General features: G+C 43.1%; 4 protein-coding genes across 4 annotated transcripts; 3 read left to right on the forward strand and 1 right to left on the reverse strand.

The window, feature by feature from the left end:
* Positions 1 to 10,104: 10,104 nt before the first annotated feature.
* Positions 10,105 to 15,510, forward strand: adpgk (ADP-dependent glucokinase; the record flags this gene model as incomplete). Its single annotated transcript, XM_079223762.1, has 7 exons — positions 10,105 to 10,322; positions 11,381 to 11,606; positions 11,693 to 11,755; positions 12,034 to 12,154; positions 12,250 to 12,446; positions 13,248 to 13,346; positions 13,459 to 15,510. 7 exons carry the CDS (start codon positions 10,105 to 10,107, stop codon positions 14,032 to 14,034), a joined length of 1,500 nt encoding a protein of 499 aa, XP_079079888.1. The 3' UTR covers positions 14,035 to 15,510.
* A 1,787-nt stretch (positions 15,511 to 17,297) lies between these two features.
* ppib (peptidylprolyl isomerase B (cyclophilin B)) lies at positions 17,298 to 20,424 on the forward strand. The gene is made up of 5 exons (XM_079223233.1): positions 17,298 to 17,476; positions 18,448 to 18,561; positions 18,760 to 18,853; positions 19,565 to 19,749; positions 19,999 to 20,424. The coding sequence occupies exons 1-5, from the start codon at positions 17,342 to 17,344 to the stop codon at positions 20,119 to 20,121; spliced, it is 651 nt and encodes a 216-aa protein (XP_079079359.1). The 5' UTR covers positions 17,298 to 17,341; the 3' UTR covers positions 20,122 to 20,424.
* Positions 20,425 to 33,249: 12,825 nt separating this feature from the next.
* oaz2a (ornithine decarboxylase antizyme 2a) lies at positions 33,250 to 43,983 on the forward strand (the record flags this gene model as incomplete). The annotated part of the gene is given in 6 exon segments (XM_079223856.1): positions 33,250 to 33,359; positions 39,284 to 39,350; positions 39,352 to 39,432; positions 40,390 to 40,562; positions 41,099 to 41,184; positions 41,847 to 43,983. Coding segments are annotated over 6 exon segments (648 nt in total). The 3' UTR covers positions 41,978 to 43,983.
* A 4,039-nt stretch (positions 43,984 to 48,022) lies between these two features.
* On the reverse strand, positions 48,023 to 52,626 carry LOC306741379 (proteasome subunit alpha type-4-like). The gene is made up of 9 exons (XM_079223658.1): positions 52,595 to 52,626; positions 52,315 to 52,345; positions 51,536 to 51,578; positions 51,272 to 51,434; positions 50,639 to 50,716; positions 50,424 to 50,512; positions 49,723 to 49,853; positions 48,785 to 48,908; positions 48,023 to 48,357 (listed from the first exon to the last, which is right to left on the reverse strand). The coding sequence occupies exons 2-9, from the start codon at positions 52,315 to 52,317 to the stop codon at positions 48,197 to 48,199; spliced, it is 792 nt and encodes a 263-aa protein (XP_079079784.1). The 5' UTR covers positions 52,318 to 52,345; positions 52,595 to 52,626; the 3' UTR covers positions 48,023 to 48,196.
* Positions 52,627 to 71,845: the final 19,219 nt, after the last annotated feature.

The raw sequence follows: 71,845 nt of genomic DNA on the forward strand, positions 1-71,845 counted from the left end.
TTGTTGAGTTTAATGCAGTCAAAAGTATTTTTGCAATACAGCCCCACAAAGTACATTCTTCCAAAAATGATCATGAAGTTGAAGCTCTAAAATCTTATACCAATCATGAAGACAGGATTTGTAGGTACATTTTTAAACAGTAGACTGCATTTGTTTCATCGAGGTGTAGCCTACCTAATAAACTGTCTGGATTCCTGTTTTCTTACACCAGCAATACGCTGCATGTCCGTGCTGTGCGGCGGAAGTATCACCCAGAGGGGATAATGAGGTCTACTCTACACCAACTTCTGTTGGGCCCCACAAGAAAAGGCTGAACCTCCCTGTGATTAACACGTGGCAGGAGATATCTGCAGATAGATGAGTTGATGCCGATTGCAAATACTTTCTTTCATTTAGGCCATGTTCTTATTAAAGTTATATTTTAATGTGCTGTTTTTTTTATAAGCAATTCTGATTTAAAATTCAAATACACCAACATCCTCCTCCAATGAATCGCCACCTTAACGTGGTGGAGGAGTTTGAGTGGCTCAGTGATCCTGGGAGCTATGTTGTCCGGGGCGTCAGCCCCTGGTAGGGTCTCCCAAGGCAAACAGGTCTCGGGGGAGAGCCCAGACTAAGAGCGATTCAAAAAACCCTGATGAATTGCAGCCCACGGACTAAAGTTACCTCGCCCGGACAAGGGAAACCGGGGCACCCTCCCGGAGCCAGACCCAGGAGGGGAGCTCGTCGGCGAGCGTCTGGTGGCCGGGCTTTCGCCCATGGGGCCCGGTCGGGCTCAGCCCGAAGAAACAACATGGAGCAGCAGTCACCCCGTGGACCCACCACCCGCGGGGAGAATTATCGGGGTCGGGTGCTATGCAGACCGGGCGGCGGGCCAGGCAGGAGACCTGGGCGAGCCGATCGCCGGCAGCATAGACTAGCTCTAGGGACGTGGAACGTCACCTCGCTAGCGGGGAAAGAGCCGGAGCTGGTGCAGGAGGTGGAGCGGTACCAGCTAGATTTAGTTGGGCTCACCTCCACGCACAGCATGGGCTCTGGAACCAAGCTCCTGGAGAAGGGTTGGACTTTGTCCTTTTCTGGAGTTGCCCAGGGTGAGAGGCGCCGGGCGGGAGTGGGGATACTCACGAGCCCCCGGCTGAGCGCCGCTATGTTGGAGTTTTCCCCGGAGAACGAGAGGGTCGCCTCCCTGCGCCTACGGGTTGCAGGGAGTAAGGCTCTGACTGTTGTCTGTGCTTATGCACCGAACAGCAGTTCGGAGTATCCGGCCTTCTTGGAGTCGGTGGGAGGGGTCCTGGAAAGGGCGCCGCCTGCCGACTCCATAGTTCTCCTGGGAGACTTCAACGCTCACGTGGGCAATGACAGAGAAACCTGGCGGGGCGTGATTGGGAGGAACGGCTTGCCCGATCTGAACCCGAATGGTGTTTTGTTGTTGGACTTCTGTGCTAGCCACAGTTTGTCCATAACGAACACCATGTTCGAGCATAAGGTGGCTCATAAGTGTACCTGGTACCAGAACACCTTAGGCCGGAGATCAATGATCGACTTTGTAGTCGTATCATCTGATCTGCGGCCGTATGTCTTGGACACTCGGGTGAAGAGAGGAGCAGAGCTGTCAACTGATCACCACCTGGTGGTGAGTTGGATCAGATGGCGGGGGAGTCGGCTAGAAAGACCTGGCAAGCCCAAACGTGTAGTGAGGGTGAACTGGGAACGTCTGGTGGAGGACCCTGTCCGGGAGGTCTTCAACTCCCACCTCCGGAAGAACTTCTCACAAATCCCGAGGGAGGCTGGGGACATGGAACCCGAGTGGACCATGTTCAAAGCCTCTACTGTGGACGCGGCTGCTCGGAGCTGTGGCCAGAAGGTCATCGGTGCCTGTCGTGGCGGCAACCCGAGAACCCGGTGGTGGACACTGGGGGTGAGGGAAGCCGTCAAACTGAAGAAGGAGGCCTTTCGGGCCTGGCTGGCCCAGGGGTCTCCTGAAGCAGCTGACGGGTACCGGCAGGCCAGAAGGGCTGCAGCTGCGATGGTCGCGGATGCTAAAACTCGGGCATGGGAGGAGTTCGGGGAGGCCATGGAGAAGGACTTTCGGTTGGCCTCAAGGAAGTTCTGGCAAACCATCCGACGGCTCAGGAAGGGAAAGCAGGGCCTACCCCAGGCTGTTCTCAGCAGGGGGGGGGAACTGCTGACCCGGACTGGGGACATCGTCGGGCGGTGGAAAGAGCACTTTGAGGAACTCCTAAACCCGGCTAACATGTCCCCCGGAGAGGGGGCAGCGCCGGAAGATTTTGGGGTGGTTTCTCCCATATCCCTGGCAGAGGTCGCTAAGGTAGTCAAAAAGCTCCTTGGTGGCAAGGCGCCAGGGGTGGATGAGATCCGCCCTGAGATGCTGAAAGCGCTGGACATTGTTGGGCTGTCTTGGTTGACACGCCTTTTCAGTGTCGCATGGGGGTCGGGAACAGTGCCCATGGACTGGCAGACCGGGGTGGTGGTTCCCATCTACAAGAAGGGGGACCGGAGAGTGTGCTCAAACTATCGTGGCATCACACTGCTCAGCCTCCCGGGAAAAGCTTATGCCAGGGTGCTGGAAGGGAGGCTCCGACCGCTTGTCGAACCTCAGATTCAAGACGAGCAGTGCGGATTCCGTCCCGGTCGTGGAACAGTGGACCAGCTCTTTACCCTTGCAAGACTACTGGAGGGGTCCTGGGAGTTTGCCCAACCAGTCTACATGTGCTTTGTGGACTTGGAGAAGGCTTTCGACCGGGTCCCTCGGGGGTTTTTGTGGGGGGTGCTGCGGGAGTATGGGGTGCCGGACCCGTTGGCACGGGCTATCCGGTCTTTGTACGCCTGCAGTAGGAGCTGTGTTCGTATCCTCGGTAGTAAGTCAGACACGTTCCCGGTGGGTGTTGGCCTCCGCCAGGGCTGCCCTTTATCACCGGTCCTGTTCGTGACTTTCATGGACAGGATATCTAGGCGCAGCCAGGGGGCGGAGAGGATCCGGTTCGGGAGTCTCGGGATCGCCTCTCTGCTGTTCGCGGATGATGTGGTCCTGTTTGCCTCCTCGGATTGTGACCTCCAGCATTCACTGGGGCGTTTTGCAGCCGAGTGTGAAGCGGCAGGGATGAGAGTTAGCGCCTCCAAATCTGAGGCCATGGTGCTCTGCCGGAAACCGGTGGATTGCTCCCTCCAGGTGGGGACAAACTGCCTACCCCAAGCGAAGGAGTTCAAGTATCTCGGGGTCTTGTTCACGAGTGAGGGTAAGGTGGAGCGGGAGATCGACAGACGGATCGGTGCGGCTGCAGCAATAAAACAGGCGCTGTACCGGTCCGTCCTGGTGAAGAGGGAGCTGAGCCGGAAGGCGAAGCTCTCCATTTACTGGTCGGTCTATGTTCCAACCCTCACCTATGGTCACGAACTCTGGGTCGTGACCGAAAGAACGAGATCTCGAATACAAGCGGCCGAAATGAGCTTCCTCCGCAGGGTGGCCGGGCTCACCCTTAGAGATAGGGTAAGGAGCTCGGACATCAGGAGGGAGCTTGGAGTCGAGTCGCTGCTCCTTCGTGTCGAAAGGAGTCAGCTGAGGTGGTTCGGGCATCTAGTCAGGATGCCTCCTGGACGCCTCCCATTAGAGGTTTTCCAGGCACGTCCAACTGGTAGGAGACCCCGGGGAAGACCGAGGACACGCTGGAGGGATTATATCTCCCGGCTGGCCTTGGAACGCCTCGGGGTCCCCCAGAATGAGCTGGAAAGTGTTGCGGGTGAGAGGGAAGCCTGGGTCGGCCTGCTGAACCTGCTGCCACCGCGACCCGACCCCGGATAAGCGGCTGATAATGGATGGATGGATGGATACACCAACATATCAAAAATATATTTCTCTCACTGGGTTCAGAAGTTAGAAGGTTATCAGGCAATAAACAACATTTGGTATATTATTACCTGCTCGTGATCCGCTGTGTTTGTAAGAGACACAATAAAAGGAGTTAAACAAATAAACAGTAGTGTGAAGATTCCTCATGTTTTATTGTTTTGCTACAGGTCTCTGACAGTGAGTCGGCACTTTGCTTCATACATAGACGACATACAACACAGACTTGCTGCCCTCTAGTGGTCGAATACCAGACTGTCTGCTCAATACGAATTAGTGGATAATGTAAATTGTAATACATCTGTAGGCCATGAGAAAATGGTCAGATCCACGAGAATATAGAAATATATGAGTTATGTTTTTCGCTATTGTAAATGACAAATAAAACAGACAAAGCACGACTAAAACATAGTTCAGAGCAGACACAATAACACATTTATACACATTTTAAAGGAAGGTTGCACAGTAAAACTCTTTGTTTTCCTTTTATTTTAGGACAAATTTGAATTTACTAAAACAAAAGATAGTAAATTGTCTCCCACACTTTTAATTTACAACCAATTCCCATTTTTTTGCGCTATACAATCAGACAATTTTGTGTTCGTTCTTCAAACAAGAAGCAGATTAGATCATTTCCATCCATGTATCAAGATATGGAAAAGCTATAACATGGCCTCTCCCTCACCATCTGCTGGACAAACAATATTAAAGCCTATTGTTCCATACACACAGTTTAAAACTGTATTCTCATTCATAGGATTGAACGTCTCTGATCTGATCTCCGAGTCATAATTACAATCAAGTACTATGACTTACTGCACTCCCTGAGGAGGATGGACTGCTGGACATCTCATCTACTGAGGACCTGTTCTGTGTACACTGCCTACTTTCTCCCAGACTCCAGAGATATTTTCAGAAGGCTGGAACCATCATCCACTCAGCACTGAAGGAAACAAGAGTCCAGAGCAGATGTGGCAGATTGGACTGATGCACACAAACATTGACCAGCCGGAGAGTCCAGAGGTATTCATCATACGTTTCAATAATAACTGGCATTATTAGCAATCTAAGTTCGCTCTATAGGATTGTCACTGAATGGGAACTCTGAACACCATGCTCTACGCCTCTGTTATGATTTCCAGGGAACAGATGTTCCTGGCAAATATGACTTGTTATATTTTTAGAGTTTATAGATATATTTATTTAGGATTTTTTAGGTTCCTCGAACCAAGGTTTACCACCTAAACCCTGATTCAGTTCCCGGAACTAAATCCGTGCACATAAGTCGTTTAAGCGTCTTACTCAGGACTGTTTTAGGTTCCTAGATCCAAGGTTACTACCTGAACCTCTCTTCTAATCTGGACTCAAACCAAATTCTAATCCGGACTCAAACCGAATCTATGGAATACGATCTTCTTACCTGAATTAATTCTGATGATTAAAAACAAATTGGATCTCGTCACTCGTCCTCTATCCAGCAGATCCTGGCCTCTCAATTTACCAAACTATTCTCGTCTGAGAATAGGACGGAGGACTTTCGCAAAGAGTCCCAGACTCAGTGTCGGGCCTAAATCTGGAGAGAAGACGAGGTTTTGAGATCCTGCTCGAAGGACCAATTATGTTAGAAAAATTATACTGGACACAAAGTGTAAAATCGTCAATCAGGTCATTTATTCCTGCAAGAAGGAGCAGAGTTGAAAATACGGACAAGTCATATTTCCAAGTTGCTGCTCAAAGATATATCTCTGAGCCTCTGTCCTTTATACAGTGTGACACACAGTAACAGGAGGGGATTGGTGAAGGTCCGAACCGGCCCAAACCAGTTTCTTATCTTCTCCAGAAACAGGTATCATTGGCTTTTTGCGGGGACTCCAGAAAAGAAGATTCAATACAATTCAATTCAATTCAATTTAGTTTATTTTGTATAGACAGGCTGGCTCTCACAGCCAGCCTGTCACTGTGTGTGTGTGTGTGTGTGTGTGTGTGTGTGTGTGTGTGTGTGTGTGTGTGTGTGTGTGTGTGTGAGAGAGAGATACACACACAGTGACAGGCTGGCTCTCACAGACAGCCTGTCACTCTGTGTGTGTGTGTGTGTGTGTGTGTGTGTGTGTGTGTGTGTGTGTGTGTGTGTGTGTGTGTGTGTGTGTGTGAGAGAGACACACACACACAGTGACAGGCTGGCTCTCACAGACAGCCTGTCACTGTGTGTGTGTGTGTGTGTGTGTGTGTGTGTGTGTGTGTGTGTGTGTGTGTGAGAGAGAGACACACACACAGTGACAGGCTGGCTCTCACAGACAGCCTGTCACTGTGTGTGTGTGTGTGTGTGTGTGTGCGTGTGTGTGTGTGTGTGTGTGCGTGTGTGTGTGTGTGTGTGTGTGTGTGTGTGTGTGTGAGAGAGAGACACACACACAGTGACAGGCTGGCTCTCACAGACAGCCTGTCACTGTGTGTGTGTGTGTGTGTGTGTGTGTGTGTGTGTGTGTGTGTGTGTGTGTGTGTGTGTGTGTGTGTGTGTGTGAGAGAGAGAGACACAGAGACAGGCTCTCACAGTCTGTCTCAGCCTTTGACTTGTTGGTCATCTTTGGTGCCAGCAGTCATCAATTTGAAGGTGAGTCAATGTCACGACCTCTGCAGCTACTTACAGGCTTGATCACCTGGTGAAGAAGTGGCGGATCTTCTTGATGTGCTTCTTCCGTGTTTTGACTTCAACAAAGCCTGTGGTTCCTTCATCGCTAGTGCCAGCAGCAGTTTTATCACCTTTAACTTGTTGGTCATTTTTAGTGCCAGTGCTTGTTGTATGATCTGTGGCTAGTAGTTCTTCTTTAGAGCCAGCGACGGTTTCTTCACTAGTTGAAGGTGAGTCAATATCATGACCTCTGCAGCTATTTACAGACTTCAACACCCTGGAGAAGAAGTGGCGGATCTTCTTGATGTACTTCTTCCGTGTTTTGACTTCAACAAAGCCTGTGGTTCCTTCATCGCTAGTGCCAGCAGCAGTTTTATCACCTTTGACTTGTTGGTCATTTTTAGTGCCAGTGTTTGTTGTGTGATCTGTGGCTAGTGGTTCTTCTTTAGTGCCAGCGACGATTTCTTTACTAGTTGAAGGGGAGTCAATATCATGACCTCTGCAGCTACTTACAGACTTCGAATCCCTGGAGAAGAATTGGCGGATCTTCTTGATGTGCTTCTTCCGTGATTTAACTTCAACAAAGCCTGTGGTTCCTTCATCATCTTTGGGGATCACTGGGGGTTTGACTTGACTGATGAAAGGGTGCTCTAAAGCTTGGCTCGCTGAGATACGTATTTCAGGATCCACCTGAAATATTTGTCTCAGGAGACCAAAAAAAGCCTCCGTGTGAAAGTCACCCTTCAATTTTCCCATTTCCTTTTCTACCTGGTCAAAACTTTTACACTTGGTCAAAATGCCAGATTTGCGTGGTGCCTTGATGTAGGTAGAAGAAGTCTTTTTAGCTTCTGAATAAAGCCGCCATGGAGAAGAATCTGTGTCTTTCAGGAAGAAATTGTTGGTCCTTAACCCACTAGCCAGCATGTGAGCAGGGGGCTGCCCATGCAGCTTCACAATGTCTCTCATGAGCACACGTGGGTCTGTTTCCATTGCATGCAAGTGCTGTCCCATGTACAGGCAGATCATAATGCAGCCGAGGGACCACATGTCTACTGCCTCAGTCAGACGTAGGCCTAAGAGGACCTCAGGGGCCCTGTAGCACCGAATCTGAATTCTGGTGCCAGCCACCATTGTAGAAGTACGACGGGCCACACCAAAGTCGATCAACTTGATTTTAAATGGATGTAAATTTTGATTTACGAGCATCACATTGTTCAATTTAATGTCGGTGTGCGTGATACCGATGCTGGCAAGGCCCTTCAAAGCAACTAGCATCTGTTCTGTGATGAGACTAATTTCATCCAACAATAGTGGCTTGTTATGTCTCCTATGCATAAATGTTCCCAGGTCCATATGCAGGCATTCCAATACCAGACAAGTGTATCCTTTGTGCTTAAAATGCTCGATGAACCTGACCAGGTTATGCTTGTCTTCGCCAAGCTGCCTAATTTCATTAAGCACGTCCAACTCATTTTTGGCAGAAACGTCGCGCCTTATCAATTTCACAGCTACCTTCTCCTCGTTGTCCATCCTTTGGCAGCCAATCACAATTCCGAAAGTCCCCTGCCCCAGAATCTTCTTCATCTGATACTGACCTGATGGGCCTGGCAAAATTTCCTTCATCTTAATCCAAATATTCATTGTTTCAGCTGCAGTGGTATACCCTTCTCAAAATCTTCTTCTTCTTCTTCTTCTTCTTCTTCTTCTTCTTCTTCTTCTTCTTCTTCTTCTTCTTCTTCTTCTTCTTCTTCTTCTTCTTCTTGAAGTTGGCCCTATCAAACTCTCATCTGGTGTCCTTCTTATTAACTGTCTGGCATCTGCCCTGTGGCTTTGAATTAGCTGATGACGTCACATTTAGATGACGCATTCAGCGGCTGCCTGGCGCATAGCTCCCTGTGTGCGTTTTAATTTATTGTCTTTTTTTTCTTAACTTTTCCTCTCTTCTTCTGTTTCTTTTCTCTCACGTTTGGTTTAAATCACGACAACGGGCCTGAGATCCCGGAGGAACTGCGGAGAAGGGCTCGGGGGTGTTACGGTTTAACAAGCGACCGTGTTTAACCGGAGACTTTCAGTCGAATGAACGTCGTTTTCGTGCTTACAATACAAACAGAAAAACATATTTGTTTCAATATAGTGTCAACCCTTCTCATATACATAGTATATATCATATAAAAAAGTAAACATTGCAGAATTCACGACTACAGCTAGCTTACGTGTTCTATAATATATTTATGAGATAGTATCTTATAATTATGTGAACCCCTGACCAGCGCAAATCATTTTTGGTTGTGCCATTAGTGTCTGATTGAATATTAAATATATACAATTCAGTTTATGAACTTACACTTATATTTGATTGAATATTTTTTAATTTAAAATATATATTTCACTGAAAAAAGGTTGAGAACCACTGCCCTGGAATGTAGCCCTGTAGTGGCGCATGCGCAGGAGCGGTAACCGGAAGTCGCTGTCTCCAATGTACCGACTTCGACTTCTCCAGCTACATCTCACCGGTGGCACTGAGTGCTGTTTGTGTGCCTCACCAGGAAGCAGGACTCTCTTCCTGACTCTGAACTCGGAGCCTGCACATTATTATCGGTACGTGCCGCTAACAGCTGAGGAGCTACTTGAAATGTAAACAAAACAAGCTTGTTGTCGAGCTGCCGCGTGTACAACAGTGACAGGACAAGTATTGAGGCTCTGCTCTTAAATTAGATCGCCTGCTAAAGTGTCAGATTAGCTGTAATCAACTGACGCTTAAAGATTCACCTTGTGTGCTGCTGCTGCTAGCATGTTAGCGCGCACATTGTGTGTGCGTGTGTGTGTGTGTGTGCGCGTGCACTGCCCAAACCTATGCATTCTGTCCCATAAGTACACTCCTGCGTAGCTGCACCTTAAATGCTTCTCAGTGGTATCAGGGACCACGTCATCAAGCTGTAAATGTGGATCAACTGAGTTAAAGACACATTATTGAGAGCATACTTATATTATTATTATTATGAATCTGTATTTTTAAATAGCTAATGAGTTTAAATAATGTAATTAATGTAATTATATCTTTATAGGCAATGTGTATGTGTCAGAAATTAACACAAATGTGCAAATATTGGTTTAATGTTTAGTTGTTGTTTTTTACCTTTGTGCAGCTTTGTGGTCCTTTCTTTTAGCTGAATGTCTATTTCTCAAATTCTCACATTTGGGAACTTGCAACCATCAAATGTTTGACATTTTTACTTAAAATAAATACAAATTCGATTATCAAAATAGCTGCTGATGAACTTATCGTTTTCGCTCCAATTCAAACACCTCTTTTTCAGTATTATTGTTTATCAATTTTCAGCTCAGTCATATGAAAACATGTCATCATGTTATCGTTCTTCAAGCACGCAGTCATTAAAGACTAAAACATTTGTCAATGGTTTAGTTTTACACCTACAATTTTGATGAGTATTTACTTTTTTTTTCATGCTTTTATGTCTTTGAACGCTGAACCTTGGTATGCAGCTCACTGATAACAACAACAACAACAACAACAAAGCTGTCAATCACTTTGGACTGGCTGAAATAAGAAGTGACAGCTTTCCCTCTTTCTGCAGGAGCGAGTGAGAGCATCATGTGGAGGCAGGCTTCAGCAGCGGCCCTGCTGGCGTTAGCTGTTGGCTACTTCTACCACGGCAGCCCGGACCTGCCGGAGCAAATCCTGCAGTACATCGGCCTGCCAGACTTTCAGTCGTCACCTCAGAGTCAGAACAGCCTGGAGCAGGTGATCGCCGCTGCCTGGGAGACTCTGATAACTCTGCCGACCCGCCAGTGGAGCAAAGTGGCAGTAGGGTGAGTTGAATATAGATGCCTGTCTTTCTGTCGCCTGACGTTGAGCTCCTGCACGTGGCGGCATGTTGAGAGGCGGCAGTTCGCTCTCTGTGTGAAGGAATGTGTTGGGAGACGGTCCCAGCGCAGGTGGCTTGGTCCTATACCAAGCCTGAAGCCCTTTAGGATGCTTTAGAACAGTCAACACGCTGGATCAAGGTGGAAGATGATGATTGGCTGGAACTGAAGGACTGCCTACTGGAGGGATGGACAGATTGTCTCGACCAATAGAGAAGTAGAGAGGGGGTGGGTGATCACCTGAAGTTAAGTTTGTTAAGTTAAAACAAACGTGTGTGTGTGTGTGTGGGGGCTTCATTAAAAAAGGGATTTGATTGCCTCAAAAGTGGGCGTGGCTTCGTGAATGCAGCTTGTTCCAAAGAGTGGTCCTCTGTATATGAATATTGATTAAGGGAAGTCCAACAATACTGAGGGAGGCAGGATGAGGGAGATATTCATAATAATAATATAGTTATTTTTGCCACCTGACATGCAAACACACACCTCTGATCCTTTTAGACTCCTCTGCCAGCTGTTACGTCGCTCAAGAGCGGTTTTATAAGATGGTTATTGTCCCAAAATCACATTTAATTTGATAAATGAGTCCCCAAGATGAGTTAGTGGAATATATATATATTTTTTTAGAGATTTAATTTAAAACACTCATAATTATATTTTTAAGTATTTTTATAATATTTGACAGAAACCAAGAGATAATGAATGCTTATGACAGGATAAGAACTTGTATAGTATATGTGTTTTTTATTTCAATGTGTCCTTCCAAGCTGACTTGTTTACATTATAAATGATGTGTCTGTATCTGTATCAAAACCCGCTGACACCAGACCAGCTTAATTCTAGGCCTTTCTAACAGCTGCTCATTTCTCTTTTGCCAATTTAGTCTGATCAGGTGACCAGTATTTTAACATCCACTGGATTATTTTTTCGTAAAAACCAGATGATTAATTAAATAATTACCTATCCAATAACCCGTATTACCTATCTTTCTCTCCTCTCACTTTAAGGGTGAATGCCTGTGTGGACGTGGTGGTCTCAGGAGTGGGACTGCTGCAGGCTATGGCGGTGGATCCCGGCATCGGCCTGGACCACGAAGTGCTGCACTCCAAAGAGGACTTGAAGGAGGCCTTCGTCCATTACATGGAGCGCGGGGCCGCGGCCGAGCGCTTCTTCAGCGACCCCGAGGTCTTTCAGAGGATCGCACGCGCCGCAGCAGAGTACCCTGGTGCAAAGGCAAGGCTACCTCACTCCCCAAACTTCTTGTTTTATTTTTTTAAATGTTCTTCCTCCTGGTTAACTTGCTTTGTGTCTTCTTCCAGCTGTATGTGGGAGGGAACGCCGCTCTCATTAGCCAGAAGCTCGCCACCTACCCTGATATAACGGTACAACAGCATGTTTATACTTCTGATGGAGACTCTTATTCTCAAAGAACCCCAATTAAATAAACATAGAAGTGTCAAGCTGGTCAGTGAAATCTATTTAAATAGTGTTTTGGCTGCTTCACTTTACTGAAATCCATTGACAATTTGACTAAAGAATTAATAAGAAATGGGAAAACATGTCCTTTTCATTCGTTACATTGTTTTGGCAGCCCGCTAACACAGTATATTGTAGTGTGATTCAGAAACCCCGGCCTTTAAATGACTGTTTTATACCTCAGGTGTTGTTATGTGGACCAGTGGGTCCTAAACTTCACGAGATGCTGGATGAGCAGATCGTCGTTCCCCCAGACTCTCTGCAGGAGACGGACGAATATCACCTCATCCTGGAGTATAAAGCCGGTAAAGACACGAGCAAGCTGCAGCTTCTACTGGATCTGTTGCACTTTACGTGTTTTTCAATGCAGCAGTTGCATTTGGTTCTTCCCTGTTTCTAGGTGAACAGTGGGGTTCAACTCAGGCCCCTCAAGCCAACCGCTTCATCTTCTCCCACGATGTGTCCAACGGGGCGATGAGCTCCCTGGAGACGTTCGTGGAGAGCCTGGACGAGTTCGAGCCTGACCTGGTCGTCCTGTCGGGCCTCCACATGATGGAGGGTCAGGGCAAAGTGCTGTGGGAGGAGCGACTCAAGGAGGTCAGTGGCTGAAAGTCTGTTAGTTACGATCGATAAAGCTGAGGTTTGCATGGTTTGGCCCATTAACTGCACATCATAGCATACCGTAAAAGTCGGGTTATAAGCCTCTACTACCTTCGGTGGTTGTCACCGCTGTAGCCAGCTAGCGCTGCTGCTAGCTCCCCGCTGCTGCTGCTACTGCCTGCGTCCCTGCTGCCCGAGTCAGGCATCGAGCTGGGGCTGGTCCCGCTCCCTTCGGTGGTTGTCGGGGAGCTAGCGGGGAGCTAGCAGCAGTGCTAGCTGGCTACAGCGGGGACAACCACCGAAGGTTGTAGCAGCTTATAACACAACTTTTACGGTACTTGATGTGTTATTTGTTTCCAGCTTTGCAGTAAAAAGGTTTTAAACATGAATCACTTTATCACAGCGTCGTCTGCTTTTATTGATGTCGACCGACGTGTCATCTTTTATGCCAGTAAAAAATGACTGAATAATAATATCTATTAATTAAAACTATTGTTATTATACAAAACTACTAAAATGATTGTTTCTCTTTGGAACATTGTTTGCTGCAAGGTACTGCTTCACAGTAAAACAAAAAGTGCCTATTGCTTTTTATTTTAGGTGATTCTTTGATGCAGAACAATTGTAATGTAATGTTGCATGACGTGGATTATTCACGGCACAAAGCTAGAGATTAATGTTGCATGTAGTGTGTTGCCCAGGAGTAAGGAATGTGCATGGTCACAAGTCAATGACTCAAATAATAATAATATTCTGGTGTAGCTTACCGAACATCTTTAACTTACTTTCTCTTCGCAGGCTGTGTTAGCCATATCTGACATTCGTCAAGATATCCCCATCCACTTGGAGCTGGCAAGCATGACGGACAAAGACTACATGAGCAGCATCATGCAGGAGGTACATGTGCGAAAACGTGTCGCGCCTAACGGAGTCTTCCACGCGGTGGACCTCAAATCCTGAAGAGGGTTCTGTATATGTAAGTAAAGCGTTTGCTCCGTTTCCCTGTTAGCAGGTCATGCCCATTGTCAGCTCCATTGGGCTGAACGAGCAGGAGCTGCTCTTCCTCTCTCAGGCTGGTGACGGGCCTCACGCCGACCTGGCTGCCTGGAAAGGCATCCCAGACGTGGGCCGGGTCAGCGACATCCTCCTCTGGATCCTGGAGCAGCACGGCCGCAGCGAGCCGTCGTCCGAAGCGGACCTGACTCGCATCCACTTCCACACGCTGGCCTACCACATCCTGGCCACGGTGGACGGATACTGGGGGAACCAGGCGGCGGCGGTGATGGCCGGAGCGCGGGTGGCCAGCAGTCAGGCGTGCGGCCTCCAGCTCGTCGACCCCGGCAAAGTGGAGCTCAAGGCCCCGCTGGAGTTTCACAGCTCGCACGGCGAGCCCCGAGAGAAGCTGTCGCTGAACCCCGCGGAGCCCGTCACCGCGTGGCGCCGAGGAAACGTCACCTTCCACCTGGCAGTCGCGCTGGTCTGCAAAGAGCCTCTCCGGACAGTCGGGCTCGGGGACGCCATCTCGGCGGAGGGGCTGGTTTACTCAGAGTTAAAGACCCAGCAGGCCTTCTACGAGTTCGCTTAAATCGGACACTCCATTTGAACGGAAGTCCGCGGTTGTTGGGTTTTGGGTTCTGTACTCGTTCAGGCCTCCCGTGTCCTGAGCCAGTTTCTGTGTCTTCCTTCCCCCGAAGCTCCGACTGAGTTTAAGAATGTGAATCGAAGGCGATAGTTTTTAGATCCTGCCTGAGGACTCCTCCAGCCGGCTCCGCCCTCCTCTGCTCTCCCTCCTCGAGTCCTACAGCAGACACAGAAACTGAGGCAGACGTTTGACGGAAGTGGACGTGACCGGGCTGTGAGGTGGCCTGACTCTATGCAACGGCCGCAGCTCAAAGCCATCTTCACAAACTCCAAAGAGTTTTGTTGGCTCAACCTAATTTACTTAGACCTGCATATCTTAAGTATGCTGTGCCTTGAGAAAACAGAAGAATTTTAAAGTTATAATATTTCATTCATATTTCAGAGCGAACCAAACTTAAAACTAAGCGTTGCGTCATACATTCTGACACAGACATAGATTCCCCCACACACACACATGCACACACATAAATGATTCTGTTGACTGGAAACTGATGAGCATCTTTCTATATTGTAGAATCTAAGTGGTGTTTTTAATGTTCTGTGTCTCCTCAACTTTTTTGGTGCATTCATGTCAAATAGAAAGATCACTTGAAAGCTCAAGCTCTTTACGTGTAAAAACTGTTCACTAGATATACTTTTACATTTTCGTTATTTGTCCCGAGAGGATAAAAGTAATAGTGTGTGACAAAGTTTGTGTGTTCTCAGCTTTTGGCTTAAGCACTCCCACTATAAAGATGTTTAAACTTGTAATCTCTGTTGCTTATAAAATCTTGATGCAGCGTCCGTATTAATAGTTTTTTATTTAGTCAAATAATGAAATTCTAGACTGATAAATGCAAACCTGGTTTTGAAGGGGATCCTTCTTTATGCAGTAACGCAGAGTTTACACTCGGGTAATTAACGTAAAGGTTCTGTTGTCATTGAAGTAAGTTTAAGGTAAAATGTGATTTCCAAAAACGCGCCATATGTTATCTGGGTGACTGTACTTGTTATTTGTTTACTGTTCCATTGTACTTTCTTTTCAGTTGTCACTTTCGCTCACTTGTAAAAATGTGACTACGTGAAGTGATTGGCTGGAAACTCGTAAAACGCTGGCCAGAGTAACGCACTGCGGGAAAAGCTTCCTGACTTTTGCTAATGGGATCTTTTTGCGTCGTCATGGGTTTGTTTATTGTTTAGTCATGTTAGATATAAAGTACGTAGCTGTCAGAACAAAGTGTTTGTATACCTCACATGGCCACTGAAGGCATGCAATAATGGAGTCTTAAAGCGAACATGCAACAAAACGATGTATGGCATTTTGTTGAGCAGAATAAATTCTTTGCACTAGTACAAAGTGGCAGGTGTGCCTGCAAAGGTGAATGTAACCTTAACTCCGAACCCTTCTTTATATTTTGCAAGTACAATCTATTCAACTTCACTCATTTGGTGGTTTGTGTCTCATTATTATCCGTCAACCTATTTCTTTCACTTGTAGTTTGTCATTACAATATGTAGGGAGAGTAGAGGCCTTATTGTGGTGCTGCAGATTGTTGTGCATAAATGGCAACGCTGAAAGAACTTACAGTTAGTGCTGAAATGATGGGTTGAGTTATCGATCGACCTCGCATTCGTCAGCAACAATTTTTTTATTATTTGTCAAGAAACATTCTCTGATCCAAATTCTTTGCTTTATTTTCTCTTTCTCATATATCATTGTGAAGCTTATACGTTTGTTCTTTGAACAAATCAAATTTTGTTTTACTATTTTCAGGTTTCATGCTACATCGCCATTAAAAATACATTGTAGTTAATAAGCAGATCCATTAGGTTCTGGGTTTCATTAAACAACATTAAATGAACAATTACCTGCTCCTGGACAACCTCACTTTTTTCATATTATGAATTTGTGGTGCAAGTATTCAAATCCTTGAAGAAAAAGCACTAATACCACACTGGTACAAGTATAAGTTATGCATTGGAATTGCTCCTTCAGTAAAAAGTATATAATCAGGAAAGTTTCCAAAATACTTTAAGTACAAAGTTAAACACACACACCAAAAAGGTTAAAGAGGCAAACTTTATTAAAATATATTAACATTTGTGTCACTTGGAACTGATTTAAACATAATAACAATATTACAACCCTAGTTTCAATACAGAAAAAATAAAATAATAACGTTTTACAAATGCCAATATACAGTAACAGTATATTCTATATCCAAAATATATATAACAAACTTGTCCCAGTTGTGCAGTGAAAACAGACAAACTAAATGAAATGTAAAATAAATCTATGCAGCACTTAATAGGCTATAAATGAAGTGCTTTCCTCCTTTATGCAATCATTAGCTACTTTTCTTTCCTTTTCTTTTGATGTCTTATTTAAATACACCAAAAAGAAACCTCCGTCTATCATTCACACAGATGAACTGTTGGCCTCCATCTTTAAGGTCAATCTTGTGCAGAGCAGCTTGATATACATGGCATACAGAGGCATTGTACTCGTCTGCACATGCATGTTTTAACATAATAATAATTCACTTAAAACAGGTAGACAATGTTTACACTGTCAGCCATGATAAAACACCTCAACACAGAATCAAGTTAAGACCTCACCTGAAGCCCTGATGCTCCAGCTGCTGCTTCCTCATCCTACACTGCATCTTCACTGGATTTATGAGTTTCCTGAATGCATTTAAAAAACAATGCAGGTTTGCACTGTGTGGGTAGTTAGCCTACTACTATCTAACTGTTAACTTACAACGACCTGGGCTTCTTGATAACTTACCCTCTGGGTGAAAATACTTAATGTATCCCTTAATGAGCCCTGCAAATATACTGTGCAAACTTTGGTCGTGACTAGTCCCTATAAACCGTATGCAAACCTACGCCCTTGTGTGTTAATTCCCCGGGGTAGAAGTAGGGAGTGGCGTGCAAAGATAAGACTTAAGCGTGAATAAACATCTAGGTAGGTGTGTGCGTTTGTTTGTTTGTGTGTTCGGCGCGTGCTCGTCTCCGTTGTAAGTCGTTTACTTATGAGGAATGCGGAATGTTCACGCGGCTGCACCTGATTGGCTACGAGCGTTCCGTAATGTGAACCAATCAGAGCCCCGTGCGTCTGCGCGCGGCGTCGTGGAGGCCCGGCCGCAGCGCAGCCTCGAGCGGCCGCCGCGGCAAGTCTCCACCCCGGATATCACGCTCCTTCCCCGGCTCATATATAAAGCTAGCAGGACCGACGGGCAGTCCCCGGCAGTTCATTGTTCTTGTTGATGGTGAGACTGTGCGAGAGAAGGATGAAGTTCCTTGTGGCCGTTACGATCATTGTGGGATCGCTGATCTTTCTCGCTTTCCCAAATGGCTCCTCTGCTGACGAAAAGAAGAAAGGCCCCAAAGTGACTGCCAAGGTAGGTTGTGCGCTAACGCGACCTGCTAGCTTAGCATGCTAGCAGATCGTGCAGGGAAAAAAGGAAAAAAAAACAAGCGTCTCCCTCCCGTGTAGTTAATGCTAACGGACTGTGGAGCCACGTCACACCAACATATCCCTGTATAACCGGGACAAAGAGGCTCGTCAACCGGCGCTTTTAGCTCGGATGGGTTATGGTTTACGTTAGTGCAGTAATTGAAGACATATGCAGGAATATTAATTGGTGCATGAAACCCGGTCTGTATGGATTAGGCAAACCATTTGTTCCTGGCTAATCTCAGTCCGAGCTAGTTTACGTCAGTCCGAGCTAGTTTACGTCAGTCCAAGCTAGTTTGCGTTGGGCCGAGTTAGTTTACCCTAGGTCGCCGTAAACCGTCGGTAATTTAACGTTTTTAGTGTCCTACAGCTTCACACTTGAGCTGCCGACGGTTCGTCTGTAGCTCGGGCTGCAGCTCGGTGAGGTGTTGTTGTTTCGGGGGCATCGGGTTTGTCCACGTCTACAGTTCTCCGGAAGCTGTGAACTGGTCAACGGCTGACCCACAATGCAACACTCGCAGCTACTCATTCACCACTTGTAAACACATATTATTGCGATAAGCCCGAGCCAAATATCTTAATGTCTATTAAAAAAGAAAGTGTAGTAGCTGTGCCCATGTTTTGTTATGTAAAATGTTGGAGAAAGAGCACCCAAGAGAAAATAAGACTTTATTGTTTATTTTAATATATCACATGAGTGGCTGCAGGCAATCTCTTCAGAGGAAGATGTAATTGCAGTGGTTAAAAAAAAGAAATGGACCTTAACATGAAGACTGATCTGAGCAAATAGTAAAACATTGGAAAGAAGGAACTCCAGTACAGTTTACATCTTGTACTTCCTATAATTTCCAGTGTTAATTGTAACGGCATATCACTGCCACTCATGTGCTTTATTATTATCATCCTTTTCCTCAGGTTTTCTTTGACATGAAAGTTGGAGATGAAGATGTTGGGAGGATCGTCATCGGGGTGTTTGGGAAAACCGTCCCCAAAACAGCCGAAAACTTTATGGCTCTGGCGACAGGAGAGGTGAGAACTTCACGGCTCATTATTTGTGCCAAGTGGCACAGTCTGCAATGACTTGTTTGGCCAAGATTCATGACTACATATTCAATTCAACGCAGTTTGAATGAATCATTTGACTCATTCATCTCAAACATTGGCAGCTGTTCCCTCCTCTTTTTTGTTCTGTATTTTTAACCTGTTTTGTTTGTTCTGACGAAACAGAAAGGATTCGGTTACAAGGGCAGCAAATTCCACAGAGTCATCAAGCAGTTCATGATTCAGGGTGGAGACTTCACCAAAGGAGACGGCACCGGAGGTAAGACGGCCACCGCCGGCACCTGCAGCCCGGCCTTTACGACATGGGAGATTGTCTGTGCAAGAACCAACGTGTTCACGACGTTCTGCACCAATGCGCTCCTGAACATTTAGGGACTTGAGAGTTGTTTCTTTTGGTTTATACACGAAGCAATTGAACTGTTTTAAGTTTTTATATATTTTTATTCTTTGGGCTACAAAAAGTGTTTATGCTTTTAATGAAATTAAGAATTATTCTATTGTTTAATAACTTCATGACACAAGGACGGAGACTACCTGTGTTTTTTTTTTTTTAAATAAGCAGAAAAAGTGACCTATAACTTTGTGCCAAGAGGTATTTCGCAATTGTCACGCTGCCATTTTGCAACGATGCTCACAAGTACTATGTGACATTTGGCAGATGACTCTGTTGTCCCACGAATAAGAAAAGGTTATCAGGAAAAAGTGAAAGAAACATTTGGCTGCAATCAAAGTCATCCAAATGAGATGCAGAGGTCGCTACAGGGAGGGATTGTTTGTGGAAACTAAACATCAACTAATTGACGTGAATCAAATGTGTATGTATATATATATATATATATATATATATATATATATATATATATATATATATATATATATATATATATATATATATATATATATATATATATATATATATATATATATATATATATATATATATATATATATATATTTATTTTAAATCAAGGCAAGAGCATCTACGGAGACCGTTTCCCCGACGAGAACTTCAAGCTGAAGCACTACGCCCCTGGCTGGCTCAGCATGGCCAACGCCGGCAAAGACACCAACGGCTCCCAGTTCTTCATCACCACCATTCAGACGCCGTGGCTGGACGGCAAACATGTCGTCTTTGGGAAAATTCTGGAGGGGATGGTGAGTGTCTGGCCAAACCGTGTGCGTGTGTGTGCGTGACGAAATGCTCAAATAGCAGGTTGAACAAGCACACACCGACTATATAGCAGACTGGTTAGCTTTCATTAACATTGTGCAACTCGGGCTTTTAATAGACTGTTCTTGCTGCTTTTAGTGAAGTACACATATTTTTATCTCTAATCTGTATATTGAAGAGAAGCTTGAAATAAGGCGACAAACTATTCTGATGACTTTTTCTTTTTCTTCCAGGATGTGGTGATGAAGATCGAAGCCACAAAGACAGATGGACGCGATAAGCCTCTTAAAGACGTCGTCATCCACGATTGCGGTGTAATCGAGGTGGACAAGCCATACGCGGTGCCCAAGGAGTAGTGGAGAGCAGGACTGGGGGGGACGGGGGTCATACAGCCCACCTTGTTTTATCACCACCAGCCCATCTTGTTTTATTTCTGACAGCCCTGTGGTCCAGGTGAAAGGGCTTGTGGGTAACTCCGTGTCAGCGGCTGCCATCTTAAAGCACCAGACGAGCGTTCACATTCACATCGAGCGATCATGACGACACACTGGGTCCATTTACCAACGAGCATTCCAAGGTGCACTTCACTGTTCCATGTTGTTTTTGTAAAAAAAAAAGAAAAAAGAGAGATCTGAAATAAAGGTTTCAATTTTGTTAAATTGCGCCGTGAAGTTCATTACACCCAGGTTTCACTAAGTTTTGGCTTTATTTGCTGTGGGAACATTTCTAATATTCACTTCTGTTTGACATTGAGACAGAAAATGTTGGTTTTTAGAGGTTTTTGTAATTTTTTTTTTTTTTACTCTTTATTGTAAGAAAACACTTACATGTAACATGAAGACCAAACAGAAAATATTAAGACATCATAAGAAATTAGGTAACTAATATAGTTTAAAAATGAACGACCACAAATCTTGATTAACTTGTTGGTGGGATAAGTACTATTTGAAATGTATTTGTTGGGGATAATCAATTGATATGAAGGAAGCCATGTTGTTTCCCAATAAATTCTAGAAAAACAAATTTCCCCTGGGAATTGTTTTTTTACCTTTTGGTTATTTATTATTATTAGTGGTTCTTAATATATATTCTGTAAAAGAAAAGGTTTCAGTTCCTGTAACTCTTGCCTCTTAGTGTCATTAGCTGAGGGATTCCACTTGGGACCGCGTTTATTACCTTTTTCATATTCTTTGTACATGATTGGCAAGAATCAGCTCTATTAATAATTTTTAGTACAAGTAAAGTGACGTTACCTAAAGAATCCCTGGACAATGTTGATTAACTTAATTTAAATTGCTGAAATGCAGTAAAGCCTTGTGGGAAGAGTTCTCAGCTCAGAAAAAATAAACTTACCTTAAGTTTATGTAATTACATAAACCCCGTAACCTCGCAATCACTTCCGGGCGGTGGACGTAACGTTTCACTAGATCGTTAATAAATACACTTTACAAAGTCGTATTTCAATAAAAGACACTTCTTCATAACCCTACGAGCTTGTAGCAGTCTAATAAAGCATTCAAAGTCACTCGTAGTATATTAGTACCTGGAAAATCCAAATGCGGCCAGACAGTTTTTTTTTTTTCTCCAACATTTTTAACATTTTTGACTTTCTTAGAACGCGTCGCACATCTTAAGCGGAAATGCATGCAGTTTGATACCCAGCATGCACCAGTCCGACCATGTTTTGGCATAAAGGTTATAACTTTCCCATTTTTTAACCGAACGACACAGTTTTTTGACTAAGACTCCTTCGTAAAACACCCGAATGCTTTGTTGTGATTGTTGCAGATTACGATTCTTTAGGTCCTAATTTTTCCAAAAAGGTGTTTTATTAGTATGTGGGATGTTGTTAAGGCCCTGAACCATACAGTTTGAAAAACTCAGTGACCGCTCGAGGAGGCATTTTTGGGAAATCTTGCTCATATCATGCTGGATGTTCATAGTTTTTTTTTGGGTGGAAAATACATTTTATTCACAAAAAAATTATGTAAAATAACACAAGTATTAGAACTCATTTGGGGTTCATACGACTACTTGAACAGGCCTCACTAAGGCCTCTACAAGGGCTTCGGGGATCAAAAGGTTCAATCGAGCTTCATTGTTTGTAAGTCAAGAAAAAAATATATTTCTGTCACTCAGTGTTGCAGATATAGTGATTTATTCCTTCTGGTTATGCACTGTGAGAACCCTCAAACTACTCTTCATCCCGTCTTCATCCATACGCACGCTTTATAATCCTTCTCGTGGCCACTAGAGGTGCTATTTGCTCAGATATGTTCCTAGTTTATTCAACATGAATCTTTATTTTGTACAGATTTCTTCTAAGTGCAATACAGGTACAATTTAAAAGGTACTACACTAGAATATTTCCATTTAATGTGTTTATAGTTCTAATTCAGTGATGAATATTATATCATTCATTTTAAAGTTTATTTTACTTTGCAGATTTCATTTATATAACAAAATGTAATCAAAAAAATACAGTTTAATGTATTAATGTGGATTAAACGACCTGGCTGAATACATGATTACAATTATCCTCACCATTGCAACAGGCAATTAATACAAAGATTAATACCATTATTGTAGTTTAATGATTTATACTGATTGAGAAATGGGACTTTCTGACTTTCAAAGCTAATATTTTTGTGCTTTTACTCAAGTAACATTTTGAATGCAGGTCTTTTACCTTTAACAGAGTATTTGTTTCTCCTAACAGTACTCTTATCTCTCTTTGAAAATACTCGGTGTACATAGTTTTGAGCTACTTTATATACTGTTAAAACGACTATATGTCCTTAACTTATTCATGTACTGGATAGTTTAATCCACAGTTCTGTATATTTCATGAATTTATGGGATGTTTTGTTTGTTACATCTGAATCTGTAAAGGGATTAGTGACTCCAGCTGCCAGACAAATGTAGTGAAGTAAAAGAAAAGAACCTCAAAACGTCGGTACCTGAGTAAATATACGTATTCTTTGCTGCTTTTTCTTTAAGTAAAAGATCTGGACCCTCTTCCACCACTGCTAAAAAGCTAAAAATGATCTCACAAGTTTCATACTTTTATTTGATGCATTTCATCTTTACTTTGCAGAAGACACTCACCGAGTGACTAAACATGGCAGCCTTTACAGACCTCATTAAAGTGGCGGTCTGGACTGCAGAGGGCTCCCTCACACCAGCTACCAGTGAGCAGAACAGAGCGGCTCCATGTTTGTTGTTTGTGTGATTTCAGTGCCGTCGTGATTGTTGAAGACATTCCTCTGGTTCCTCACTCGGTTTGTTTCCGCTGCATTCTCTCCGAGGGAACAAAGTCGTTTCCCAGAAGAATCTCTTTTTCTTTAGCGTCGCAGGCTGTGTTTTAATGTTGTCAATTACAGAAAAGAAAAGGAGACATTAGACACGCCTTCCTGTGATTGTCTGATCTTCCTGATGCTCACGAGGCCAAAGCCGCTCCCATCTGGAGCTTCAAGCGTGTTGAAGCAAACGACTTTTCACCTGGTTTGTGTTCATATAGCGACGTATTAGAGGCTGGCAGAGAGAAGTGCAGTACAGAGTGTATTAGTGTGTGTAAGCATGGCATTAGATGCCTTTATGCATGCATATAGTAGCCACATGGGAATACATTATGAAAATAAACGTTAAGCCATAGACCGTAGACATTTTGGGGCTCTTACACCACAATATATGCAATATGTTAAAGTCGCCCTCTTCGGCTGCCCCTGAAAACAACTGATATCATTGTAAAATAATGTAATTTATTGTGGCATTAGAGGCAGTGTCTGGAAACACGCAGAGGTCATGGGAACAGGGCCGGGGTCAGGGAACGGGAGTCTGAGATGTGTTTCCGGTTCGCACATCTCAAACTTACCCAGCGTTCATCACTGATCTGTTTGTTTGTTTCTGTCCGGTCTTTTTCTGGAGCTGTAAATAGACCGAAATAGAGGAATTTTATTTGAATCCTCGTCATTTTGAAGGGAGTTCAAGTTTCTACTTGAGACCAAAAGTCGAGGCAGGTTTGTTAGAAATCCAAAGGCTCTGTAGGGATTTTAATGCATATGTTTTGGCAATAACTGGAGGAAAAGTGCATACATTTATTTGGAATTTTTTCCAATAATGATCCTGGTTTCAGTCCCAGACTGTTTGTATTAGGCGAGAGTCAATATCAATGTTTACATTACAAGTCATGTAGCAACGCTTTTATCCAAAGCAATTTACATTTTTTCTATTTGGGGTTAAGTGTCTCGCTCAAGGACGCAATGACAAAGACTAGCAGAGCCGGGGGTCGAACCACCGATCGAAAGACGGGCATGCTAACCACTGAGCTACAGTTTACAGACACTTTCTTTACAAAACAGCTCTGGAAGTTGGTCTTTCAGTTCAGCTACTAACGCGTTACGCTTCAGATGAAAATCAACTCATCAGAAACATAAACGTACACGAGCATCTGACTCAGACATTGAGAGATATCTTTTGACACAACAAGGTCCTGTGATGCTACCGGCACACACCCTAACTGACAGGACTTCCCACCGCTGGGAAAGTCCGTCTTTATTTTCAGACGTGGGTTTGTGTGAAGCTGCGTAATTACAGGCGTGTGTAAACGTTACTGAGCGATCAGAGTATCATTTGGGAAGATTATCCCGCTATACGTGTGACATGATCTAATCCACTCTGGTTTTGATGCAAGATTTTGTGCCTCAAGGGTTTTGCAACCTAAAATTTGTCCGTGTTATTATCTGTCATGCATGCTTTTTAAAAAAAAACAACGGATTGAGGGGAAATATGCTGAAAACTACAGATTGATGAGATACAGAAAGCCTGTTTGCGTCCGGGCAGTCCTTGTTTTGCCCAGATTCATTCCGGCGTGGAGTGACTCACCAGAAGCAAAATATGGCAAGAATTCCCCGGAGTAGGCACAACCGTGGTCCTGGTTAAACCCTCTGTTGTTCGGTTTGGCCTTGTTTGTGGCGATCGGGGATTGTCCGGTGAAACACTGTTATTCTTCACTTACTGGCTTTGCTGGAAAAGCCGGACATATCTGGCATAGCTTCCCGCAAGAGGCTTTGTCAACGAGATTAAAAGAACAGTGGAGGGAATCACAACACGGAGCGTGGAGGTTCGCTGTCACGCTGCAGGACAACGTCCTCATCCTGCCCTCCTGCCAGGGACATGTGGGTGTTGTGTGAGACAGAGCAGGTGCATCTGCTGCAGAGGAGGCCTCCAGAAAGCAGTCAGACCACTTCTTTAGTTTCTTCTGTTGACGTAAAGCTGCGTGAACAAATATTTATTTTGTATTAATTAACACAAGGTCAACATCAACCTGGAGGTTTCTCGGTAGCTTCACAGTGCGATTTAGCTGATGAAGCGTTGCACTCTTATAACACCGACAAACTCCAAGAGGAGCACTATATCTGCAACAGAGCTAGAGATACCATCCCTCCTATTCCACTGTGTCTGAATTACCCACAATGCAACCGTTTGGTCGGACATTTGGGTGTATTGCAGCTACCCTCATGCAGGGATGAGGAGCAGGCTAAAGAGGTCTGGTAAACTCACTTCTTTTCAACTCCAACTTCTTCAGTCTCAACTGCTGCTGACTCAAGTGACATCACCTGAGGCAATTTATCATACTTTTCCTCGGCTGCCTCTGCAGCCACAGAACACTTATGCAACGTTTGACATCCACATGTTGCTCAGGAGTCGGTGGAGATCAAAGCAGAGCTCAAATGTAGAGTGAATTTTAGCCACTTAGTGGCCACAAACACAGCTCCACATTAATGCTAATGTTGCTCCATCACTGCTCCAAATAGTTGTTTGCTAGCAACTTTATTATGCCGTGATATGTCAAAAAAAGTGTATGACTTTCAGTTGGTTGAGTTCCACCCACAAGTGGCCCAAAAAAAAAGATAAATTCTGCTTTAAATTATATTAAATATTTTTGATTATTTGCAGATATATAAAAGTTCAGATCAGGAAATGTCCAAATCAACAGGCTTGCAGATTGGGACATTTTCTCCTATTTCTGAAACTTTTAGGTCACGGGGTTGAAGTCCCAACATTAGCTGTGTCTTCTCCAGCATACAGAGGGATTCCAGTGTTGTCTCTCTTTGTGTTTTGCATCATTGTTGTCCTGAAATCTGAATCTTCATCTCGTGAGCTCCCGTTCCTTTCAGCCTCTCTCTTTAAAGCAAAGACCTGAGTGGCCAACCTCGAAAGAGGAAGTCGGAAAATGTCGCTTTTCTTGTTCAGCTTCTGTGCTTGGCAGCATTTCAAGCTTGAGAGTCTTAGTGGTGGTTTCATGTTCCTGATGGAGCTCACTGTGTTCCTGGGGGCTTATTCAGTGCTTTTGCAATGTGTTATCTCTGCTTGACATCAAATCCATCTCAGAGTGTGTTGAGAGTTGCGTGGCTGTCACGGTGTGGCAATAATTACATCAATACGTTGATGGTTTTAGCCTGGGGTTTCTTCCGAAGCTTGTAACGTTTGAAATACTTGAGATATCAGGAAAAATATGCATATTTCAACACCACTAAGCAGGTCAAACAAGTTTGTTTGGAAGGACTTGAAAGTGACTTTGACTGCAGCGACCGACAGAATCTCAACAACCAACAACAAAACAGTTGAAAGGCCCCCGAAAAAAAGCCAGGATCAAGTTCAACATAACAACGGCCGGAGCACGTCCACCAAGATAAGGAAACATAAACACGCAGTGTACAAATCAGAGGGGAAACCGTTCGACAAGAGAAGCATAAATATACAATATGAGCAGCAGCGTGGGAAAGGTCAGCGTGGGAACTGGGCCTCGTGTATTTGTCAATGAATTTGAGACTCCGGTACAACAGAGTTTTGGGTTCCCACCCAGACCGATAGCCGAGTGAGTGGTGTCACATCCATTTCTTCATTGTTCTCCAGTTTCCTCTCTGGTCCGGCCCCCCCACCCTTCTATACTGCCGCTCATGTTGTTCCCCGAAGGAGCTTTCTTATGGCCGAGGCCGCGGTGACACGCCGGGTTCCCACGATCTCCTGCCCTTCCTCCAGAGTGACTGCTTGCTCACCGCTCTGGACAGGAAGACGGTGCAACAGGGCATGTGCTAATTTAGGCCGGCTTTGATTTGTTTCTATTTTCCTTAAATGGGAATTACGTGAACGATCATGTGCCTGTGTCTTCCCTGAAGCTGCTGACTGCTGACATGGATCGTGGTTATCTGGATTGTGGTCCATGCCTACTACTCATTATATGAATCATTTATATTCATTGAATGTGCTGTAACTCTGTTACGCTATTCATTCTGGTCACATGACATATATTGCTTCTGTCCATCAGAGGCATCCTCCTCTGTTGCTCTCCTGAAAGTTTCTTCCCATTTCTCCCTGTGAAAGGGTTTTTACTATCTTTATTTGGGGGAGTTTTTCCTGATCCGATGTGAGGTCCCGGGACAGGATGTTATGTGTACAGACTGTAAAGCCCTCCGAGGCAAATTTGTATTTGTGATTTTGGGCTACCGTAAAAGCCCTGCTACAAGCCACTACTACCTTCGGTGGTTGTCCCCTCTGTAGCAAGCTAGCGCTGCTGCTAGCTACTGCAGGGCTATCTTACAGCTCATTGTATCATATTATCAGTGAACCACCAAAACTTTAATCGTACTGCACTTTTTTTCTATATTTCAATTTGAATAAATTGTCTTTAAAATCCCTCCAAACCTCATCTTCTCTGCATCATCTCCATCTCAGCCTCCGGATTAAAACACAAGTGTAGTTAATAAGTAAATTCTCAGGGGATAATGGCTTTACGCCTTCTGTGCAGACCAGCTGGCCTTAATGCTCTGCAAACTCAGTCCAGGGTACTTGGCTAATTAAAGTCACAGCCTGAACGCATATTTTTGGGGACCCGATAAAAGCTTTGGCACGGGGACACTGTTAAGTGCTCTGCTAGAGAGACAATAAAAGTGCTGCTGCATTCCTGCCCGTCTCGTGTAGCCGGGTAACAGCAGCTGCTCGAGGTTATGCTGACTTTACTGGGTTGTGTAAGAACATGAAATATTCATTCTTACTGTAGGTCCTCAGGCTTCAGAACCGGAGCCAGTTTTCAAGTTATGTTGAAATGTGTTGTGATAGAAATAGAGGCGGTCTCTATGTATGCATGAAAGAGTAAAAATAAGGCTTAATTCAACATGCATGGGGACGCAAACCACAGGAAAGAACTCTAACTTGTGATTTCTACACTAAAAGTCTTCACGGTCCTTTCAGACGTTCCTCTGTGGAGCGCATGCAGATTGCTGGGTGGAAATGGGACAGCAGGACTTACGTAATGAAGCGCAGCGCTGACGGGCATCAACATGGGCTTCTTTTAGAAGGAGCCGTTCTGTTGCTACTTTAGGCGTCGACATCTCCAGTCGGACATGGAGCCTTCTGAGAGATTTCCCACTTACACAGTGCCACCAAGTATTTCTGGGGTTTTACTTATGATATTAAAAACACAGTAGTGGGTTACTGTATGCACCCTTCTCTCTAACCAAGACAAACAGTTATTCTCTATCTCTATCTATGCTACTTTGTTTTTAAAATTACTTTCTATTGTCCAGGTTTCATTAGTTATGAGTCCAAGTTATGGGCAAAAATGTCATAATAACATTTCTGCATATTGTAATTCAAGTAGTCTGAGAGAAAGCTAGACTTCTGCAGCTCCTCTTGCCTCTGGTTTCAGGCTTTAGAAAATCTCGCCAGTGACAGGAGGCTTTGGCCAATCACAGGTCATTTCAGAGGGACGGTGTTTTCCGATTGGCCACAAATGGAGATGCAACGTCCCGTCGGTGAAATCCTGCAATCAAAGTTGCAACTTTACAAGTCAACCGGTTTGCACGGGTTTGAAATGAACACCTGGCGCTCCCACAGGTTACTGTGTAAAGTGGAATGTAGGAAGCGTTGCAGAAGGAGGGCCGCGTTTTTACTAGAATACTGCCTGCAGCTTTAACTTTACTAAATTATATTGTCTGTCAATTTGATATGTCCACATGATCGTCAGAATGCAGTTTGAATGAATTTTCCACACCACAAAGCAACTTGTGGTAAAGTGAGATATCATGTGTGAGAAAGATGGCAGTTAACCGATGTGGTCACACTGAGAGAAGACGTGTCTGAAGTCAGCTGCAGGACGGGGACGACGGCTCGACCTGGAAGCAGTGAGAGGCTCCGGCAGCGCTGCATTACGCTGAGACAATCAGCTTATGAATAAAAGGTGCTGAGTGTGACTTCAGGGAGAGAACAGCGTGGCTCTCAGACGCAAACTCCAGCACGTGGTGAGAGTTTTGTCACGTGAGGTCAACTTCCTGAGGAAAAACAAGGCGACTCACTGTCCTGCACGGGTTTCCTCGTTTTTGTTTTCAAGGGCGACCTCAGACACCTGTTTAGTCAAAGAGTAAATACAAAAATAATAGTAACGACAATACATTATTTAATGCAAATGAGACAAAACAATCACATGGCAACAAAGTGTCTATTATTAACATTATTTCAAGTACTGATTCTACCTATCAACTTAAAGAAACGATGGGGTTTTAAATTTAATTCTCAATCGCCTTGAAGATTCTGCGTAAAAGAGTAAAAAATAAAAAGTGGAACGTGTCCGTCCACCTTAGCAACTCACTGCTCCGTACACTGGAGCACATGCAACAAATCATCTGAAGAACAAAAAGCAGACAACTTGTCCTTCCTTTGGTCGCCTCCACGCTTGTCTCCATTGTTGGCGAGGACTTCACCCACAACAATCTCTATCATCATCATCGTCATCATCGTCATAACTTCCACTGAGGATTTGGCAAAGAGAGAAGGGCTGCTCTTTATCCAAACTCTTTATCCAAACTCTTTATCTGCACATTACAAGAAAACTGTTCCAGAGAGGGCAACAGTTGTCGATTTATTGAGACATGAAGGTTAGTGTGTCCTTGTGTTTGTTGTGATTACCTGCACAAGTAAATAACCTTTCCCTGAAACGAATAATGGGACGCTCCCGGAGAGGAACAATGGGAACTTTAATTAGATCAAGTCTTTGTTCAGAGATTGTCATATAGCACACACACACACACACACACACACACACACACACACACACACACACACACACACACACACACACACACACACACACACACACAGACGCCAACTCTTTTGTTTCTCGTGTTTTTTAATGGAGATGGTTTATACGAGCATGAAACCTGAAGACGTGTATATAAGTTCCCCTCCTACAATGTGTAACACATATGTTTACTTGTTTTCACACACAATGTATAGACGGAAATATGATCTGTTTATTTTTGTAGCAGGTGCAACTGACTCCAAATATCTCGTATAACGTTTAACAATTCATCTCTTTATCAGCAACAATCTAAGTTAGAATTCAGGGGAAAAACCCCTGCAATGGACATGAACAATCATCATCAGTCCTTTTTTTGGGGGAATAAACTTTGGTACTTTCCTGGCAGCGACTGTGTTGACTAGAAGGTTAGAACGGTTCATGTGATCATGAATGACATCCAAATAAAAAAATCAACAAAAACGGACTTCACCACTGTATGAATGTAGTTTTTGTTGAGTGCTTTTCTCTACACTTCATATATTTACTGAAAAAGCACATGCCTACAAGAGAAAGAGCGAGACAATGTTATTATCTGAACGGCACGCCCTTCGGCCTCCGATAAAGCCCATTTCTGCCATCAAAGCAACCGTTTTTAAAGTTCCGTCCCCCCACCGAGCTCCGTGCTGAATATTTCATCCTGGAGGCCGAGCTAGAGTGTCTCCCGCCGTTCACACGATCTGCCTTCCGTCTCCGGCGCCACGGGGCCAGGTCAGCGCTGTCTGTCTCAAACAAACACCGAGACCATGGGGTTTGAAACACGAGAGGTGTTTCTGCTTTTCAGCCAGCGTCTCATGTGCGGCCCTGTGACGCCGCGCCGGAGGTCACGGAGGGCAGAGCGGGGACAGTTTGTCCTGGAAACTAAGGTGCTCGGTTTTCACCTGAGCTTCAGCTTCGAGCTCGGATTGCTTTTCGTCTTGCTGCTGCGCATCTGCTGCAAACAGTAAAAACAAATGGCTGCTTCAGTTATACATCAGTTGTGCAGTCATGTTGGCTGAATTGTCGCGTATTTTGCAATCGGCCCTGAGGGACCGACCTACTTTCACAGCTTCTCTCTCTCTAAATCAGCGCTCGCTTGTCAGTCATGACAGCACGACGAAAAGTTGAGATTGTCGGTTTGGTCTGTCAGTTTTTACCGCTCTCGCCATAAAGGTTAACAAAAGTTAAAAGTCTTGACGACTATTGGATGGATTTCCATGACATTTAGTAAACAAGTATCACACCTCAGCATGAATTGTAATGGAAGTTGTCATCTCAAAGTCGTAATTCATCCAATACTTTGATTTCTGAAGACATTCATGCAAAACATAATGACGTTCCTCATCAGTAAAAATACATTACACATTTCCATCCACAAAAAGATGTATTGCTAGTGAGCACGTTTTAGCACGCTGACTTGAAAACCTGTAAAACCTCTCTTTCCACGTAACTGCATTGCCAAGTTCCTGCCATCAAAGTTTGAGACGGAAAAAGAAGCAGGAAACTTCCACCTTCAACTCAATGTCGACGGACTAGAGACGGAGCTGATTTTACTATCAAATGTGCTCTGAGTCTAGAATGGACTGTCATTGACTGGTCTCTCTCACGGTTACATCACGATTAGGATGCTCTTCCATGGTGGCCCCGAGTCCCCTGCTCACCCGGGTACGATGGGCCGCCAACATTAGTGCTGTGATGTGCCAGGATCGCGTAGCTCAGGCCGCTATCTTGTTACTAATCGGCTAATCTGTTTGGCACGGCGGCTCTTTTCCGTTCCTCCTTACATAACCGGGTCTATGTTCAGACTCAAGCTGAGAGAGAAGATAACCACTGCGAAGGACAGAAGGACAGAAGGACAGTTGCAGGGGAAAAAAAGGACACTGTTGTCTCAACTTAAGCTCGTCTTATCGCTCTCCATAGTTCACGTTGTTCCATACACAGGTTTTTCTTCAGAGGGGTCAGAGGTCATTGTGCAGGGCCCCGGAGCAGTTTTGAGGATTCCAAAATCCAGACCCCTAAATCTGCTCTCTTTTTTTTGCCCCACACATGAAGGAAATAGGGGACAATCTGTCGCCACAATCATGGCTTCAGACTCAACAATACTTTCATAGTATAAATTAAGTGTTTCCTTTTTATTTCCACATTTATCTTGGAACACTTTAAAAATACAAAAACACCAACAACAGACACATTGCTTGGAATTTGATAACCATGACATTTCTTCTGTAAATTAGCTACTGAGAGCTTCAACACTTTATTTGTTTCCTATAGGCCTCTATTTGAGATGTTTCATTACATATTAAAATGCAAAACAATGTGCTTTAGCTAAAAAACTACATATGATGATACAACAATTTCATCTTTTTTCATATACTGAGGCCTATGAGAGCTTTGTATACAAGTAGCATAATTATAACATCAATTCCATCTTTGATGGAGAGTGAATGCAGACATCAAAGAACAGGTATGAGAACAATGTGCATGAATACAACTTGAACAATGGCAGATTATAGTACAAAGTACACAGTAGCAGAAAACAAAGTACAAGTATCTCAAACTTAACTTAAAAACTGAGTATTTTAAACTTAACTTAAATCAAACAAATTAAATCCAGATTGAAGACTTTTTTGTTTGCTGCTGCCTGTAATTGAACCAGATTAAAGGATATTAATCAATTCATGCATCTCACTCCTGCATTTTATTTCTTAAACTGCCCTGCAACTGTTATCCTATTTTTTGCTTCTCGACTGTTTTTTTATGTTTTAATGAATGTTCTTAATTGTTTTTTAAATCTTGTTTTCCTCTGCATTATGCTTTGATGCTTTTAATGGTTTTATGTGAATTACTTTGAATCGCCTTGTTTTTGAAATGTGCAATACAAATAAATACTTTCAACAGAAGTACAAAGTAGCAGAAAATAAAGTACAAGTATCTCAAACTAAACTTAAACTGACAAAAAATTTAAGTATTTTAAACTTAACTTAAATAGCCTACTGGAGTAAATGTACTTTTGTTACTTTAATACTTTTCTTGGAATACTACAGTAATGCAATTAAAACTACCGTTATGTGTGATAAAGTCACAGCACACCTAACATGAAAAAGAATCATCATATATGTGAATATTTTTTGTATTATGTGTTTTCACCATATACTGCATAGAAGAAGGTGTTAACCAGTTTGTTTACCTTCTCGTGAGGGCTCGTTAAACCAGTCCGGATTACCCATGATGCCTTGCAGCCATCTATAAAAGCTCTCTTCCTGCTGCTGTGGACCGCAGACTCGCTGCTGCACAGCGGAGCGTCTGAGACTCGCAACGCAAACGCACCAGATACTTTTACCGCAGCGAGGTTTTTAATCTTCATTTACGGATGGTGGACTTGTCTGTCGAGTTTTTATCCAATAGTAATTGTTTTAGTTGTGAAAAAGGAGCTAAAGACCCGTGTTTCCTCGAAGCTATCATGCTGAACACAGAGGAAAGGTAGGAGACTGCTAATGTTCTTCTAGAAACATGACAACAGAAACGCTTTGCGGATGCCAGTGGTTGTAATTAGTGCAGCTGGGTAGTTTATTTCCGCTGGTTTGAGGTTGTTAAATATTTATAGCGTTGAGCTTGTTAAAATAGTTTGACTTTTAGGTATATGGCAACAAAACAGGAAAACACTGACAGATAAGCAGTGCAGGAGGAAGTAGTCAGGTTTTTTATAAAGTAACCAGTTAAAAAAACAAAACTCTTTTACAGTAAGAGTCCTCCTGAATTGCACATTTTACTTCAGTAAAAGAAAAGTATCAGCAGCAGAATCTACTTAAAGTTCAAAAAGTACTCCTTATGCAGAATGGCCCATTTCTGAATAATATACTATTATTGACATTGTAATTACTCTATATACTGTTGGGTTGCTTATATGATATTGCAATAATATAGCTACTATAACCTATTAGTTGACTTTTATTTTGTATAAATAATAAAACATTTGAAAAGTAAATAATAACTCAAGCTTTAAGTAAATATCTGCCTCTGAGATGTAGTGGAGTAATAAGTAGCATAACATGTAAAGTACAAGTACCTTGAATTAGTATTGAAGTACAATGTGCACATATGGCACTGTAAACAGACGTGACGTGAACATGTATGTTGGGATTGGATGCTGCACCACAAAAACAAAGGATAATTGAACATGTATATAGACGTGAAGGAAATTATTACTCATTTAAGTGAATAAGAAGGTCTCGACACCACACAGCACGCATGTTTTTAATATTTTAAATCCCTATTCAAATGGAGTTTAAATCCCTAAGTATGAAACTTTTGAAGTATCATTGTTTCTTATTTGTTCAAATACTATAAGACGGTTGCAACCAATATTTATTCTCACTATTGGTCAATCTGTTGATGTTTGTAATGAAGTGGGAGATTCATTATGTTATCTGTAAAATGGCCCAAAGATTAGCCTGCTGTTTTAAAGCCGTTTACAAAGACACTAAATGCAGATTCACACTGTGCATGCTGCAGTCATTGATAAATGTTTTTTCTAATAAGGGGACAGTGCACATTAATACAAAAAAAAAGTCTGTTAAACGTGCCAGAGTTATCCAAGAGGCTATTTTCCATCTGTAGTCCCAAGAGGCAGATGTTAAAAAACTAAAACAAACCTAAAAACAGACTGTTCTGTCGCATAATGACCTTATACTGTCGTGCTTTGGACTGGATGTTCCTGCCGTAATCGTCCTATAGGGACTTGGCATAGGCCTTGTTTTTGTCCTCTGTGGGTTTTATCATCTGACGTGCAGAGAGGGATAGGTCCATTGATGCTGTGAGCCAGAACGGTGACTATATTAGCTCTCAGACTGTTATGGCCATGTCAGCTGAAGGCATCAACTGGCCTACATCAGCCTGGTTGCATAACCCCCCTCCCCTCTACTGGTTCACTTATCGTGTGTGTGTGTGTGTGTGTGTGTGTGTGTGTGTGTGTGTGTGGCGTGAAGTGGGGTGCATTCAGTCAGAAACAGCTGGATTATCTAACCTGACCTACAGGAGTGTTAGATAACTAAGTGCTCCTTTAATTGACTGTCAGACTTATCTTTTCAGCTGGTTGCTGAGGTCGCTCGGAAGATTCTGGAACAGAGCGCTGTTGAATTTTCCGTAACAAAATTAAAACATTAACTGTGCCGACCAATTTCATCTGGAGACGGCAACCTCGGCTGTTGTGGTTGAACTCAGGCGAGGCGGTGATGCAGACCGTAGGCATGCAGTTAACAAAGTGCACTTGAACTTGAGGAGGCTCTCCACATTTGCTTTACTCCACACAGTTTATTCTTCATTTGGTTTGCACATGTAGTGTCGGATAGTAAAAAAAAAGTGCACAGTTTCCCGAAAGCCCAAGTTGACATTAACGTTAATGTTTTGTTTTGTTTTGTCCGGCCCAACAATCTAAAACCAAACAATTGGAGCGAAAAGAATGAATCAATTGGATATAAATCTTTTTTTTTTTTTGGACAAGACATTCAAAGACATCACCTTGGACTCTGGGAGACTTTGATTGACATTTGTCAATATTTCCTGGAATTTGATTGACCAAATAATTAATCTGTCGATCAATACAAATAATTGCATAAGTAGTTGCAGTCCTCCTATAGCTATGCAGTCATGAGAAACTGAAACCAGTTAGCCCTAATTTTTGGCAATTTTGCAATTGCTGATTTAGTTTCTCCCGATTATCTAATTGATTGATTGACTGTTTCAGCTCTAATCAAATTATTAAATAGTCAGAAGTTGACAAAGTGGGACAATTGTGGCGGTAAAGTGAAAGTGTCTGTTATACATTTAGTGCCATTGTCATCTTCACATCTTTTTTTTCCTGTCGGTGTGCGACCCCGCTTTGTTGTTCTTTGCTTATTCTGCAATGAACTCAGACAATGACAAACAACTCAGTGGTTTTCAGTTCCTCTCCAGGTGTTTTTGTTGAAGCAGGCTTGTTGGCAGCTCCTGGTTTCACCCACTGAAATATAAGTATGCCAGGCATTTTTTTTCGGCGCACCACCCAATGCAAAAATGGCACCACAAGATGGGTTTGGTGCCAGACGCACCCTCTTTGCAGTTGGATGAATCCTTTGATGAGCTTGTTTTCTCAAGAGGTGGTCATGCAGGCTCAAATGCTGGTGAATTATGACGCTGCTTTGCTCATTCTTCAGTTTGTTGTCATAGCGGTATTTATTGTTGCCACAGTGTGCAGAATTACACCAATGTAGGTGTCGGAATTCAGGCCTTATTCGGAGTGTTTTAAGGGATGTTTTTGAAATGATCCCGTGCACCACAGTACTGTGGATTTTTAAATTGTTGTGACTTCTATTTTAACTTAATCATGTGACGTAATAAGTATTCTACCCTCCCACAGTGGCACATGTTCACATTTGTTTCTAATTTGAATCCTCTGCTCTGGTTCTTTAGACTAGTTGTGTTGTCTTCTGTGTGTCTGACCGGGCGAGCGCAGAGACAGTTTGGGTCCGGGGGGTCAGTGCAGCGCGTTTGGCCGGGGATACATCCGTCATTACTCGAGGCATGAGTGCCTTTCCTGTCTCTGTCTCGACATCTTTAAAGACGCGCTGCCCTGCCAAACTCCCAGGGGTCCGAGGAGGTCTGAAGACTCTCCGGTTTACTTTCCTGCACACAGCGACGTGTTGTTTATGTCTTCAACCTAACCTCTTTAGTTTGTGGGCTAACAAGTTTGTTTATGTTGAAAATGAAGGTTGAAGTTGAGTCTTTTTTTTTTTTTTTCCATTACTAAGCTCGTAATTATAGTGTTAGCAGTTGGTTTGGTGTGTTTTAGTCTTCTTGGACAACCTGCCAGAGCACTTCCTGTTTTGATTGAATTGTGTGTTTCTTGGCTTTCGGCTAAATTCTGCCTCAGCAGTCTGCCAACTCGGCTGTTCATGCCCTCGAACTTTACATGTTTTGAGTCTCACTGCAACACACGGATGATTAAATCCTCAAGCGTATTAATGCAGCCCAGGCTTGTGAGCGTGAGCGTGCTCGGCCCCGACCGTCTTCGAAAACGTAACCTAAACTCAGTTTTTAGGGGGACCTCGTGACTTATTAGGGAGACTTAAGGCTGCAGCTCTGCAACTGGAGTGGCTTCATTTGTGTGTGTGTGTGTGTGTGTGTGTGTGTGTGTGTGTGTGTGTGTGTGTGTGTGTGTGTGTGTGGGGCGGGGGCTGAAATGTCAGAAGACGAAAGTGTTGCCTTTCAAAACAAGCTGGCATTTCCATCAAGGGCAGGCTCTTCTGTCTGTTTCTGGACGGGCAGATGGAATAAGAGGAGCAGGTCTTGGCAAGGGTGCTAATCTCTTCCTCCATCTGCGTCCTACCTGTTGTCTTCGACACAGTCTTCATCACTATTGTAATAAATGAGGAGAAACCCGCCTGCTTTAAGAGGAGACTTCCAAGTTACCTTCTGCTGCTTCCCATGTGCTGAGACTGAAAACCTGAGGTTATATTTTAGTTTAAGTTACCGTAGTTCAGTATATCTATTTATTGCGATGTTGAAACCTCTAAATTCATTGCATGTTATACTTTTGCACAAAAAACCTGCTTATAAGTTCATGCATTTTTTATGTTAAAGTGTCATATTGCATACGTTTTCTCTGCATAGATGAGAACCAAGAAGTGATGAGACGGGGGCGGGGGAGGGAAGGATGCGTGCGGTTGCTGCAGAGTAATCAGGCCGGGCATAATGAGCTTTGTTTGCCATGGCTCGCTCTCCTGGCTCTCACTGTGCAGATCAGGTAGTTCGGGTTACCCGTCCGGTATGCACGGCTCCTCCCTTTCTCGTAAAAAAACGAGACGCACGCACCTGTTGTTGTTTGTGGCGCGACTCGATCATAACAATATTCACTCACACACACGGGTCGGTCTATCTGATGCAGCGGTAGATCGAAGATTGCGTCTCTCGGGGACAAATCGGAGGCTGAGGAAACGTTCATGACGAGGCCCAAAAATGTACAAAATGAGAGTTCCCCCTGCCCTCGTGCCCGTCTGGCAGCGGCGGCGGCCGGCGGCCATCATGTCTGGTTTTGAGATGCACGACTGTAACTCAAAACGCCAGAGATGGTTGTTCCCCCAAAGCCTCCCATGCTATTTGAAGAGGCGTTTACAGATCATGCGCTTGTTTACCATGCATGCCTTCCACCACACGCACAACCCGTCCGCGACTCTGAATACGGTCATAAATCATTAGGCTTTCATTCAGCCTGTCGTGGGCTCGTCATAAACAATCAGCCCGCGTCACATGTTTGGCTTTGTCCTTTGTTGTTGTATTATGACTCGAATTTGTAGTAATTGGGGTCACGGGATTGGAGGAATATGCCAAAATCTATATATAACCAACCAGTCCTGACTAACATGACGACTGAGTGTCATGTTTAATGCCACGAAGTTCCAGAGAGTCTTCAAAGTCAAGAACCTTTCCTTTGTAAGACGAATCCTACAAGCCAAGACTCCTTCCAGGCATTTGGAGAACACGCGTCAGAACAGTTTAGGGAGTGTACTGATCTGCTAAAGAAATGGACATGCTTTTAAAAAGAGAATTATTTCTGCATTCCATAAAACCGTATACACACACTCAAACATGTAGGTCTCTCCAAAAAATGTTGATTCTCCCCAATATAATAATTGATGCGCGTACAAAACATAGAGTTAATATTCTCTCCTGAAAGCCGCCAGACTCGATCGGGAAAAACGCAGACATTTTCAATTCAGACATGACAAACAAAATAAAACTCATCAAAACCTTCTCGGTTAGCTTTTTCCACTGTTCCATCATTCCCCAATAATAACCGAGACGTGACTTAATGGGCGGAGAGGTTTACGTCGTTATCAGAGCAGGTTTTAGTCACATGTTCCAAGTCTTCTCGTCGACACGCGACGGTTCTGAGGTTTGTCAAACGAGTCAGTGCATCTCCTTCCTCATTACACATTTATTGTGCTTTGTTTACATCCTTCCAGCGTCTTGATCCCCTTCGTTGTTGGTTGCTATGTTTGTTGATGTGTTTCTGCCAACTAACTGAAGAATAAGATGAAATGTGTTTTGTGAGGGATCCATGCGGAAAAAAGTTGCTTGCCGTAAAGAAAAACAACTCCACAGTGTATTTTTTTTGAAGGGTAGTAAAGGTTTAAAATGTCCTGAGGGTTTTATGTTCCAACAAAAAAAAAAAAAGGTCCCTTCAGTGACTGAACTTATCACACAGTGTTAAGCCAGGACCCTGAGAGGCCTGTTTTATTTAGAAGCAGTAAGGGAAAAGTAGTGTGTGGAAGGATATATACTGTATATATATTTTTATTAAAACATTTTTAGAGCACGTACAGGAAAGGAGATGCAATTCTAACCAATTCATAATTCTCCTTTTCCAGTTCCTGGTTATCGGGCCCCCGGTTGCCCGGCTCCCTCCCTCAGTCCCCAGGGCCTCTGTGGTGCTCCTGATGCCCCTCACCCACAACTGAAGATCCCGAGTGGGCGAGGGACGGTCAGGGATCACTCTCTCGGCGTGCTACTACACAAGGTGAGGCTCCTCGACTTCACACAACTACACAGAGGAGCTGTATCTAACTCATTCAACAACTTGTTAATGAGTTGTATCTTCTTTTTTTATTATTTTTTAAGTTTAAAAATCCGTGCTCATCATAAGCACCTGCAGTGGATTTAATGTATGAATTCGATCATTTGCCTCGTTTTCACTTTGTGGGCTCGAGTTTTACATTACGGAGAAATTTATATTCATGTAGGGAGAACTTCAGAAACTGTGTCAGTGAGTGTGTGTGTGTGTGTGTGTCAGTGAGTGTAAAATTCTACCCCAGACATGTGACTGACTGTCCCCGGGGATTAAAGATTTAGGATCAGACGGATCAGTCACAACTGTCATACTAACATCCTCATCTGTCCTCAGCGAGCAGAAAAAAACAACAACATTGTGACATTATTGCTTCATCATATTTGGTCACAGACTCTCCTATACTTCCACTTTCATGTACTCTTGTGTACTTGTGTTATGCAACTGTGTTGATTCAGTATTTACACACATTTACATGTTCCGAGTTTGCTCTCGGAAGCAGAAAGCTGTCTTCAGACTTTTTTTTTTAAGTTTAAAGAGCCCAGTGGTGTACTGGGTAAGTCATGTTTCCTGATGTAGAAGAAGAAAACGTGTTTTGTATTTTGAGTTGGGGTCAGTTGAGGAAAAGAGAAAATGCAGAACATTCATTCTTAATTACTTTTCTGTATGTAACTATAGTTCCTATTGCTATGGTCCAATAGAAGGTCTTTTTCAATGGAAGCCGTGGACATGGAACTACAAACTGACAAAACTCGCCTACAATGTAGCGACTTTTTGTTCCTGTGGCTCGGAAGTGTCAAGACCTTCTCTTCCGCTGAAGCTCTCTCCGGTCTAAAAATTAATCTTTGCATTAATGATGAAAAATAGCATTGTATTGATGAACCAAATGTTTCTTCCCTGTCCCTTCAGGATGAGAAGTTAACGGTGACGCAGGCCACTCCGGCGAGCGGGAACCCTTCTTTTCTTCGCTTCAACTACCAGCTGAATGAGCGCCGCTCGGCCTTCTGGGACACGGCCCTGTCAGGAGACAGCCTCTTCCTGGAGATCCCCGCTGGGCCGCTGGCGGACGGGAGCAAAGAAGGGTAGGAATGTGTTAAGACCTCGAATTTAGAACGCACAAAATCCCCATGCTGTGTTTTCCTGACACGAAAGAAACCTAAAGGTTGCAAAAGAAAAGGGCTGCAAAGAAATGTATTTACAACAAAGTCTCTACAGGGCACAGTTTTTAAGTTTCTTTGTGTTATGTAGTTTCTTAATGCGTCAAAATGATCTGATTGAGTGCAAAAAATAAGAAAATTAGGCGAACAGAGCAAGTTATGTGGGTCTAAAACTATACACAAGAAGCTGTGATAATTATGTTTTTCTTTTTTATGTGTGTCAAATAAAAAATGGATGCGAATGAGTTTCTGTTTTAATTGCCCGGGCTTGAGTTGGGCCGTAATCGATGCCAGAGCAGAGTAACCTTGCCTGCTGCGGGCGCAGAGCCAGTCGGCTGAGCACGACTGGCTGCAGCTGCCACTGCATCGTTATGTAAAGTTGAAGCGCTTACGTAAAAAGAAAAACATTGTGTGCATCATCGGCGCTCACCGTGTCTCTCTCTCTCTCTGTTCATCCTCAGGCTAACCGCTCTGCTGGCGTTTGCGGAAGAGAAGATCAAAGTTAACTATGTGTTCCTGTGGTTCCATAAAAACAGAGAGGATCGATGTAAGATGCTCTTCTTATTTTTGAAATACTGGTTCATGTTTGTTTTTTATTTGTAGAAGCAGGGTGTTGCCGCTTTAGAAAAAGGAATAGCTTAAACTGAGTATGCCGTCAAGAAAGACTGGATTAACCAGTTATGGGGCCACTGCTAAGCCTCCACAGGTTGGCACAGGTTTCGGTACAGACGTCTGTGACGACAGGATGCCTCGATGCTCCCAGCTGCTTGTTCGCCAAAGAAACGGTTTGATCCCCCCCAAAACCACAAAACATCAGATTCAACTCCAACTGTAACTTAATTGCCTCCAAAGGGCAATGTGGTTTGCATCACAGGCTGACTTGAACATGAATTATAATAAAATGCATGAAACGGAGAACAAAGATTAAGACACACACACAATTTCATCAGTGCCGGCATATCATAAAACCGCCACCATCGTCATCAACCAAACAAGATGGAACAAATAGATGTGTGTTAATAAATGAGCTTCCAGAGGTTCTTCGGAGAAAGCCAGGCTAGCTGCTTCTATCTGCTTCCAGTCTTTATGCTAAGCTATGCTAACATAAGCACAGACTAATGCAGGACATGTTCGCCGATGTTGTGCAAATTGCACATCAGAAACAAGGTGCCTCCAGTTGAGCCTCTCGTATCTTTTTGTCGCCTCCAGTGTCCATCATCAAGACGTTCCACTACATGGGCTTTGAGATGGTGAAGCCGGGCCACCCCATGGTGCCGGTCCGGCCCGATCTGGCCTTCATGGCCTACTCTCTGGACAACAGCAGCTCAGACGAGGAGTGACTGCCACCCGGGCTCCTGACTCCTCCCTCCTCCTCCTCACGCCCACGGAAACACGCCTTCTGACTGTTTTCTCCCCGACGCAATCGGAGCCGCCTCGGCTCTCGCTCTGACACGAACCTTTTAAAGAACCCTTCTTCACTGACAGGGAGGTGTCAGCTTTTTTTTTTTTTATAGACTTGTGATTTAAGGGGAGTGTTTGGGACTGATGGGATTTCCATGTGGTGCAGATAGCCCCCCCCCCTTCTTTTCCTTCTCCCCCCTCCGCCCCCCCACATTTCCCCCCCGAGGATCTCTGCAGATTGGATAAACAGGGAGTGGCGTAGCTTGAACTAAGCCATCACATTGCATCTTGGGATTTGGGCTTTTTTTCTTTTCTTCTTCTGCTTAGCGGTTCCTCTCTTGGTCACATTATTCATTTGTGCTACCGAGCAACACTGACCTTCAGGAGAAGGCGGTGTTTTACATTTAAAATTCATCATATCTCTCCTGACACCTTCGACCCTTTTTTTATAAGAGAAAAGACGTTGGTTTGTCGTTGTGTGCAAGCTGTGTAGAAAGAGGGAATTATGGTCAATAACATGGTGTTTTGATGTGATGAAAGCCTGATCTGTCACATGCATTTATTTTCACTTGTTCCTGAGGCATCATTCCAGCACACGTCAATCACTCCAGTTGATTTCCCCCCCCCCCCCCCCCTCATTTTTTGCTCTCATCTGCCCAAAACACTCGAGCCACAAATGTGTAGATATCCCGTTAGTCTGTCAAAGCAAAAGCGCAGCCGGAATGTTGAGCTGTGGTAAACGCCCCTCTTCTTCCTCCTCCTCCTCCTCCTCCTCCTCCTCCTCCTCCTCCTCCTCTGTGCAATAATCAACCTGTCAAGCTGACGGGGTGACTCATCGACAGCGGGAGAGGAGAGGACTGCCTCACTGTTTCACTTTGCACACACATGCTTTTTTTTCAGAGGTCATAAACTGAATAAATGTTGGCGTAAAATAGTCAGGATTAAAGAGGAGCTCCACTTCCTGTTACTTTGCATTAAAATGTACATACAATGTTTAAATCCAGTGAAGCTGGAGCCCCGGTTTGTGCTGAGCATCTGTCGTAAAAAAAAAGCAACCTTTAGTCTCCTCACAATCCGGATGAAAGTCAAAAAGCTAAATTCTTTTAATGAAAAGATGAAATAATACACTTGAAGATGGACGTATGCACAGACGGGGCTGGAGCTTCATCGGCCCTGGAGCTTCATCCCGCATCAGTTGAAAGCTTGATTGTAACAAGGCTTTTTTTTTGTGCCTGAAGAGGAGAGTGCAATGTTCATATTTTTTACTCTTGAGTCTTATATTGAGGAATGAGTCTATTTTTCCCATACATTTAATGACGGATTCAGACCCATGCTTTGTGAGTGGGGCGGCTTGTAGAGGTACAACGGGAGCGCTTCAGGTGATTTTACATATATGCAATTTAGATTTTTATTTTTTATTTTTAAAGGAATCCAGTGCAGGTTTATTTTAGTAAACAAAAAAAAGCCAAAGAATCCATTCTGTCTGTAACATGCTGTCGGTTTTTAAAATTATGCTTTTAAAAAAAGCATAAAAAAAAAAAAATCAGCTAACTGAACCTTCGTGTGTTATGTAAAGCAATATTATAACCAACATTCCCCACGCCAGCTGTACTCGCCTCCGAGGATCGTGGTCGCGGTGTGTTCCACGCCGGCGTCGGGACGGGGTGGGGGGGCCTTTTCTTCCTCTTCTGCATGTGTTCAGATCATGAAAGTCTTCATCGCTACTGATTGAGCCCCCGGACTATGAGCTGATTGGAAATGTCAATTTATTAAAAGAAAATCTCAGAGGTATATTTTTATGTATGTATATTTCTTAAATGTTTACTGTAATAGTTTAGGGATTTTATTTTGTTGTCTGTGACGTAGTTATAGCAACCATTCAATGACAATCCATACTTTTTTGTCTTGGAGGCGGTTGGGACAATAAAACGTATCTTTAATGGCTGTTTTTGGTTTCCAGGCTTCCATATTGTGTTCTGTACACGTTCGTTTATCTGTCGCATACTCTTCTTCTTTTTTTTTAAGACTGTGAGATCAGAACACATTGAAGTAGAGCAGCAGTGAGGTCGATTTTGAGCTAATGAAAGTGTTTTTTTTCATGACCAGTAGTTGTGGGAAGCTCTGATCCAGCCGACTGCTGACTCAGGCGCTAATCCCCCAACCGGCTCAGCTCACAGTACATAACGGCTCACCGCTGGCTTCCCGCCAAAGACGGCAACAACCTCCCAAGTTGGTTGATCTAGAGATCTATTTTCAGTGTCCGGTGCAGGATGAACTCGGCTGTGCTATATCGGTGTCTCTAATGCAGCAGCAACCTGCTTTTTCAAACCGTTGTTGTCGCCGCCCGAAGGAGAATGTAGAATCCTGCGTTCACGGCTTTAACCTGCAAAAAACAGCCCAGGATGACAAAATATGAAACATTTCACAGAAAAACATTTAAATAAGCAAAAGGGCACATTTAAAAGTGCACTGGTGAGTTGTCTTGTGAACAAAAACCAAATCTGTGTTCACATTCACCGTATTTGGCCAAATATAAATTTGTGGAACAAAATGTGTTGAATCCATTTCTTCCCAAATAAAACATTTGCAAATCCTTCATTGTTACGTTATAAAAAGATTGCTCCAAAGAGACACTAGTGGTCAAAAGCACTGTTTTCGTAGATGTGTTTTCTGTTTTTCTAAAATATTGTTGGTCTCTCTACTTTTATTGTGGCAGTTCTGAATTTGGAGCCTTATTACCAACAAAACCTTCGGGTCTGAAAAGTGAAGCCAAAATAATCGAAGCGCTTTAAACTTGCATTCTTTCTAATGGCCAGCAGGGGTCGGCAACTGGTTGCAAAACGATGTCACATTTCGTAGAAGTCTGAGTAAAATGACTATGTCTCTCTTGATTTATTACCTCAGTAAACATGAGTTTATGATCTCAATCTCTAGTTTCAAGTCTTATTCAATACAGCATGATGTTCATTTTGTAAATTATGGTCCCATTTAAAGTAAAACAGACCATAAAGCAGAGTATGCTTTAGGGCGGGGCTACCTTGTGATTGACAGGTCGCAAACACGGCGTTGTCTGAGTTTTGTTTTAATTTTACAACTCTAACCCTTTCACAGTGTGTTTTCCACTTAATTGTAACATTTTTGGTCGCCTAAAAATAAAAAAGTACTGTAAAAGTTGGGTTACAAGCCGCTTCTACCTCCGGTGGGTGTCCCCGCTGTAGCAAGCTAGCAGCAGCGCAAGCTAGCAGCAGCGCAAGCTAGCAGCAGCGCAAGCTAGCAGCAGCGCAAGCTAGCAGCAGCGCAAGCTAGCTTCCCCTCTGCCGAGTCGGAGCTGGTCCCGCTACCTTCGGTGGTTGTCGGAGAGCTAGCAGAGTGCTAGCAGGAGCACTAGCTGGCTACAGCGGGGAGCTAACGGGGACACTGACCGAAGGTAGTAGCGGCTTGTAACCCGACTTTTACGGTACTTATGGTTGCAAAAAAACAAGATGGCGGCAGCCATAATGCCAAGCGCAAGGCTTAAATAAAAGGTCAGTCCACAAATGAATATGGTGACGTCATGGTGACCATGTCCTCTTCTTATGTGCAGTCTATGCTCGAAGCCACAAATGAGCGCGAAGGACGCCCAGCTGTTTGGGGCCTTCCTTCACCGGCACAACGGTGCATTGAACATCTGAAGTCAGGCGTTCAAGCTGCGTCACTAATCCCTCAGAGGCAGATCGTCCCCCGCTGGCCTTAATCTCACCATGACTTTACATAAACTCACCTCAGATTGCGGCTGATAAGCCGTTCGTTACCGCATCAGCTCCACTCACGGCACACGGCTTCTCAGAAAGAGCCCACGTACATCCTCGCGTCTCGGTTTCCAGACACCGTTGAGCTGAGTTAAAACCAGCCGGCCGATAGCTAATCCGCTCTAAAGAGACTCCTCTGAAGAGCCTGTCAACTACTTTCCTCTGTTTTGTTATCTAACGGTGCCCTGATGTAACTACGGCTCACTAAATAATCGTTCTGGAGCTTTGGGTCGTTTCACATGTGCCTCATCAGCAGATACAGATGTTCACGTTCCATTCTCTTGAAACAGAGGAGCGCAAAGATATTCTCACCATATTTATTAGCTGTTCAGGAGCTTTTTACAATAATTTTACATGAACGTCAGCGTATCAAGAACATATTATGTTGTTTAGCGGCTTCGTAGCTAAAGGGGTGAATGCTACGTAAACCTAAAAGAAGAAAAGCAAATCGGTCCGTTTTGCTGCCAGATTAGGAAATAGTTAAATTTTCATTGATTGTGTAAATATGGATGATGCACAAAGACTTGGTTGGCTGATTTACATGTGAAACCTACAAATTGGCCAGTTATTTGGAGATTTTAGAAAAGAAAAAAGCTCCTTAGCAAGATTTTTTCACAAGAACAATTTAATCCCATGTGGGATGGGCCAAATCTTTGGAATGACACAGAAATAAAATAAAGAAATACAATTCATAATATGCACACACATCACTTGCCCAAATTCAAACTATTTCATGTAGGCACATTACATACAATCCAGATTTAAATCCATTTTAATTCCAGGTTGTAATGCAACAAAATAGGAAAAACACCAAAGGGGTGAGAACTTTTGCAAAATACTGTATTTCAGTTTCTTTTAAGTAAATAATTCTAAAATCCATTGTGATTGTTGAGTGAAGAATGATGAAGAAAAATGGATTCAGCATAAGTCTGCTCTTGGAAAAAAACATGTAAAAAAAAAAAAGGCCACATCCGCTTTGAATTGATGATGTTGCCATATAATAATCAAGAAGTGCACTGACATTAAAACCACCATCTCTCTTGTTAACCACTCGGCTAAACCCAGAAAACATCGGATTAAAAGTTAAGAGAAATTTCCTGTTTTTACAGCGAGGACTGGAAAACACCCAGCACCTTAAACAAAGAAGAACATATTTATCGTTGCGTAATCGTGGCCTCCATTTCATAACGGATTAAAAGTATGCATTACACAATTCATGCAGAATACATTAAGAGCATCTGCTCTGTCCTCAAGCAGACACACATTTAGCTCTAATCCCGTAAAGATCCCAACATCTCATGAGACTAATGGAGGGATAAGTCATTTACTGGTTGACCAAAGAGGTACTTCTCATTTAAACGTTTTTTTCTTTCTTTAAGCTGTGAACTAAATGATAGCACATGTTAAGATATTAAAATTATTGTTTCATGCGTTGAAACGCGCCATCTACTGTTTAAATCCACCCTGAACCTTGCAGGCCAATGCTCTGTTTGACTTTTCTATGTCAATAAATGTATTTATATATAGAAAAATACTTCTTACTTTTCCTCAGCCCGTTGCTCACTTTTTAAATCATTAATTTTTCTAAATCATGCAGTGGGCGGAGTCAGGACCCGACCTTGTGGGTGAAGTCACATTTTAAAGATGCAATGTTTCAACGTCAACTTTCCGCTCGAGTCTCTTTGAGTCGCATTAATCTTTGACTGAAACGCTGCCACGGGCTTTTCTACCCACTTCCTGCATTGTCATCCGAGCCGGACAGCGACCTCAGTGAACGGCTTCGTTGGCGGAGGACCGAGAGCCTCGATGTATCGAGTATCTCGTCATCAATATGGATCTCCATGTATTGAGGAGTTTGTTCACTCATGAAAACAGTAACTAGTTGATGTTTTAAACCTGTGAAGTCACACTTCATTTTCACTCACCGTTATTGCCCAGTGCATGACTGAAAGGTAATACTTGTGTTTGAGACTTACCTTTTTCCAAAATAAAATACTACACAGTAACAACAGTGTAGTATATTTCTTTCGATATACTACACTGACGTTTTCCGACTTATTTTGAAGTACTTTTTTTATTATACCTAAAATATAACTCTTTATTCACTTTTACTATACCATTTTAAACGTGTTAACGCCAAGAAACATTGAGTTTGTGAAAGAGTTAATTTGAAAACACAAAAAAATGAAGTCAATAATTCATCAACTGGATTTATTTTAAGAAACAACACAAATGCAAACATACCTGAAGAGACACATTTCAATCTCACACACACACACACACACACACACACACACACACACACACACACACACACACACACACACACACACACACACACACACACACACACACAAAACTGCAGCGCGACTACTTGTCCTTCTCCTTCTCCCTCTGCTCCTTCTCCTTCTTCTCCTTCTCCACTTTGGCCTCTTCGGCTTCGTGCTTCTTGATCAGCTCCTCGACTTCCTTCTGCTTCAGCACTTTGATGCAGGTCTTGCCGTTCTCGCGCGTCAGAGTGGCGATCTCCACTGAAACAACAACCATGTCATGTGTTAGCGTGAACACCTGCGGGTTGCGTCTGTATTTCTACATTCTGTGGAGTTCAGTTAGATGCAGTAGAACATGTTTGGAGCAAGGCAGAATGGTCACCTGTCTCTCAGTCACATGACAACATACACTGTATTCCTTAGAGGATTGCTCTATGATCATGCTTTTAGCTCGTTAGAAAGTCCTCTTCACAAATGGATGTTTCTATGGAGGCACCTCTTTACCAATTACAATCAAAGTGTAAACAAATAAATACATACATTCATTCATTTCTTTGCCGACTGCTATATACTGTTTGTGTATGCTGGTTGTCTGACTGTAAATGTTGTCAGGTCTCTCTTGAAAAAGACACCTTTGCTCTGAACATATCTATATTATTTGTACATGTGTACATCTTTCTAACTGCACCTTTCTCTGCAGACAGCTTGCTGACGTCCATGGTTTTATTGAGCACTTTAACGGCGAGAGCCAGGGCCGTGGGAAGCTTCATCTCTCCCTCCTTGAAGTCCTGCTTCAGCATGGAGACGGCTGCCTGGGAGCGAGCAGAGAAGAGCACAAAGAGACCAAGTAAAAAAAAAAATGAAAATCACTTTTAAAAACACACATCGTTGTCTCATATCGGTTCACCGTGTGGAGCCTATTGCTCACGCCGTCAGGACCAGGGGCCGTACTCTCAAACACTGAAAAAACAAATTAAAAAAAATATTCTAGCAAGGCCTCTCCTGGTTTATGCGAGATATAGGAATCTTCTGAGCTACTCTGAGCAAGGAAGGGACAGAAACGAAATGGAACGGCTATGAACCAGCAAAACACATTCTTCCAGTTGCTAAATATCTCGGCGATGCGTAACGAGATCGACCACAAACATCAACAATAACATTAATCATTATTATAATCCCTGCATGATCTAATTTGTGCCGTTTCATTAACTCACTCGGCGTCGGGGGAATATTTCTTCTCCCTCTTTTGCCTTTCCACCATTTGCTTCTCGGTTTAAGAAACCGACGACCAAACTAAAACGTGCACGCACTCAGGGTACCGAAAGGTGTTCTGCTCTGAGGAGGCTCCGTTACCCACAATGCTTTGTGTGCAGCCCTGTGAAAAGCTGCTGAGATCAGCAAAGCCACCATGAATCATGAATTGCACAATTAGCCCAAAGAGTTGGCACACAGCGTGTTTATTGTTGTTGCAACAGCGCCCTCCTGTGTCACTGGCTGGAATAACAGTTTTAGAATCCCCTTAGTTTTTGTCATCCACACACACACACATGCGTTTCCTTTACGACTCCACTCCATCTCAAGTAAAGCGATTCTTAGACGAGCGCTTTGGGAGCCGGTGAGACTTACAGCGCTGTTGTTTCCGATGCACGTGGCCTTCCAGCCGCCGTAGTTTCCACTGGGGTCACTCTGGTAGAGCTGGAAGCCGTAGTGCTTGTCCCAGCCCATGTAGAGCAGCGAGACGCCGAAGGGACGCTTTCCTGTGAGAACAGACACACACACACACACACACACGGTGACTTCACAACACCAGTCATGTAATCCTGCGGGACTAATAAAGGATTATCTTATTTTATGTCGAGTGTCTGATATTTATTTGTATTGTTTCACCACATTCTTTTGAAACGGGATGTTCAGTCGTTTCGTAACTTTGTATTTTAACGACAATGCTTTCCTATCACGATAAATCAGAGGACCCGTTGACATCAGTTTTAATTTCAGTTATTTCTAGTTGTAGAATCCTTTGCATAGTTGTTCGGAATCAATTAGAGAAGAAACATTTCCTCAAATAATCAAAACTAATGATCATGATTTATAATCTAAATTACAATAACTGACAAAGTGCGAGAGGCTTTTCGTAACCTGGCTTATTCTAAAAAAAAAAAAGAAAAAAAAAAAGTACGAGAGCATTTTACAATAATCACTTCTAAAGGCCAAATACTCAAACGGAAAAGAAAATTGTATAGATTTGCAAAAAATGCAGATTTAAAAAAAAAAAAAAACACTTGTCTCCTGCGACGAGACAAATCTGTGTGGCGCCGTTTCTGTACCTCCAAACTGCGTGTAGGCCTGTTTGATGTCGCACAGCGCCGTGACCAGCTGCTCGCACGGGATGGGCTCCTGGTACTGCAGCAGGAACCTGCAACGGAAAACGCAGGTCATCGCGATCGCATCCACATTTATTATTAATATTTCGTCCCACGAGACAAGACGCACTCGTCTGCGGCGGAACTCAAGAAGGCCGCGCCGCGTCCGGGGAGCTCACCTCTGTGCGATAAGCCTCAGCTCGTTGGTCAGCACGTTGGCGTCCGATGTGATCCCCGCCACGCTGCACGCCATGTCTCTGCAAGGAGCATTGCAATTGCAAACACATTGATTTTTAGCTACCATGTGAATTTCATAATCTGATTATGACAAACATGTGCACGCTGCTGTTTCAGGGTTCATATACATTCTGACCAATGGGTTTCCATGACTTTAAACCAAAATTCCATGACCAAACATTTTGTGAAATCTCGGTGTAAACATGAAAAAGTGAGAAAATGTAGTATTTAAACCAACAATGAGAATTCCAAAGCATACAGTATACCTTGAATGACACCAATGAATAGTTTGATTAAAAGAATAAACATTTATATAGATGCCTGTATGTATGCCTGCTTATATTTTGAGCGTCTTTCTTTTAAAAGCACATTAATTATTTCAAACTCAGCGTAAATGAACGACATGAACACATGAATATAACACATTTCCATGACTTTTACAAAACTTTTGGGATTTTATTTTTTTCAAGGACTTTTCCAGGCCTGGAAATAACCATTTTAAATTTCTATGACTTGTCCATGACCGTAAGAACCTTGTGTTTAAAACACGAAGGCACGAAGCGGACGCAACTCACTCGTTCAGCTTGTAGATTTTCTCAGAGAAGAACACCTCGTCCAGCAGCTTGTGAATGTTCCTCCTCTCCGCGGCCAGCAGCACGCCGTCGCTGGCCAGGATGCCCAGGCAGGTGCCGGCGTGGCCGATGGCTTCCATGGCATACTCGACCTGATACAGACGCCCTGCAAACGGACGAGGACGCAAGAGCGCAGCGCTAAGAGGCACGAAGTTAAAATAAAACCAGATGCTTTCTTTCCTGCGTGCATGTGTGAGGAGCTCTTACCCTCCGGGGAGAAGATGGTCGTTCTTGAATCATATCGACGGGACTGAAAAAGGAAAACAGAAAAAGGCATGAAAGCTAATTGGAACTCTTGCTTAACTTCCACATGCGGACGACAAGTAGTGACGGTTATTTTGTTGGGACAAGAAGCAAACGTTCTCTTTTAAATATCTTACAATGACTTTATCTATCTGAAGATGTTAATATCGCTAAATCTGCTTGTTGACTGAACGGCTTCTTGGAAACGTTGACTGTCTTTCAGTAGTGGGAAGAACCACTACTCAGATGATTAGGTTTGTTTCGGGGGAAACTTGAAATCCTCAACGAAACATTTCATTTAGCAGACGCTTTTATCCAAAGTGACTTACAATAAGTGCATTGAACCATGAGTACAAACTCAGAACAACAAGAAAGTACAGTTTCTTCAAGAAAGAAAAACTACAAAGAGCTATGAGTAAGAGCCGTTTAAGTGCTACTTTCTTTATTCAAGGTATAGTCGAAACATTGTTGTTATTGTTGTGGCTCATGGTGGCCTATCACCTGCGGACACTTTATTTTTAGTGTTTAGTTTTCATCCTTTTGTACATGAAGGTCATTCGAGGAACCTACACAGCTTGTTTACTGCAGCATCAGCATCTAACCCCACTAACTGAAATGTCGTTAATCATTCTCAGAGCCCAGGCCTCATCACAAGACCACTGCTTTTGTTTTCATCTCAGAGACAACAGAGAAAGAAGGACGCTAAGCACATAAATACACAGCAAACTCCACAGTTAACTCACCATAGTTGCAGACGGCTGTTGAACTCTTGCACTGTGGAAAACAAACACAGTTAGTGTCCCAGTTACCAGCTAGCTTACGGCTCGCATGCTGACAGATCTGCTTGGTCATCTGCTTTGTGAACGAGAAAGAGACCAAACGGCTCCAATTTTCAACTTCCGGTTAATGCGAGCGACACTTTTGACAAATGTTTTTTCTACAGATCAAGACGGAGGCCGCTGGTGTTATTTTAGACACTGTTACGATGTTAAATTGGTAAAAAAAATAATAGAAACCGCTTACCGCTTAAAGAGTTGTCTGTGGGACGCGTTGTGATGACATCACAGAAAGGCGTTGCGTTGACGTCATATAGGCGCGCCACTTTTATTTATTTATTTATTGAACACAATTTGATAATCTTTATTTTGACAAATACAAAATGAATGCGTATATAAAGAAAAATAAATATTTCAGGCACAATTTTAAATTATTTTTCAGGCAACACATGTCTTTTAGTTCCTATCGGCTTTTTATTTTTTTCATATTTTTTTGTATATACTGTAAACAAACAAACAATGTATTTATTCATGTATTATTATTATTATTATTATTATTGTTATTATCTTGATAAACAAGCATCAGCATCTGAACATTCAAGATTCAAGATATATTTATTGTCATATGTTAACAGACAGTTACTCCGCACAATGAAAAACTTGCTTTGCTAGGTCCTCCTTCCACACAGAATTACAATAACGTAAAACTTAAGGCTTAAGGTAAACATTTGAAATAAAATTAAGAAAAAAGAAAAAGTGCTATAAATGCTAATAGTATAAGAAAATATATAAAATAAGGCAAAGAAATATGAGAAGAGTATTGCACAATCTGTCTCTAACAGTGGAGGAAAATAAAGAGGTTCAAAGAGGCAGTACGTTATACAGTTTTTCTATTATTTTGAGACTTCTCTCCATCCGAACTTTCTCACCAACAAGCATCATACAATGAAAATATGTGATGAATTATCCTGTAAAAAAAAAAAACTCATAAGTTCCCTGTCAATCAGAAAACATTTTCATGTTTGAAATGAAAAATAACCTGCTGTAGACCCACTAGGGCTAGAGAAATACAGAAAAATCCTAACATTAACTCACTAATGTTTTCAGTCCACTCTTTTTGGAGACATTTTCAGTCACATACTCATGTCTTTGACTATTTTAAATTTACAACAAAATACTGGCGAGATTTGATTTGTGAAAGATGTCATTCTATATTTTTATTGTACAAATGTTGTAACAGGACAGGGTTTTCTTGACATGTTTACTTTACTATTTTTTTTCCAAGTCAATACATTCTTGCTAAATTAAAAGGGATGTCATAACTCAAGTGATTGTGGTTCCGATAAATGTAAGTTATCATTCTTAGATCTTACATTGCACTGTGTTGCTTCACTTCCTTCAGTTTTCATATTACGAAAAAGAAAAAATAAGATTTCTCCTTTCTGTGGTTCAGATTGAAGTTCACTAATGAAACTAAAAGTATAGAAATTACAAAATCCAACACTTTTTTTTAGGAATCCCAGCAAACTAGTCTGTGTTCACACAATAAATAACCATATGCATAGTAGAACAGTTTTTCTCTTGCTGTATTCATTCCTCCTGTTCACACTGGAGTTCTTTCTAATGCAGCTCATTGTACATGTCTGGGGACAAAATCTATAGTCCTCACTTTCTGCAAAAATACATTACAATGTTTTACAAACACAGCTGTCACTAATAATATTATAACTTGCTGCATTGCATTCGTTGCTGTAGAGTTATCAATAACCTGTCAGCTGTCAGTCAACTCAAAAATAAAACACTGATATAAATCGTTATATTATTGGTTCAACAATTACAATGGAGTGTACAAATGAAGAAGAAACTTTATTTTGTCATATTACATACTTTTTACATACATACATGAAATCTCTAGGAAACAATCCGCTCTACGTGTTATTTCCCACATTACTGAGCTCAGGTGATCTGTTTTTCCATGTGGTAATATTTGTGTTTTAATGCGTCACAATGTCTGTCCAGCTTCATCATGAGACATAGTTGGGAAACCGTGACACAAAACAAAACTGACAGTGAATTTTGAAATGGTGGCAGGTCCAAGGAGTTCTTGCTGGGAACTGAGACAAGTACCAGACCAACCGTGTGTCATCTCAGGTGCTGCGTGAGAATCTGGGAGTTTCTCAATTCCGAAGAATAAATACATTTTCTTGAGTTGTTTAAGTCGTGTTCATTGGGGACCAAAAGAAAAGTCTCTTAAAGGTCTGTATTATTTGGATGTTATTAAGTTAGCTAATCAGTTATATTTTCTGTAGGATTAAACATTTGAACATCATATTTCATATCTTGTCTCAGGGTATTTCATATTTTGTCTCGGTGTTCTCATATTTTCATATTTCATATTTTGTCTTAGGTTTTTAGTTTTTCATATTTCATATTTTGTATAGTCTTCTCATAGTTTTATGTTTTGTCTCTTTCCTGTATAGTGTGTTTTTTCTTATTTTTATTTCTTCTTCTTCCAAAACTGTTGACTCGGAGAGTAGAGAAGACTTGGTGATGGATTTGAAATAAAAAAGACTATTGGTAATTGAATTTAGAACCAGGGACTTATATTCTTGATTTATTTCTACTGTATTTAAGTATTTGGCTGAGTGGGAGAACAGGCTGTGTATTTATGTAATTCATAACTTCACCACTAGAGGGCCCACTCGGCTAGAATGTGTGGTAAAGACGAGGCCCATCTCCTTTCAAAGTATACCTACCAGGATTTAATGCGCTCTTTCTGGAAATTACTTAATAAAATTGCCCAGTGAAGACTCATCTTCAGTGTAATTTTTCTTCAATCAGACATTGCGCTCAGTCTCTGTTCTTGGAAGCTTACTCAGCTAATTTTCCTTCCACATGAATCATGACTCTAATGAGTGACACATAACCAGTCATCTCTTCTGTCAGCCAAGTAGTCTGCTGAGGTTTTATGAATAGACATTTGCATGATAAGAATTAGCCAATGATCGGTGCTTTAGTAATGAACAGTCGTATAGAACCATTGTTTCTTCCTGGAGCCTTTCCCCCTCAGTTATACATCCCAGTGTTGCCAGCTTACCTTGAGAATATCAACAATAATCACATCCTCTCATTGTTCTCTCCCAGGATTGGCGCAGTAAAGTGGAGGGTTGCAGCTGCAGCACCTCAATAAACAACCCATAACACTGCTCTGTTTATTCAGCGATGAGGAGTATGCTGTGTTTTTCTTCTTCTTTGATTTGTTCTGAGCTCACAGGTTCTCCTGGATCTGCCTGAAGATGCAGAGTTTATAACTCCTTCCCCGTATTTATCGTTTAAAGGCCCCTGACAGCTCCCACATTGTTCTCACTACAGACTGCCGTTTCCACATTTCAGCTGAACCCAAAACATCTTTTCTGTGACTTAATCTCCCACATTGTTTTGTGAGTAATGGATGTGAACTACCCAGTCTCTCCTGGCGTATGTTGTCACCTTCAAATGTGATTTTTATTGCCCCCCTCGTGGTGGCAAAAGGTGCTCAGCAGCCAGGTGAGATAGAGAAGGCCGGCCACCAGACACAGATACACCAAACATTTATACACATTTCACTTTCACGTGAATAAAGCTGCCAACAATACTTGAACCAAATAAATCTGCTTTAATTCCTTCCATCTGCTGTCAGTAGAAGGTCATTAGGCCCAAAACAACATCTATGTTTCTTTATAATGTTATTGTGTGATACAGTGTTTCTCAAATTTGGGGAAAAGTTAAATATGTCTTTTTCATTGCAGACATTTCAAATGTTCAAACACAGCTGTCACTAATAATATTATACATTGCTGCATTGCATTCGCTGTTAGTGTAGAGTTATCAATAACTTTTTGAGACAAAATGTAGTAAAAAGCTGTCAGTCAACTCAAAAATATAACACAAATATAAGTCGTTATATTAATGGTTCAACAATTACAATGGAGTGTACAAATATATATATATATATATATATATATATATATATATATATATATGTATATATACATATATATATATATGTATATATATATCTGTATATATATATATATGTATATATACATATATATATATATATATGTATATATACGTATATATATATATATATATATATATATATATATATATATATATATATATATATATATATACGTATATATACATATATATGTATATATACAGCTCTAATTGTTTCTTTGAACTTTCTCCTTAAAACTGTTATAGAAATATAGATTATTGTTGATAAAACACTCTTTTTCGCTTCTTCTATTTGCATTTCATTCATTTTCTTATATTTCAGGTCTTAGGCTTTGAAGACAATTTGACATAGTGGCACCAAAAAAAATGCACTACAAAACATTACAATTATTTACTCAGAAATCAAACTATTGGCTTCATGCGCCGCTGAGCAACTTTCTTAGGAATAAATGGAGCCCGCCCGTGTTTTGAGTCCAGGAAACAATCCGCTCTACGTGTTATTTCCCACATTACTGAGCTCAGGTGATCTGTTTTTCCATGTGGTAATATTTGTGTTTTAATGCGTCACAATGTCTGCCCAGCTTCATCATGAGACGTAGTTGGGAAACCGTGACACAAAACAAAACTGACAGTGAATTTTGAAAGGGTCCAAGGAGTTCTTGCTGGGAACTGAGACAAGTACCAGACCAACCGTGTGTCATCTCAGGTGCTGCGTGAGAATCTGTTATAAATTAGCTAATCAGTTATATCTTATTTCTGCAGGATTAAACATTTGAACATCTGCCTACACACTCAACTAAACTCTGACTCAAATATCTCAGTAATTAGTAGCGGCATACATTGTTTTTTCTTGGAAATGATGAGGAAATGTTAAATAAAGTGTCACACACACAGACACACAGACACACAGACACACACACACACACACACACACACACACGCACACACACACACACACACACAAACACACACACACAGACACACACACTTGAGGGTAAAGAGTGTCAATCCCCTTTCAGCAGAGGTACTGTCCAAATTAATTCAAATGTTTAAATGCCAAATACTGAATCCTTTATTCATTTCTTTTGTTGGCCTAAAAGGAATCATATTTTAAATATACTGAAATCTGCTCAAAACAAATACACATCATGTGAAAGGTTTAAGTGTAGATTATAAAGGTTTCTAAAATCCCAAATTTCCCCCCAAAAAGTACTGAATGACTTAACAAAATTAAAATATATTTTTTAAAGATTCCACGCCAGCAGCAGGTTAGCTTAGCTTAGCATAATCACTGGAAACATGTTTCCAATGACACTTTGTTTTTACACTTTTAATGATCCCAAATGCCAAACTTTTCCTTGATTTCTCCAGTGTCTTTAAACTACATGAGATTAATGTACACACAAATCCGTAAATGTTTGCACATGGATTCTTTTATAGTAAAATAAATGTCACACTTGCTAAAAGAGGCCAAGAGGCCCCTTTGTTGTTGTCTTTGTTTTTCTTCACCCGTCTCAGTTCCCTGGTTGCAGAGTCCTGCCGGCCTCCTGCCTCGCCCGCCCTCTGCCCTCAGCTACTGTCTCTGTTATTGGACGAGCCGCTCCTGTCACCCGGGACGCTGACGCCGGCCTGAACGTGCCGCGAGCGAGGCCCCCCCCTCCCCGACCCCCCCCGATGCGGAGTTGGATTCCAACTTTGGGGGCCGAAGGGAGGATATCCTTTTCAAAATGCCTGGCTGGTAAATATGTCACCGGGGCTGGAGAAAACGGTGGGATGTTTTTAAACTCGCCATGGGAGTGTGTGCGATCGGTTTCTCCCCTCGCACACACTCGAGGGCAAAGAGTGTCGATCCCCTGCCAGCAGAGGTGTTGTCTGTCACCAGGAAGCAGCCCCGGAGCGGTTTACCAGAGACCCGCTGCTAAATCTCCTCTAATTAGATTCAGCAGAGATTCTCTGTGTGTTATTTCAATGCTTCTCAAAAGGAGTTGAATTTCACTTGACACCCCCACGGCGATAACACAAATGTGACGACGATGACCTTTCAACTGACAGATCCAGTATGACAAGGAGGAAAGAACCTGTTACTCATTCACTTTATTGTCTCGACAACAAGCTCAGGCACTCACTTCTCATGTACACTCATGTACACTAAATATACGTTGAAGTACTCTGTTTGAATCCACCAATGTCAAGTCTACAGATGTTTTACATGTTTTGGTCGGCCGATCCTAAACCAATAAGTTTGTGTGCATGACCAAAGCTGCCAAATATCAGAATCACGAATCTACTTTTGAATCCTGTCCCCACAGGGATGGGATAAGGACGACTCATGTGTTTGAACTGGAGGAAGTTCATTCCCCTGGAAAAAAAATGTATCCGCCGAGTTGCAGACGTCAGTTTCCCAATGTTAATCTATGGGAAAAAGTGTGTTTGGGCCCACGTGCTGACCCAGAAGTTGTAATTCTGTAATTCCACAGTTTGGCCACAATGTAAAATGTGACCAGACTCCCGTTTTAGCTAAGCGTGCTAACATGCTAATATTAGCTATTTAGCGTTAAACACAAAGTACAGCTGTGGTTGAGTTTTTTTCAATCCCAAAGTCATTCATATTCATCCTCTGGGAACCGTACATGTCTGCACCAAGTTGTGTGCCGATCCATGAAGCAGCTGTGAAGCTATTTTAATGGATAACTAAAGAAACGTTGACCTGATGGTGGCGTTAAAAAAGAAAAGTTAGAGGGTCAAAAAAGACATCAGAATTCATCCGGTAGGGATTTTATCTTTTGTGGCTAAAACAACAGCCCATCTCCGGGATTAACATGTAAGATAAAGACTACGTTTGCACATAGCTACGTCTCTTGGTGTCAGGTTTCTGACAGCATTGTTATTAGTAGAGCCTTTTATTTGCAATAAAGCACATTCTAGTTTTTACATGTACTTATTGCTCCTCCCACAAAATGCATCATCTTCAGTAACATATATACAAAAACATACATTTTACCTTATAGTATAAAATGCTATGAATTGTGCACCAAATAGCAGAAGAAAGACAAAATAAAGGATGTTTAGACTGAAGAAGGGCTTATGTCGTCACCTCCAAGGCTTTGTCCAAATATCCGGCTCCGTCATGTGAGCAGTCTTTGTGCATCACGTATCTGAAGAGAAGATCAGTCGTTATCTCACAGACTGAAATATTGCATAGTTCCCACAGAGGCTGTAGAAAATAGTATAAAGCAAAGTGAATGAATGAATGAATAAATAGATTAATACAGCAAATTTTAGGGTAAAAATAGGAAACATGTTTACGTTTTTTGGAGCATTTTAAGCCCCAATTTTGATTGGATTACTGTTCATTTCCTTGTAAAAACAAGTAGTAATTGTGCAATAGTAATATTTATATTAATGTAACCAACACTAGAGGGAAAATGTAGCAGAATACCATATTTTTTAGATGCTTTCACTGGCATAGTGAATACAGAACGTAAGTCATTTAAAATAAAAGGAATATTAAAGGGATTTTAACAGTCTGGTTCATCCCACATTCATCTTGTGTGTGTGTGTGTGTGTGTGTGTGTGTGTGTGTGTGTGTGTGTGTGTGTGTGTTTGTGTGCGCGCGTTGGGGAGGGGGGTGTCCTCGGTTTAGGCCACACCCCACATGTCATGTCAGTCATGTGCTGAGTGACACTGCCTGTCATCAAATCCTACATGATCTCTCTGTTTGAACCGAAATAAAAGAAGACGAAGAAGAAGAAGAAGAAGAAGAAGAAGAAGAAGAAGAAGGGAAAAAAAGATCCCTAATTGAACTGGCAATCCCCATAAAAACAATGACTGTTATTTCTCACAGAGGAGGGTCCTCTCCAAATCCCACCCGCCCACAAAACAACTGTGATATAGCTCCCACCCCTACGGCCCTCACGCGGACGCGCAGTGCGAGTGCGCGCGCGGTACGACAGGCAGGCGTTTGTGGACGAGAGAGAGAGAGAGAGAGAGAGAGAGAGAGAGAGAGAGAGAGAGAGAGAGAGAGAGAGAAAAAAAGGAGAGCGAGAGAGAGAACGACGTGACGGGAGCACCCAAAACAGAAGCTCTCAGGAGTACGACCCACACACACACACACACACACACACACACACACACACACACATACACACACACATAAACACACGCACACACACAGATAAGCGAACCCGAAGAAGAAAACTGGATCATATCTACAGCGGACTTGGAGGCTCGCGCGGCGGGATACGCGGCGCGGACTGTTACGCGCGACATCGTTTCTCTGCGGTAAAAGAAAGAAAGCCGCTTGTTGGACAGGAGGCGCGCGGCTCTTCCTCGTCAGAAAAGAGGGCTCGTAGCGGGGAGATTTACGGAGCAGAGGACTGACGGCACCGCGGAGGAGGTAAGACCCCTTTCTTCTTCCTCTTCTTCCTCTTCCTCCCCTCAAAGTCCTCGCGCTGTTCGCTGTCAGTAAAACGGAACCAGCGGAGCTCGTGGTGCGGAATGTCAAACCTCCGTCCCCCCCTCCCCTCTCCATTCAAACGTGCCATCGGACCACGTAGTGCGCGTGCTTGTGAAAGAAATGGATCGACATGGTCCAGGTACCCTCCAGCAGGAGCAGTCCGTGCACGCGCCCTTCCTCCTCACCCCTCCGTCGCCTCGGATAAATGTCACACGTTTCTTACATAATGCGTTAAATGTGCCGTTACAGATGTTGTGTTGTGTGCTGGACGCCACATCTGGGCTTTAGTTAATTAGTATTTATTGTTATTAGAAATAGAGGGTGACGCACTGGCACGGCTGGATGGTGATACTGTTCAGGGCTCGATTCATCCACAGAGCGGGCTGTACTGTCGCAGAGGAAGGTTGGGGCTCTGAATGGTGCTGTGCAAAAAAAAAGAAGGCTGCAGAGCTTCTTTTTAGTGTGTGTGTGTGTGTGTGTGTGTGTGTGTGTGTGTCACATTACTACGCGGTGTTGAGAGCTGTGACGGACGGTTGTGACATTCTTCGTCATGTCTGAGGCGTTACTGCTGCTCCATCACACCTCTGCTGCCTGATGGGGCCTGGCTGAGGCATTTTATATATTTATATATTTATTATTTGTACAGCTGGACAGGATGTTCAGCTGCTGCACTTGTACTCTAATCCTGTGTTGCCATGGATGGAGGTCCATGTTGTTTACAGAAAAAAAGGCAATTTGAAGTTGTCAACTATTGCCTTTCTACTGTATTACGACCAACCGATGAATGGATTATTCTAGAAGGTAATAAACAGATTAACCAACAATGACAATAGTTGTTGCAGCTCTTGTCAAGATTAGAACAGACAGATGGCTAATTTGAATATCCGAACATATGAAGAGAAGCCTTTCCACGTCGGCTTTAAAGCAGGAAACCACTGTGTTCTCAAGCAGAAGAAAAAGAAGAAGAAGAAAGGAAATAAGACCCAGCTCCTCCGGCTCGGCAACAGCACCGAGGAGAACGGGGACAAAGTCAGGACAGGTGCGTCTCACCTTCCTGTAGAGGCTGCAGATCCAGTCAGAGGGGGAGAATCTGACATTAACATTTCATTGGGGCTTGTTATGTAATCGGCGAAGCTCTCGAGAGCAGGACTGAGAACATCGCTCTGACAGCTCCAGCTGCCCGGGCCGAGCAGCTCGAGAATGCTTAATTCATAAACGTGTGACGGAAGAAGAGCATCCCGAACAACATGAACAGCACAACAGCAATCACACACAAGGGACCAGGGTGTTGTGAATTGGAATGTCACTCATTTTAATAATTCATGTAGAATGAACGCCTCTCTTTCTGGAGCTGTTTTGAGGGCCATTGGGTCATAGCTTGGGATTGTTTCAACCAGGTTTTTAAGAGAGCAGTATTTAACATTCTGAATATTGATATGGCAGCAAATAAATGTGTGTGTGTGTTTTAACCCGAGCTTCTCCCTGTTGTTGACATATAGCCGGGCCGCCATCGTGTGCTTTCAGTGCATGTTTGTAAATGAGTTGGTTTGCACTTAATTGCCAACCTTCTTCTAGAAATTCGTAGTAAAATAGTTTCCCCAATATCTTGTGGTGTTAAATGTAATTTTTCAGTGAATTGTTCCATGTATTCAGCACACCGGAGTCCCACTGTTCCCTTACTGTCCTGTATGATCTCATAGCCGACCTCTTTAACCCACAATCAATCAATTCTCTCACAGATTTGTCATAATCTTCCAGCTCTGATGATGAAGTCTGTATCACATCACGGAGATAAACTCATCACTAGATCCGCTCCGAACACCAAAAAAAGAAAAAAAATCATTTCAACCCGCATTTCTGTTTGTGTGTGACCTCTTGAACTGGTTTGAAGAAAACTGTCTCCGCTGCTGGTGCCACTGGATCCCAGTGTCCTCGCTTGAGCGGTCCCATCCCGCTCAAGCCTGCTGCCGCGGCAACGCTCCAGGCTCCATGTAAGACAATACCGGCATGAGGTCAATGTCTCGCATACCATGTCAGTGCGGCTATATGCACCTCTAACCAGGTATTTATAGAGCCTTCCAAAAAGGTGTGTGTGTGTGTGTGTGTGGGGGGCATCTTAAATAGCATCTGCCTTTGTCCTGACACAGACACAGAGAGGACTCGAGAAGATACCACAGGGAAGTAGTCGGGTTTCCATTGTCACCGCTGGCGTTGGCCAGAGAATCGGCACCAAAGTATTGTTTGAGAGCATCTCAGTAATGTTTTTACGTGAATCAACTCCTTCAAACTTCGTGCACGTTGAAGCTGCAGTAAGACGGAGACGGACAGTTTTAATCTTTATACATTTAAAGGAAAGTTGTTACTTTACACGGTTGTGTTTTTTTTATCTGTGATGTGATATAATTTGCCCTCATTAAAACCAAAACAATAACAATCATGAGGCTGCAATGCATTCTGGACAATTGAGGCCGTTATCAGTGGAGTGATCGACGTGTCTTCCTGTTCTTTGTATGTATTTTCCACTGCATGTTTGTCATTCAGCTGTGCCAAGTTGAGCATTTGCTAATGCCAGCCTCATTTCATGTTATCCTGATTTGATAAGAAAACAAACGAAACCAAAACATTTCCCAAGAAATGCGAAATACAACATCAGCCACTTCTTTTATGGACGTTGCTCATGTACTTAGGCCACATCTGGTCACATTTTTTTCCACTCTAACTATCCCTTATTGCTCCCAGCACAAACATACCCATGCACGTGCACGCAGCTGCATCTGAAAAGGATCCTGCATACTTCTCTAAAACGTCGACTCGGCCAGTTGGATCGGTCCGTGGAACCCGTCGCCGCTGACACACTCCTGCCGGTCGCGGCCGCCCCGTTGACCTCTGTGACCTCTGTGACAGGAAGACTGCAGACTTTTTTTATTTATTCGTGTTATTATTCTTCCAAAGCCTTCATCCACAGACGAGGTTAATTCACACACACATTCTCCTTGTTAGGTTTCACATATTCTTTAGAGAGTAAAAAAAAAAAAAAGACAAGCCGGCGAGAAATCCTACCTCTCTCTTGTGCGGCTGTCCAACAACATTAGGATCACTTTCACTTTTTTTTTCCACAGTCTCCTTCAAAGGAGTTGCTGCGGTGTAATATGTGTCACTGGCGCAGATTGTTAGCATGATAGCAGACGTCCTTTTGATTCCAGCGTGGCTTGGACGGATTCCCTGCACCCTTCTCCCCCCAAGTCAAGAGCCTCGGCGTCATTCTGGACAGCACCCTTTCATTTGCACCCCACATTCAAAACATCACCCGGACTGCATTTTTCCACCTCCGCAACATCTCCAGACTCCGCCCATCACTGACCCAGTCCAGCACCGAAATCCTGGTCCACTCATTTGTCACATCCCGCATCGACTACTGCAATGCAATCTAGCCCCCACTTACCTTTACGACCTCCTTCAGGAATACACTCCCTCCCGCACTCTCCGCTCATCTTCTTCTGGACTGCTAACCATCCCCACGCCACGCCTCAGTACCATGGGTGCCTGAGCCTTCAGCTGCTCAGCTGGAACTCCCTCCCCCCACACATAAGACAATCAGACTCCATCACATTATTCAAATCTCAACTCAAAACTCATCTGTTCAAACTGGCATACACACTATAACTGGTCCCTGTGCACCTCACTTGTTTTTATGTTGATGCTCTGTTTTACTGTTGTTTATATCTTTTACCCTGTATTATTTTATTGTAATTGTAAGGTGACCTTGGGTGCCTTGAAAGGCGCCTCCAAATGTAATGTATTATTATTCTTAGCAGGGCGCTGCTGTTTGTTATTCCTCCGGCTGTTCAAAGCCCTCTGTGAGTTTCTGCATCCATTATCGCTTCTCACATCTCTTTTGTATTATTCATTTGACCTCGTTCTATGGCTGTCGCCGCTTTTTGGCATCAACACGGAAAGATGTTCTCACCGTGCACACGGCGTGGTTTTGTTTGCTGAAGTTGTTGTGACGCGGCGGAGAGTCGGAGGGTGCAAGTCTTGAATTGTGTTTTTGGCGCAACAGGCAGCAGCTGGCGAGGGCGTTGATCCGTCCTCCCTCTCCACCGGCAGCATCGCCACGCTCCGCTCCGTCCTGGTTGGCTGATCACAGATGGAGAGACAAGAGGAGAGAGTTTGACAGCGATGATGATGAGGAGGAGGAGTGTGGGCATTAATACAGGTTGAGGGATTCTTTTTTAAAGCATCCATCCAACTCTGCAGAATATAGGACTATGCTTCTAGCCTTGTTGTATGTCTCTCTACTTGCTTCTGGATATAATGGGGGAGGCAACCTGCACCAGGTAGCGTAACCATTGACACACTAGCAGGATTTTTTTTGGAAACGTTGAAGTTGCCTCTCACCCGCTTCAGGCGCCAACCTGCGGGTCTGAAAAGTGAACACAATGCGAAGGTGCCTTTTAAACTTTGCATTCTTTCTAATAGCCAGCAGGCGACTCCTCCGGTTGCAAAAATAGCATTATATAAATCACGGTGGCATTTAGAGTAAAATAGACGATAAAGCGGGGTATGCTTTAGGGCGGGGCTACCTTGTGATTGACAGGTTGTCCGTGTTTAACACCATATGTTAAGTTCATGGAGGTTAACTGTAAATCTTTTGGTGGCTTTAATATGTCTGGTCCAGCGTTCAGTGGTAGCTAGCTCTGCCCCCTAGTGTCGCTTCTGGTTGCAAAAAGCCAAGATGCCATCGGCCATTAACCAAGATGGCGACGGGCAAAATGCTGAACTCAAGGCTTCAAAAGGGCAACCGACAGAAACGTCACGGTCGCTACGTCCACTTCTTTTACACGGTCTTATGATCCACATCCCAAATGTTCTTATTTCCGGTAGTTCGATTTTTCCCCATTCTCATTCTGTGAAGAGCAGTTTATTGCCAAATTTCTTTATTACACTAGACTAAGTATTGGGATCCTGCCAAAAGCACCCAATTGCAGCCAATGCAGTTCAGAGGGATCAGTCTTTTTTGTTTTGTTTACACTATATGTAAATTAACTGTACAATTCTTTTCTTCTTCAGATGGCATTTTGCTATGATGGTTGTCTCTTACAGTCGTTAGTTTTTCGGGAGTCCCTGTGGAGGTTAAGGACCCGAGCTATATGAAACCATAACTTCCCCTAAAAGTCTTTCTATGTTATCTCCCTCCTCTTGTCTGCTTCTGGGTGGTTCGGTGCTCAGAGATCTCGTCCACATGATCCACACGACCCCGAGCAGTAAGCCGGCGGTCATCTGTCCCGGCTGAAGTGTCTTTGATCGGCTCCCCGAATCCCTAAAAGCCTCCAGGTCACTGTGTGACAGCTTACCCTGCACTCTCAGGTCGAAAAGGCAAGAAAAGGGAATTTTCCTGCCGCAATCAATAAAATATCTCATTAATTATTTTGTTCACCAACTCGGGAAGCTGGTTTTTCTTCTTCTTTAAATTCAGTGCGGAACATGAGTTGAGTGCTTTCAGGGGCCAAACCATGACTGTTGGTAGCTGGATGTCGGTTTTGAGGAAGCCGGTCGTGGGCGAGCCCAAAAGCTTGCTGGTGCCTTGAGCGACCACTTGTGTCGTGCATGTTTTCTTTCAGCTGTGCTGCTGATGCTGCATTGTTGGCCTCACTGTGTTGCCAGCAGATTGATGGAGCCGCAGAGCAGATTGACAGATCTAGCTCAGCAAGCCACTTTCCCCTAAAGCCAGCCAGAGTTTTTTTCTGCCTGAGAGTGTAAATCAGTAGAAAGAAAAGCTCTTGCCCCTCTGCAATTAGCACCGTGTCATTTTGGGGTTGGGAGGCAGCCGACAATGTCACATCTCACTCGTGTCTGTGGTCCCTAAACATTTTGTGACGGCCCGCCTGCAGACTCGGGGAGGCCGGATTCATCCGACGCTCGTGTCGCTATCCCCTGAAAGCTGTTGCCTTTTTTTAATAAGCGCCCGTCTCATATTTGTGCCGTCTGTTTCGGCGTCTGGTTTCCATCACCGTGGATCGAAAAGGACGAGCGTGTGACCTGCTGTCTGCCACGGCTTTGTTGCATTATGCGCTTGGCTGTGAGAGAGAGACACACACACACACACACAGAGAGAGAGAGAGACAGTAGTGGCCAGAGCCAGAACAAAGCAGTCTGCGACCGGAGGACTCGGGTGTGGCACTTTGATGAAGCACCAAATGAAGACTGATCTCTCAATTCCACTGCTTTTCTATTCATTTCAGCAAACCTCAACGCTTTAAGAGTTCTGACTGAAACGTGTCTCCTCAAGCGTCAAAAACTGTCAAAACCCTTCCAAGTGTTGAGTGCTGTGACAGGTCTCGTCGACGTATTCTTTCATCGGGTATTTCCCGATTTCAGTCTTAATTTTGGCCTTTTTCCTTCGAGCAAACGCACCCAGCTGTGAGGATCGGCTGCTTTTGTTTGCTGCTACAATTTTTTGGGATTGAAGACGTCACCTCTGGCTTTAATAGACATCCTTCACACTCTTTGACGTTTTATAGACCATGTGGTTGTTCTGCGGATTAATCGAACACAGTCACAGCCGTAATGTCACTTCTTGTGTGTCTACATACCTCAGAGTAAGGTACCAAAAAAAAGACTAAAGTGTCTAATCGAAAACATTCAAATGACACCCCCCCCCCCCCCATTAATTTACTCGTTTCCTGTCTCCGTTCCTCTGGCCCGTAAAGCTGAATCATTGTGCCCAAGGTCGTCTGGAAGTGGCTCCGTCCTGCAGCCGCACACAGCAGGTCGGACATCTTCTCTTCCGTGTTGTTCACGTTTCCTGTGAAGAGGACGACACACTGAACGTGGCTGACAGCGGACGCGCCCCGAAATGTAAACAAGCTAATTTAATTTGAGTTAAACGTGTAGGAGGAGCTATGGACATGTGATTGTGCGGTTTAACAGGAAGTAACGCATCAAGCAGTCGGCATCCTTCACGTCTTTCTTGTTTGGCCGTCATAAACGCTCGCCACAACGCTGAGGACATGTCTTCATCACGTTGGGGTTTGTTTAGGCTTCCTGCGGTTTTCCACGCCTCCTCATACAAAGAATTGCGTGACATCGTCAGTAAAAGTTACTCCTAAAAGTTTTATCCTAAGAGAAATATGGTGGGGGAATAATCGTTGCGGTCAACGTTGTTTTTTTGTACATGTACTGAAACGATTCATTGATTAGTCAATTAGTCAATCAACAATTTGATAATTGATTCTTCACTTAAGATATTCATCAAGCTCAATGATTTTAGACGGATTATCTCAGAGTCTGGGGGCAAAGCGTCACCTTGGGTCAGCAAGGATTGTGATGGACATTTTTTCTTTTCTTGACTAAATTAATTAAGTGATTTTGTATTGCTAATAAAATGTCACCATCAGTTGTAGCCCTGAAGCAGCGTAGCAACAGTCGGCCTCATTCTTTAACAAGAGGATCCTCATTAGCTGATTTGGGTCCATGAACACTCAACGCAACAACAAAGACCTGGAGCAGCTGTTGTTCTGTGTTTTCATCATCACAATGTGCCTACAAACTATATCTATGAGGAAAATTACCACATTATTTATTCTAACTGGGCTAAATTCTAGATTTTTTTTTTTTTTTTATCAGGATTTTTCTTTTTATTCGGAAATTACTAAAATTGTGTTTATTTAATATATCCCTCTTTTACACAGTATGTGTGCATATCTTTGATATTTTGCTTATTGATGCATACTACATTTATTCTTTATATATTTAAGATATATATATATATATATATATATATATATATATATATATATATATATATATATATATATATATATATATATATATATACAAATAATAAATATAGTAGGTATCATCTGACTATGCTGTGAGGGTCGGTTTAAAATGAAAATAAATGTTACTTAATGGAAACAAATGAGCCTTTTTATGTATCAGAATACAAGGGAACAAAGACGAAATACAAGCTGTAAACAAACAAACAGGAATGGACGAGGAAGGAGGAGTCTCAGTCTGCTGCTGTGTTAATGACAAGCTCTCCGGTTCCTCTGAGGCAGCAGCTCCACCGTCTCATCTGGAAACGAAGACGAAAGCTGCTCATGTAAAACGAACTCTCCCATTGGTCGGTGGAGGCCGAAGGGAGGCGGGCGATTGGCTCGTCGTTTCCGAGTCGCTGCGATGCGGTTGGCTGTTGTCACGGTGCTAAAAGTCTCACCGGAGAGAGACAGTGTCCTGTCTGTGTGCTGAGGGTATATTGGTGACAGTGAAAAGACTGTGTGTGTGTGTGTGTGTGTGTGTGTGTGTGTGTGTGTGTGTGTGTGTGTGTGAGCTAAGGTCAAGGTGAGCACGGTAGGGTTTAATTTAAGTCGGAGCATGGTGTGAAAACCGGCCTGCTGTTGCTACATGGGTGTGAATGAAGGAACTTTGAGTCCACACACACACACACACACATGCACACACAATTAATGTCTACATTTATGCCTCCTCTTTGTCTCCCAGTCTGTGTTAAAATCATAAATTGCCAATAATAATATTGACTATTAATTATAACATTCTGTTGTTTCAAGCTGCGGTGGATGTTGTGCCAGCAACACCGAGGACATGCAATACATATACATGCATACATAACACATTTAACATAACGTTCCATGTTTTGCTCACTGTAGTTGTGTTTTGTAACGTTTGCTTCATTGCTTGTTATTTCAAGCCCAAGCTGAGTGTTTCTATAGGGAGGAGACGATTACATGGAAAAAACTTAAAGCGAGGCTGACTGACTTTTATGGGAGAAAATAACACAACTTTAATCCCTGACGAATCAAAAGTTAAATCGTGACATGAATGCCACCTCACAGTCATGAATTCAACACATGTGACGACCAAGTAGTATATATTTGTTTTTATCGAGCAAATTTAGCAACAGGCCCGACACAATTCCTCCGTAAGCAAAGATGTCCGCAAATGTCTTGTTAGGTCTAACCAAAATAAAAAAATGAAATATTAAATTTATAAAAGAGAAAAGAATCCTCTTATTAGACAACCTTCAAAACAGAGAATCCTAATATTTGTCACTATTTGTGGCGTCGTTCTATCTGTGACGTTTCCTTTAGTTCACTAAGCCACGGGTTAGACGTGTGTGTGTGTGTGTGTGTGTTTGTGTGTGTGTGTTGCATTAAACACAATCTCGTTAGTTCACGTATTGGCTTGTGAAGATGAGATGGCAGCCCCCATCGTGACCTTTTAAGCTGATTTGCCTCCCCACTGTGACGCCCCCACACTTGGCAATCATTGGAAATAGATTTATATCATCACTTTTTTTTTTTTCTTCTGAAAAAAAAACTAAACATGAATGAAGTGTCATTACCACACATGTCACTTCCTGTGTGCAGATGAGGTTTCGCACCTTCTGAGGAAAAAATGAGGTCATGCGAGCAAAACCGAGACACCTCCAGCATCAGAAATTCCTTTTCCCTGTTTCAGCGCACATATACTGTTCGTTAATTCATCTTTTTTTTTTACACAAATAAGAACAAACACTTAATTACATTTCAAATCTATCGGCTCCTCGCTTCAAATCCCGTATTCATTACCCTTGTGTATACGACTCGTGCCGACTGGCGAAGGAAATTTAAATCTCCCTCCTCTTCAGTTCATCTCCGCCTGGCTGACAGTTGATTAGGCGGTCGAGACGAGCAGCTGCCGCCGGAGAGGAAACAATCAGCGACTCTCTCACACTGGCCTCTAAGTGCCTTTGGTGGCTGGAAGGAGGGATGGAGGGGGAGGGGAGACGACGTCTGTGCTGTCTAGATCGCCTTGTGGACCGTGTGTGTGTGTGTGTGTGATTAGATGTGCCTTTTGTTTCCAAGATGTGTGTGTGTGTGTGTGTTGCCAGTTCTGCGCAGGGATTTTTGATTATGCCAGCAAATGTGTTGGACACGTGTCGGGTTTTGCGCGTGTGTGTGTTAGATTGAATTTTAATAATCCATGTGGAGAAAACTGGGTCGTTTCCACCAACAAATTAACAAGGTACAGATAAGAAATGGTGTATTTTCATATTGATAACAAAGGTGTGTGTGTGACAACATTAAAAATACACTCGGTCACCAGTTTATTAAGTGATCCTTTAGCTAAAACAAACGACATTAAATCCAACATTCATGGTTATGATGTCAGTTTTTATAAAAACATGAGAGGTGTTTCTATTGTTTAGCCTGAGGTAAGTAAAAGTAGAAATACCACAGTGTCGAAATACTCCATTACAAGTATTATCTGCAAAATGTACTGAAAGTATCAAAAGTAAAGCGGAAAGAGCTCAAAAGAGAGTTGAGTGACAGTCAGTCCGTCCTCTCAGGGAACGATAACAGACGAGTCGCAAATATCCAAGTTCAAACACTTATTTGTCTCCTTTCCTGACTTGCTGTGTCTCTCAATCCACCCTTTGCTAAGTCCCGCCCCTCAATCGCAGACCGGCCAATCATAATCGTTTCACATTTGGTTTTCTTTTTCCAGGCGTTTTTTTTGTGGATTTCCAGGTTTGGAAAAGGAAACCTGTTTCTAAAATGTAAAGAGAACATCATGAACTAGCGTTAACACTTCAATGCTACGCTAGCTACTGAAGGTATACTAAATGTCTTTTGCTTTTCAATGAGCCGGGCGATGCTGAGGTTCCCTTTGACTCTGTGATCTGTCCGCTTAAACTTCTCTCGTTATCTTTTCAACCGGTTTCCTCTGCTGAATCAGTTTGCCACCCTGGATATATCCTTCAAACGCATATCAATAGCTTTTCCCCCAAAAAATGTGATGCTCTTTCTTCAGTGAGTGTGGTTAGTGACAGTGTGGGCTCCACGGTAGCTCTGACAGCTTGGCGGGGGCTAAAAGAAAGGTTCAATTCAGTAGAAAAAAAACAACATCTTTTTATGTTTTCCTTTGCATTTGCTCACCTTGACTGACGGTATAGACTTCCTCCTCCTCGCATGCGGCTTGTTCCACATGAGCAAAGCGTGTCACCGAGAGGGCCGTCATGGCGCAGCGGACTTCCTC

Source organism: Taurulus bubalis (genome assembly GCF_910589615.1).
Source record: "Taurulus bubalis genome assembly, chromosome: 9".
NCBI classification, from domain to species: Eukaryota; Metazoa; Chordata; class Actinopteri; order Perciformes; family Cottidae; genus Taurulus; species Taurulus bubalis.

Bases quoted from the DNA above. Each gene is read 5' to 3' on its own strand.
- LOC306741379 (XM_079223658.1), bottom strand. The intron at 49,854-50,423 runs GTACAGAAACGG...CTGTTCTCACAG, and splicing joins GGCCTACACGCAGTTTGGAG to GAAAGCGTCCCTTCGGCGTC. The intron at 48,909-49,722 runs GTAAGTCTCACC...GCTCGCTCCCAG, and splicing joins GCATCGGAAACAACAGCGCT to GCAGCCGTCTCCATGCTGAA.
- ppib (XM_079223233.1), top strand. From the start codon at position 17,342: ATGGTGAGACTGTGCGAGAGAAGGATGAAGTTCCTTGTGGCCGTTACG. The intron at 17,477-18,447 runs GTAGGTTGTGCG...CCTTTTCCTCAG, and splicing joins GCCCCAAAGTGACTGCCAAG to GTTTTCTTTGACATGAAAGT. The intron at 19,750-19,998 runs GTGAGTGTCTGG...TTTTTCTTCCAG, and splicing joins GGAAAATTCTGGAGGGGATG to GATGTGGTGATGAAGATCGA.